The sequence below is a fragment of the Nelumbo lutea genome, chromosome 8 (assembly GCF_056320005.1).
Source record: "Nelumbo lutea isolate HS-2025 chromosome 8, American lotus-T2T, whole genome shotgun sequence".
In the NCBI taxonomy this organism is placed as follows: Eukaryota; Viridiplantae; Streptophyta; class Magnoliopsida; order Proteales; family Nelumbonaceae; genus Nelumbo; species Nelumbo lutea.
Window position 1 is genome coordinate 47,259,902 of NC_142691.1, and position 72,089 is coordinate 47,331,990.

General features: G+C 36.6%; 2 protein-coding genes across 3 annotated transcripts in view; both read right to left on the reverse strand.

The window, feature by feature from the left end:
- Positions 1-20,196: 20,196 nt before the first annotated feature.
- Positions 20,197-40,997, reverse strand: LOC148844014 (Tetratricopeptide repeat (TPR)-like superfamily protein). 2 transcript variants are annotated; one of them, XM_088957761.1, is made up of 4 exons: positions 40,539-40,997; positions 28,828-29,120; positions 27,958-28,104; positions 20,197-20,951 (listed from the first exon to the last, which is right to left on the reverse strand). In XM_088957761.1, exons 1-4 carry the CDS (start codon positions 40,870-40,872, stop codon positions 20,667-20,669), a joined length of 1,059 nt encoding a protein of 352 aa, XP_088813887.1. In that variant the 5' UTR covers positions 40,873-40,997; the 3' UTR covers positions 20,197-20,666. The 2 variants fall into 2 exon arrangements, with proteins under 2 accessions (XP_088813887.1, XP_088813888.1); XM_088957762.1 differs by lacking the exon at positions 27,958-28,104 and having other exon boundaries at positions 40,539-40,965.
- Positions 40,998-46,327: 5,330 nt separating this feature from the next.
- LOC148844015 (Phox (PX) domain-containing protein) overlaps positions 46,328-72,089 on the reverse strand; it is a 32,077-nt gene continuing 6,315 nt past the window's right edge. The window contains exons 4-11 of the mRNA XM_088957763.1: positions 70,680-70,778; positions 70,444-70,530; positions 61,793-61,901; positions 60,827-61,635; positions 60,017-60,181; positions 59,689-59,931; positions 48,656-48,874; positions 46,328-47,017 (exon numbers count right to left, since the gene is read on the reverse strand). Of these exons, the coding sequence (XP_088813889.1) occupies positions 46,754-47,017; positions 48,656-48,874; positions 59,689-59,931; positions 60,017-60,181; positions 60,827-61,635; positions 61,793-61,901; positions 70,444-70,530; positions 70,680-70,778 (1,995 nt within the window). The 3' untranslated portion in view covers positions 46,328-46,753. The remainder of the gene's footprint in view (positions 47,018-48,655; positions 48,875-59,688; positions 59,932-60,016; positions 60,182-60,826; positions 61,636-61,792; positions 61,902-70,443; positions 70,531-70,679; positions 70,779-72,089) is intronic.

A 72,089-nucleotide genomic window follows, 5' to 3' on the forward strand; every position in this document is an offset into this window, starting at 1 on the left:
CTTCTAAACCATTAAACTTGTAACGAATTACATATATGCATTGGTCTCTTTGTTCTATATAACAGTTGTAAAGATAGAAAGGACGGATCAGAAATGAAATCATATGAAGGAATGCAAGAGTAGCTATTATCAATTAATTCATATATGTGGTTACAATTGGTACTTTTCCTCCATTCTTCTAGCGTTTTTTCATACTTGGGGTCATATTGAACAGTTTAATCAGCCAAGATAGACCATCTGATAGCATGTTTTTCCAAACAAAGCCTCATCCTTTTTTTAATCTCTTGAAGGTTTTTCCCCTTTGTAATACAGTTTAGATATCTGAAATTTATAAAAGTAAGCATGGCTCTGATTCCCTTAAAATTGATGATTCTTTTTACATTAAAGTTCTCAGACTGTTCTTCAACTGATTTTTTTTAGATACCAAGAGAAATGGTTGTTTTCTTTCCACGATCACTTTTGCCAAAGTTCCATGTAGGCCACCGTAGGGAAATAGATTCCTTCCAAATTGCTAATTGTATTACACTAGGCATATAGAAAAGAAGCTGTACACCTAGCTTTCTACGAGGATACTTTGTCTTTTGGCTTAGATGCTTCTTCCGATTTTGATAATCTTGTTTTGAGCACAGTATTGGAATTGGTGTAATTATGGACTGGCTAAATGTAAGAAAGCAGGTTTTTTGAGTATGAGAATGGCCACTTTGTGAGACAAAAGTGCCAAAAGTTTATGTTTGTATCTAGTTCACCCCTAGGCCAATGGCCTTATTTATCACTATATTTGCTTTATCTTGCAATTGGAAAATAATATTAATTAAAGGTGTACATATAAAAATTTCATTTATTTAGTATTGTAGACATTCCATTTTTGCACTCCTTAGTATTTTTGTAGCATTTTGAGCTTCAAGCATGCTTCAGTTAATCTTGCGATCGACTTGGGGGTATTTTTAGAATTTTAAAAAATTCAAGGGCATCATGGATTCAAGACCATAGATATGTAGAGCCCAGAAAACCAAACCCAACGACACCAAAATCACCAAAATCCGATACCATTTACCCCTTCATCTTTAGACACGAAGCCGCAACTAATTACAATCGTTTGATCGGAGTCATTTTGTAAATAAACCTCATTTCACGTCAAAACGTAACAAACCTGAGACAAAAACTAGGATCATCAGCACCTCTTTCATTCGTGATGTAAAGGATAATAACTCCCAATTTGCAAGGAGCTCGGTACCAGAGTCAGATCAAACAAGGGGCAACATGGTCATGAGAACAAAAATTTAGTTTCGACAAAAATTCCATGAAGAAAGCAAAAAAAAAATTCAAAGAAGGAGAAGAGAAATCTCAAGACAAATTATGTCAAAGATGCAATCTATCATGTCCCCAACTATCTAGCTACTCAAGTGAGGTGTTACAGTGCACTCATAACCCCTCAATAGGCCCCTAGGTACCACTTTTAGTTTGAGCCTTTTATCCCTTCCTTTCGTCACCCAAACCCTAAGCCACATTTCTTCCTAAGGAAAAGTCCTCCTTGGACCCCTGGGCAACAAAAGCTTCAAGTCAAAGGAGATAGGTGGTATAACTCTGAGACACTCATTTGCTTAAAAAAAATACTCTACAATTCTCAGTAAGAATGTGATCCTTGAACACTTACACCCCACTGTCATTTTCACCGCCTACAAACCATCAAAGCAACCATATATCCTCCATCTTTGAGTATTTTTATCTCTCCATTTTCTAACCTAGCTGCCAAACCGCGTTTTGTCCTAAACAAAGTTCTCTTTGAATCTTAAGAAGTTGCCAAGCACCTATTATTAGAATCAACTTTCCCCAAAACTACACTGGCTTGATCACACATTGGTTAATAGGCAATCTAGACCTTTGTTCTAGATGCAGCCATTCCAAAGGAAGGACATCTCCCTACCCCGCTGAGTTGAAAACCTAGAATGGCAACTCAAGCAAAAAATAGGACACAAAAAAAAAAGAAAAAGAAAAAGCGAGAAAAAAGGAGAAATACGCCTGCTAGATAAAAACTTGAAAGGGAATCTAGGCAAAAGATGAGGCACAAAATAATAAATGGCATGAGCAATGAGGTCCAGATCCAAAATTGGAAATCGTGAATGACTAATCTTGAAACAAGACCTAGACCTAGGTAGATTTTGGTGACATGTATATCTTGAGGAAATGGCTAAGCCTCTAAACTAATGGTTCGAATCAATTCTTTATGTGCAACGTAATCAAGCAATGTTTCTAAGGAAAGAATGTCCCAACAACAAAAAAGTGTTTCCCCCAAGCCATGCACTCAAATTTATCTAAACAAAAAAAAAGTGTTCTCAACACCTCATATAGTCCATCACCACCATTTACTCCATCATACATCTCCAGGGCATATCAGTGACAATCAACAACATCAACCATGGAGCGTCAACACAAGTAAGCACCCATTATGCAATCATCACCTCAAGCATCTTCTCACTTGCATTATCTCATCTTCATATCAGCATCAGCAACACCACAATCATTGCATTGCATCCATTACGGGAGCCCTGAGTCCCATATGCCCCTAATCTTCATATTAGGTGGCTAACCCAACTCCCAACATTAAAACATATTTTGGAATTCAAAGTCAAATGCCCAAAGAGCCATGTATATTGACTTGCCCATGTCAAACATGCATGGCTCAGGTGTAAGAACCTGTTGAATGTCCTTCAGTTATGCTTAACAAGGAAATACGTTGGAATGACTTTCCCACAGTCAATAGTTTTCTACAAATATAGATTTTCTCATTGACAAAGGTCTTCTTTCCTTTTTCATCATCTATTTATCAAACCATGCATTCCAAAAAATCTCAGGGAATTGGCCAGTTAGAGATTCTGCAATTCCTCTGTTACAGGAGTGACCGTAGTCTTAGACAGCCACACAAATGTTGTGGGTAAGAGATTTCATTTCAGAAACCCCTTCAAGAAGATCTGGGGATTGGCCTGTGTACGACAATCCTTCTGTCAACAGCCGAACAAGTGCTAGACAGCTATGGGAGCATACCATAGGAGGAGATTCCAATGGCATCATTTTCAATCAAAAACAATTATCTTCTTTCAATCATCAATACTTTTGTCATGAAAAAAGTTTTTCGAGCAGCATTCTTTTGAATAGGACAGTCATTCCATCACATTTTTGCACAAAAATGGGTTGTCTCCTCAAGTTTTGTTGTTCAGATTATCATCCTCTAACAAAGAGGGGCAATCTATAGACATCCCATTTTTGTGCCTCTTAGTCTTTCTACAACATTTTGAGCTTCAAGCATGGTTCAACTAATCTTGTGGTCGACTTGGGGGTATGTTTGAAATTCTACAAAAGTTTGGGCCTCAAAGATACAAGACCATAGGTACGTATAGCCTAGAAATCCAAACCCAATGACATCAAGATCACTCAAATCTAACACCGTTTACCCCATCATCCTAAGACCCAAAGCCAGAACTGATTCTGATCGTCTGATCGGGATCATCTCTGATCCTAAATCTTATCCCCCAGAAAATCTAAAATCCAACCCTGTAGATTGATAGAGCTCAAAATTCCGAGTCCAACGGTACCAAGATCGACCAATTCCAACACCATTAGCCTCTCCATCTCGATCTGGACCCTCCGTTTAGAATCATCTTCACAATAACTTTGAACCTAGGGCATCCCACGACCAAAAATTCCTCTCAGCCTCTAGAAGCATCTTACAAATCCAAGATTTGTCCAAGTAGGAGCCTCCAATCAATCAATCCAATCACCTAAACTTGGAATGTCCAATTTAGGTTAATTGGTGAAATCTTCACTCTTTGTCTTGATTGATTGAGAGGATCTCTCCCAAAGCTGTCTTGATAGCCCATTTTCTCAATTAATCTCCCTCCAAAAATCCTTTAAACATCAACCATTGATCTTCTTAGTTTCCCAATCTCAGCCCTTCATTCCGTTCTAGAATCCTCTCCAAAAATCTATAAATACCACCCATTTCTCACATCCTAGACACAATTTAACCTAGACAATCTAGCTTAGGGAGATAACTCTACCCCCATTAGCCTAGAGAATTCCCCTCTTCACGTCCCAAGCAACCCCAAGCTTCCCTAACCCATGTCCAAATTCATGAGAAAACCTCATGTCCAAAGAACCCCTCCCCCTCCTATGTCAAGCCTACACACTCCCTAACCTCATCACACACATTTTAGCCTAGACACTTGAACATAGGGGGAAACCCATGCACACACCTTCACACAGCCACTAGCTACGTCTAAGACCTTCCCGAACTCACCCTCCAACATCCCTAGAGTGCTCCATATCATTTTGAATTCAATAAACCCCTTGGGGTCGTGTATACATCAAAGAGACAAAGTTGAAAGCATTCTCGAAGCAACAACATTGCAACAGAAATTTACAAACAGATAATAGCGTTTTCTCCCATATTGGGCTATATTCCAGCACTCCAAAAGTACAAATCATAAGTTGAGCATCGGTTGTGAGTTCATTCAAGGAGGAGAGAAGGTTAGGATTTGCTTGAGATGATGCTGAAAACAGTTGGCAGAAATCTTCTTAAGTCATTTCGGCCATATACTTGTTATCTTTGTCCTTCTAAAATGATCTTGAAGTCAATGTGTTCTTCATGGCGCAAGAGGTACACACGGGGGTGCATTCGAAGAGATTACCTTTGTTGAAATCGTTGGTTCCAAATTTAAGAATTTCTGAACATATGGCTGAAGGAATAATGTCTATCTTTGGTGGGAAGCGTTCAGTTTTAAAATCAGAAATGTTTTTAGGATTGGCCTAGCAGCCATCCAATGATGAATATCATTTTTAGATCTTAAGTCCTTACTTTTATCTTGTATGAGCATTCCTATTTTGTATTCATTTAATTTACCCAAAAACACTCATTTGGAATTTCATTTTAAAATTATTTTTTTTTTTCATGCATTAAAGACATTGAGAGGATTACATGTTTAGGGAATGTTTAGCATTGTTTTAAAAGGTAAAATTAGAGCAAAAATAGTTGTCATCCAAATTTTTTTAAACAAAAACTAGTTTTTTCTCCATTAATAGGTCCATCTAGTTTTTTTTCTAGGTGTATTAGTCCGACTTACAGCCTCCATTAACTTGTTCTTTTATATGTAATTGTATAAGATTTTGTCTTTACTTGTCTTTTTTTTTTTCTTTTTTGTTAGTTCTCCATGTCTTAATAGAGTATCTCATTTTAGTCATCTTTTCTAGTTTGTTGGTTGTTTAGTGGTCAATTAGATTCTTGACTCTTCTTAATGTAGTTCAGCTCATCACTTGTTTACTAGTTTGCCTAGTTTTTCTTTTTTTTTTTTTTTGTTGTGGCAGTTCAGCTTATCCCTTAGCTAGTCCATTACTTCTCTAGCTTTCTTTTCATGTTACTTTGTCTTAATGTTTCATTCAATAAATAATCCAAGCCCAAAATTGTTAAATTTTCCTTGAAACTTTGGTGAAGTAGAGACCAGTTTAACCGAGCTTGTGTGGGGTACCTAACACCTTCCCACATAGTACCTGGGTCCCCAAACCCTAAGAATCTCATCCCCATTGGGCAACGAGTCACCAAGAAAGCAAAATGTTTTTTTTTTTTTGAAAAATCATAGGTTTTCCTAAATTCCCAATTCTAAAAGTTTAGGTGGCGACTCTATCGAATCCACAATCCATTTTTTCATCCCCCCTCTTGGTCGGTAGCCACATCATTGTTTTAAAATTAACAACAATGAACAGGATTAATCTATCAATAATAACTTTTAAAATTGTCCATTAATTATTACTGCTATTCAATAGTAATGAGCTAATAATTTGTTAATTATTAATTATTAATCATATCTATTTAATTTAATAAATTCTTAGTTATTAATGTATTATATCAATAGGAATAAATAAATAATTAATTTTTTAATTTATATTATATGATTATTATTTATTAACTTTCAATGCATTTCATTAATTATTAATCATTTTAGTAAATATTTACTTGTTTATTAATTTTTATCTATTTATTAAATATTTAAGTTTATTAATTTTTTCAAACATATATTATTTTAAATATTTTCTAATCAATTTATAACCATGAATAACTAAAATTCATTGCTATAACTATAAAGATCTTTTAGCCATGGATTATATATATATATATATATATATATGAATTTAGAAAAAAACATTGCATATTTTTCTACATTTCTTATTACAAAATTAAATTTACATTTAGTTTTTCACATATAATTCATTACTTTATAGGCTAGCTAGCTCGAAGGCCAAGCCCTAGACATAAATTATCAAGCCTAATGTATGGAGCCATCAAGCTTCAACAATATTAAAAGCTATTAATGGTCTATAAAAATTGACCTAAGAGTATCCTTTGGTTTGACTTTTTAATTCGAATTTAAACAAATAGTTACCAACTGTATTTTTCAATCTTAAATCCTAATTGTATTAATTTAAAATCTAATTAAATTTAATAATAATTATGTCATTGAAATTTTAAAATTAACTAATAAAAAATTAAATTTCATAAACAAACAAGTTTGCAACCATGCAATTCACTTAAAAGTATTGCTACTTACTAATTACACATTATAAGAATGTCATAGGTTGATAGGCCATAGCCCATAGGGCTCCTCCTATCTGGCTTCTACTTAATTAATTTCTCTTAATATATTACATATTATAAATTATTTTACACTATATATTATACCATGCCATGTATTTTATTTCTTTATATATATATATATATATATATATATATATATATATATAATCGAGTTTGTAATTAGGTACCCACGTCAAACAAATCGGGTATCCGGTATCGGATACCCTACTGTCAAAACTCAAACCCGTCCCAAACCCTATAGGATTTTGATAAACGAGTCCTATTAGGGTCGGGTCGGGTTGGATACCTAAAAATTCCCACAAAATTGTTATCCCTAGTCCATACCGACCTGAAGGCTAAACCATTTTTGCCTCCAAATCGCGAGTCACCGGTTTGACTATTCATGCCACATCATCATCTACATATTTAATATGTGTATGTGTACCAATGATTTAAAAACCGGCCTAGAGGCCGAACTACTTTTGCCTCTAGTTCACAAGTCACCAATTCGACCATCTGGGTCGAACGGGTCAGACCGTCCCATGTGTATTTAAGGTATATAATTATATATATTAATATACATATATATATATATATATATATATATATATATATATATATGTGTGTGTGTGTGTGTGTGTGTGTGTGTGTAAATATATATTTTAGTAATAAATAATCTATAAATATGTTTTAGATATTTTATATGTATTATTTTATATTTAACTTATGTTTTTTATAAAACTATTCAAAATTGTAATTTGAGGCCAAAAAAAATTTTTTTTGTGAAAAATAGCGGGCTACAACGCATTGGGATGCATAGATCTCGAAAAGTTACCCAAAATAAAAAAGAATCACCCTAATTAGACATCAAGTGCAAAGTTATGGCCACTAAAAGTTTGCATGCATTAAGTGTGTAGCCCACGACCCAATGACCAGGTTGAATAGATCGATGGTTGAACCAACCGAGTTGGATGGTTTTTTACCTAGTCAACAGTCTTTTACCGACTAACGGGTTTTGATGTCTAGCACTGCTATCCCCCACTTTTCCTAAATTATCATTAATTCATCATATTTATCTACTAAATTATCTCTTATTTCTATTTATCCTCTCACCCACTTTTCACCTACATTTATCTAAGTTTGAAATAAAAAGTTTTAGAAATTATTTAAATACTATAACAAAATTTTGTAATAACATTAATACAAATAATAATTTTATGGAAAGTTTACTTTAATAACTAAGGGCTTGCTCATTTGCTCTTACATTTGACATCTAAAGGTGCAATTATTATATTTAGAGGTATATTGGTATTGGTGAATTTTTCTTTCCTCTAAACTCTAAATGTAGAATGTTATTCTGAATTCTAAAAATTGTCAAATATTCATTTTAAACCCATATATGAGAATTTTTTTGTCCTTGTAATTTAATAAAAAATAATATTAAAAATATTATAATGATTAATAGTTAATTAATAACAATTAATAATTAATTATAATAATTATTAATTCATTCTAATTAATATATTAGTATGAATTAATTAATACTAATAAAATTTCATTAAAAATTAAATTATAACTAATACTAATTATCATAATAATAAATGAAAAAGTAATAATTATGAATTAATGACTATTATAATGATTATAAATTGTTAATAATTAATAATTAACTTCCAACTAGTAATTATTAATTATTAATTTTTATAATACTTAATTACAATAACTCTTATCAATTAGTATTTTTTAATAATTAATTATTATTTTTTGTAATTTAATAAAGAAGCAACATTAAAAGTTGTTAAAATGATTAATATTAATTAATAATTAACAAAATGATTATAATAATTAATAATTATTAATTAGTATTAATTAACTTTTAGTTATAATAATAATAATAAATTATTGTAATTTTAGTATTATAAAAATTATTAAATGTAGTAAACAAAAATAAATAATAATTAATTATTTAAGTCAAAATAAAATTAATAAAAAATAAATTCATTTTTCATTATTTTAATTTAATATTTTAAAACAAATTTATAGCTACAAATAACTAAAACCCGTGGCTATAGCTATACATAGCTTTACGGACAATGTATATTTAGCCACGCATAAAATCTATGGCTATACAACAGTTATAGCCATGGATTACTAAAATCTATGGCTATAGTTGTAAATAGCTTTTACCTATGGCAAAAAAGGTCTTTAGGTTGTGTTTGGAAACGATGCAAATAAGTGTGAATGCAACTATGTAGAGTGTAAAACGATTCATATAAATTGTAAAATTGAGTTAGTTTTGCACTAACAAATTTACCTTCTTACCAAATAGACTTTTAGATGTAATGGATGCAAACATGAATTCCAATAAAGCATATGTTTTTTAATCAAAAGCCCACTTGAATGCAAATTTACATTTTTTTTATTGATATACTTTTACATCTCATTATCAATGTAAATATGCATTGGTCTGTCATTTGTCAATGCATAAATGTAATGTTGCTAAACACAAGTAAAACTGAACTAGAGTGCAAATTTACCCTGAACCGAGATTTACATTCCATTTGCATCATTTCCAAACCATAGTTATAGTTGAACTTCTACTAGTATAACTTATAGTCACGAACAACTTAAAACCGTGATTACAAGTATCTTTTAGCCATGGACAGACACTTTGTAGCCACAGCCAAAATGGTCGAAGCTCTATATCTCATGTTTTAGCTAAAGTTCATTTTCTGCTCGCTGTTATAAAGTGAGCCCTAAATAATGTGTAGAATCTCTGATAATAAATTCATCCTTGAGAATGTTTGTCTGATATTGTAGCATTTTTCGAAAAAAATAGGAATAACAACATTTTCAATGTGCCTTCCTCCATCGATGATTATAGATAAGGGCAGGGAAAATTTCTTGAAATTCAACTCCTTTCTAAATCAAAGTAAAGGTGAAGCTCTTGAAAAGGGTGATGTCATTAATGTCAGGTGGTTATGCCTTAAAGCACATTATTTAAGATCAATATATTTTGGTGCAGCTAGGAGAGAAGATGAGGACAAGAGTGCAATTAACTAGGGTGCTTGTACCTATTGGAGAAAACGGGGTCACTGTAACTTTGGAGGAGAAACTCTGAGGTGCGTCTGAAGACACTTCCTTTACAACGTTATTTGCCCCCACTCAGTTTCACTGAGTTTGCTGTTGGGTTATAGGCAAATTCGTTCCTAGGATACAACAGAGCCTTGAGCGAGAATCTGTAACTAGCAAAGTTAAAGAGTCTCTAAGGAAACCTTCTATGAAAATATAGCAGACCGGACTGAGAGAAAGAGTGAATTTCGAAATTATGTGTTTTGGAGTCTGATTCATGCTCCTTAAATAATTTGTGAAGAGGTATGAAGAAAAAGTAGGTGCTGGTTTAGATAAGGCACCTTGAGCAATCACAATTTCAAACATTGTGACTGTTTAAATGTAGTTAACAATTAGTGACTGTTAACTTTGAATTGTGCCTCTTGATCACACCCGATCGAATCATGATCATTGATCTCATCAACGGTGATCAACGGTCAGCAACGCACCAAAACCAAAGCCACCCATCGCGAGCCACACGGGTGCGTGCAAAATGTGAGCAAAGTGCACCTCTAAAGCGCCTCATTGCGCCGCACACACGTGCGCACACGCGTGCGCGCATATTGCGGGGTATCGAATCCCCATACTCTCCTCTACTAATTCTAAGTAGCGTAAATCAGCTCCTATTTAAATATTGAAAATAAAACTTATAATTTTCCAATGTGGGACAAGTTCAAAACTAGGTTTTGTAAGAGAAATTTTGATTTTTCAATCAAGTGTGCAGGTACAATTTCTCATGTAATTGACCAATCAAACCCATTGGATTTAATCTCTTATGAGATTAAAATCCAACAATCCCCCACATTGATTGATCAATTACATAGTTCTCTCTCAATCCAAACTACTATGACACAATTATGCATACAAAATGGGTTTATCAACTTAAACCTCTTGTTAGTATAGTTATCTCAGAGCCTTGTCAAAGTTATTGGTGGTAAGACCATAAACCAATTACTCTCATGACAGACCGGAGACACCTATACACACAAAAATGCCCAATCTCTGCAAGAGTTTCAAGTTTTGCTCAGCACTGTTATGGCCATGTGCTTCTTTCCTAGTTTCATGAACAATCTTGAGAGCAAACCCAAACCCTCATGAGAAGCGGCACCACTTCTATGTTCACATAGGTGAAGTTCCACTATGTGTTCCGTTATTTGACACATTTCAGAACCTCATTAAGAGTTTATTTCAACCTTTCATCATAACGGACAGCACTGTTTATGTTGTGATGGGAAATTTCTCAATGTTAGTGCTAACAGTTACATTGCTGTAACTTGTTGTTACCCATTAAACCTAATATTGATGGTTTTCAGTTCAGGTTGGGTTACCATTACAAGTGACTAAGTAAAGGGTTTTAATCTCATCTCTTTGGTTGTCATTCTTACCAATTCTCTGGCCAAGCCCTTCGTAAGAGGATCAGCCAAGTTTTTACTTGACCTCACATAGGTTATAGTGATGATTCCATCTTGAATCAGTTTCCTAACAAATTCATGTCTCAGACTTATATCTCTAGACTTACCATTGTAGGTACCACTGTAGGCCCTTGACAAAGTTGTCTCACTATCACAGTAAATGGAAATTGCAGGCATAGGACTAGGCCAAAGTTTTATATCTAATAATAAATTCATAATCCATTCAACCTCTTTTCCAACAGCCGCTAAGGCTATGAATTCGGATTCCATGGTCGAGTGGAATATACAAGTTTGTCTCTTGGATGCCCAAGAGATTGCACCCCCACCAAGGATGAAAATCCATCCAGATGTGGACTTGTTATCTCCATTACCGGTAATCCAATTTGCATCAGTGTACCCTTCTACTACGGCTGGATAATCACAGTAAAACAACCCAAGTTTCAAGGTTCTCTTGAGATACCCAAGAACTCTCCCAATTGCCTTTCAGTACTCTGCACCAGAATTACTTATAAACTGACTGAGTTTACTTACTGCAAATGCAATATCAGGTCTGGTACAAAGCATAGCATACATCAAGCTTCTTAATGCACTAGCATACTCAAGTTGGGCAATTGGTCTACCAGTATTTTCTACTAGCTTTATACTAGAATCATATGGCGTGATATATTCTTTAAACCCTAAATGCTTAAATTTCTCAAGTACTTTCTCAATATAATGTGATTGGCTTAATGCATAGCCCCTATTATGCTTTTTAATTTTTATTTCCAAGATGGTATCTACTTTTCCTAAATCTTTCATCTTGAAGACAGAGGATAAGTAGTTTTTAGTTTCATTTATACCAACCATATTGGTACCCACAATAAGCATATCATCAACATAAAAACATACAATTACTCCATAATTTTCAGTGAATTTTGAGTAGATGCATCTATCAGCAGTATTATGTTTAAAACCAAAAGCTAGCATGCAAGAATCAAAATTCTCATGCCACTGTTTAGGCGTTTGTTTTAATCCATATAGTGATTTAACCAGTTTACAGACTTTCTTCTCGTTTCCAGGAAGAACAAATCCTTCTAGTTGTTCCATATAAACCTCTTCATTTAAATCACCATTTAAGAAAGCAATTTTAACATCCATTTAATGAACAAATAAGTGATAAATGGATGCTAATGCTATAAGTGTTCTAATAGAAGTTGTTCTAGCCATTGGTGCATATGTGTCAAAGTAATCAATCTCCTTTTGACTAAATCCTTTGGCTACCAATCTAGCCTTAAAAGTTTGTACAGTTCCATCAATGTTGTATTTTCTTCTAAACACCCATTTACATTTTATTGGTTTTGATCCTAGAGGCAGATCTACTAGTACCCATGTGTTATTTGACATTATTAAATCCATTTCATCATTTATAGTTTCCTTCCAAAAGGTAGCATCTCTAGAGATCATGGCCTCACTATAGGTTTTTGGATCATTTTCAATGTTTAGGACAATAGGTATTTTATTTAAAATCTTTTCTCTATCAACCTCAACCAAAAATACAATTAACTGAGTAAAGATAAAATCTCAACCTAAGTGTTTCTTTGTTCTTTGTCTTTGACTTCTTCTAAGTCATATTGTAGGTGTTACAATTGTGTCATTTTCTTCTTTCAATCTCATTATTATCAACAGGTATTGAGATCTAGGTTTCTTTGTCATTTTCTATAGATTCATTTTCTGTATGTTCAGAACACAGTTTATTTTCAAAGAACTCAACATCTCTAGTTTCAATTACTATATTTGACTCTAAGTCTAGAAACCTGTAGGCCTTGTTATGTTCTGCATATCCAACAAACATACTTTTCTTAGCTCTGAGTCCTAATTTGATTCTTTTAGGATCTAGAACTCTATAATATGCTAAGCACATCCATACTTTTAGATATGCTAAATTAGGCTTTCTTCTTGTCCATAATTCATATGGGCATTTGTTATTAACTCTAGAAACAATTCTGTTATTTAAATGGCAGGCTGTTAGAAGTGCTTCCCCCTACAGGTTTAAGGGTGCATTAGCTTTTAACAACATGCAGTTTATCATTTCTGTAAGTGTTCTATTTTTTCTTTCAGCCAGACCATTCTATTGAAAGGCATAGGGAGCAGAACACTGATATATTATTCCAAATTCTTCACAGAAAGAATTAAACTCATTTTTAAAGTATTCAGCACCCCTATCACTTCTAAGGATTTTAATTTTTTTTTCTAGTTGATTTTCAACTTCAATCTTATATAGTTTAAACATGTCAAGGGCTTCATCCTTTGTCAGATTCAAATTCAAAGACAACTTTGAATCCCCTCTTACAAACAAGATTTACTGAGACCAAGTTCTTTCTAATGTCAGGAACATGGAGAACATTCAGAAGAGTCAGTGTCTTTCCATATGTGAAGTTCAACTCTACGTTGCCTCTTCCAGCAACTTTGGCACATGTTTGGTTTTCCATCTGTACCTCCTAGCCATCAGTCACTTCTTCATATGTTTTGAACAAGGGCTTGTCCTTGCAAACATGGACTGTGGTGTCTGAATCAAACCACCATCCAGAAGATGATTCTGCCATGTTGACTTCAGTAATCATGGCCACGAGATTGTCTTCTACCATGTTTGCAGACTTGGTTCCGCCTTTCCGATGTCGGTAGACTCGGGCATAATGCCCCTTCTTTCCACAAACATAGCAGAATCCTTTCTTATTGTTGCTCTTCTTGAAGTTCTCATCCTTCTTCTTTACTTGTAATGCAGGGTTAATCTTCTTCGATCCGTTTTTCACAAAATTGACCTTAGAGTTCAACATACCGGCTAGGGTCTTATCCCTACTGTCTCTAAACCGATGCTCTTCTTCAATACGAAGGTATTGCTGAATTTGCTCCAAGGTAAGTTCTTCAGCCTTGTGTAGAAGCTTCTTTTTGTAATCCTTTCAAGAGGGTGGAAGTTTGGCAATGATTGCTCCCACTTGGAATGATTCAGGAATGATGATCGAATTTTGTTGATTATCACCTGTAGTTCATGAACTTGCTCCAGTATCGGTTTATGGTCGTTCATGGTGAAGTCAAAGTATTCTGCAATAAGATATTTATTAATACCTGCTTCTTGCACCTTGTATTTGAATTCCAGAGCCTTCTAGATTTCTTTTGGAGATGTAAGTTCCTTGAAGAAGTTGTAGAGTCGGTCTGATAAAGCATTCAGTATGTCTTCGGCACAAAAGTGAGTCATCTTTTCGTTTTGCTCTTTCCTTCTTTATTTTCTCTGAGTCTTTATCAGTGTGTTCAGGAAGTGATTGTAGATTCGAGTCCAGCAGATAGTATAAATTCAGTGTGGTCAAAAAGAAGATCATCTTGTCTTGCCATCAGCTGAAATTTTCTCCATCGAACTGGTCTAATCGAACAAGATCTTGGTTCATCATCTTGATCGAAGTCATGCTTGCTTCCGCCTCCATTGTCAAATAACGTTCTAAAATTGTTGGAGAAAATGGCATCATTGTAACTTTGGAGGAGAAGCTCTGAAGCGTGTCTGAAGACACTGTCTTTAGAATGTTATTTGCCCCCACTCAGTTTCACTGAGTTTACTATTGGGTTATAGGCAAATTCGTTCCCAGGATACAACAGAGCCTTGGGCGAGAATATGCAACCAATAAAGTTGAAGAGTCTCCAAAGAAAACTTCTGTGAGATTGTAGCAAACCGGACTGAGAAAGAGAGAGAGAGAGAGAGAGAGAGAGTGAATTTCGAAATTGTGTGTTTTGGAGTCTGATTCATGCTCCTTAAATAATTTGTGAAGAGGTATGAAGAAAAGGTAGGTGCTAGTTTAGAGAAGGCACCTTGAATAGTCACAATGTTTGTGACTGTTTAAAAAGTAGTTAACAATTAGTGACTGTTAACTTTGAATTGTGCCTCTTGATCACACCCGATCGAATCGTGACAGTTGATCTCATCAACGGTGATCAACGGTCAACAACACACCAAAACCAAAGCCACCCATCGCGAGCCACGCAGGTGCGAGCAAAGTGCGCCTCTAAAGCGCCTCATTGCGCCACACACGCACGCACACGCATTGCGTGGTATCGAATCACCATACTCTCCTCTACTAATTCTAAGGAGTGTAAATCAGTTCCTATTGAAATACTGAAAATAAAACTTATAATTTTCCGATGTGGGACAAGTTCAAAACTGGGTTTTGTAAGAGAAAAACTGATTTTTCAATCAAGTGTGCAGGTGCAATTTCTCATGTAATTGACCAATCAAACCCATTGGATTTAATCTCTTATGAGATTAAAATACAACAGTACCAGAATCCATTGTTAAAAAGAGCCGAGCATAACAGCTTGTGCAAGAATTAAGAAATGTAGTGACAGTTCAAAATTCAATTGTCTCCATAAAAGAGTATGCCCCACTAGGGGTTTTCATGAAAATCCAAAAAACCGAAAAACTGAATCAAACTAATTAGTTCGGTTTTGGTTTAGTAATATAAAAACTGGTGATTAATCGAATTGACCGGTTTATATATACTCACACACATATATTTAATATTTTATATGTTTTTCAAATTTTTTTTATTATATATTTTTATATTATTTATAATATATATTATAAAAAATACCGAAAAACCAAAGAATTAAAATGATGATTAACTGAACCGACCAACCTGTTAACCGATTGGTTTCAATTCAATTTTGGTTACTAGTTTTTCCAAAACCAATATTACTGGTTTGGTTTAGAAATAAATCCACAGTTTGATTAACCGAATCGTGAGCATCCCATCACCCGACATGTACCCCCATATGCACATTACCTAATTTATAAATTTTATCTTTTTCATATAGTTGGTGAAGAAATCTTTTGACTCAGAACTGATTGAATATGTACATTACGAGCGGACTTAGACAAGATTTTGAATCCCTGGTCATTATAGTGTAATCAGAAGAGTTGATGTTTTGATGAAGTGTAGGCACTTTTACTAAATCATGAGCTTCATATGAATCACTCAAAATTCAGGATGACTACTTGGGTCTCCCCATTCCTGGATTTGTGTAGTGTTGTTTTCTCTTTTCTGGGTAGACATGAGCTTGTGGGGGAGTGGTTCCATTGTTTTGGGTTGGGGCAAGGCGGGCGCTCTCCCCTTTGTATTCATCCAAGACTGCTGCGAGCTGAAAGAGATGCGAGAAGGGAATCAGCTACAATCATGTATTTCATGAAGCTAATCAGGCTGCAGATTGGCTGGTCTGCACATTAAGTTCAGATGTTGATTGATGGATATGTTTCTCTAAACCTATGTAAGCTTTCATAGTCTTTCGCTTTTATTTATTCTAGTGATTTGTGGGGACGTGCTACCCTCCATCCCTTCATCTGGTCTTAAAAAAACAGGACCAAATTGAAGCAAAAAGGTTACTCATATATAATGGGGAAGGGGCTAAGAGATCATCAAATAATGAAGCAACCATTCAGCATTTAGAGTAGGTCCACATGCATTTGCTCCCATCAAGTGTAGTGGCACAATATGATTTAAGGAGGTATCCTGTGCTAGGGTTCTTCAAAGTGCAGGTTAGCCTACAGCCTTTACATAGGGCAACGGATGGTAACGTGCACCCTTCCTCGTCTTGCAACCTAGTGGCATCAACTGCAAAAGTGGAAACAAATTGCACAAGTAATTAAATAAAATACCAATGCTAATTAGGTTTATCATGAGCATAGTCTCTAGAAATAGAGTATGAGACAACAATGAGATAGATAAGGGAATTCTTAATTAAATTATTTTATGATCCTCTCCTCTAGGTTCAGTTTGGGAAAAGTACAAACACAGATATGTACTATCAATGCAAAACCATTTAAACCTTGTATTTGTATTATTCCCAACTTGATCTCTAAGGCTGCATTTGCAAATGATGCAAATAAGTGTGAATGTAAATATGTAGAGTGTAAAATAGTTCATATAAATTGTAAAGTTGGGTTAGTTTTGCACTAACAATTTTACCTTCTCACCAAATAGACTTTTAACTGTAATGGATGCAAACACAAATTCCAATAAAGTATATACTTTTTTTATCAAAAGCCCACTTGAATGCAAATTTACTTCTTTTTTATTGATGTACTTTTACATCTTATTATCAAGCAAATATGCATTGGTCTGTCATTTGTCAATGCAAAAATGTAATGTTGTCAAACACAGGCAAAAGTGAAACAGAGTGCAAATTTACCCTGAACCGGGATTTACACTATTTGTGTCATTTCCAAATGTAGCCTAGGCTTCGTTTGTTTTCGATACAAACGCCGAACTGGGGTATTTTATGTGCCCCAGTTCGCGTTTGTGAGTGTTTGTTTGATATGTATAAAAGTAATGATTATCATATCAAAAACATATTTTCTAACACTTTTATACTTTAAGAAGAGAGCATTATTGTACTTATTTTTTTTATACAATTTTGTGTTCTTCCAATAATTAACTTTTTGACCAAAGCTAAGGCATTGGAGCATAAGATAATTGGAACATTTATGATGGGCCCACACTTTGCACTGATTTTAAACAAACAAGATGAGTGCAAAAATGATTTAAAATGTGAGCCATGTTTCCATTCATGAATTGAAAAAGGGTAAATATGAAGTGTACATATTTGTATTTTCATTGCAATCAAACGCAGCCCTAAGAAATTATAAATGCAGTGAAATATAAGGAGTAAAAACTCATCAAAATGTCCCATGTATGCATGAATCCCAAAATAAAATAAAACCATATATAATAGCAATTGAAATGGAAAAAATGGGTTTGGGGGATGGACTACCTGCAGCCCATAGGAGAGAATAAAAGGAAAAAAGAGAAGGATAAGGATCTTTCAGTTCTTTCATGATCGTATAGACTAAAAAAGAGAAAATGTATAAATTAAGAGAAAATAATAGTTGCAACTAATGAAATGAAGAAAACCAGATTCAAACTTCAATAGCTTAAAGATAGACCTGAGAGCAAAAATAAGACAAGGAAAACCCAAATGGTAAAGAACTTGGCCATTTTGAATGTGAAATAACCATGATTTTTAAAAAATAAAAAAAAAATGGAAAATAGTCAAAACGGTTCAAACGGTTAATCAGCTGATTCAACGATTTACTGACCAAAATCAACGGTTTTAGGGGAAAAAAAGGTTTTGGAGAAAAACGGAGACCGGTTCCCAGTTTTTCCGGTCCAACCATCCAGTCCGGTCCAGTTGAAAACAATGGAAATAACTTCCCAAATCCCTGAACAGCAAGCCCACTGCTTGGGATGGATGTCAAGTTCCACAAATGGGTTTTTATAGCGAAGGCAAGGTTCAAGTCTCGATATGATACATCTAGTATAGGTCTAAGGTCTTATCATATCAATTTTTAAAAAAGAGATGTGGCTTTGGTGTGTGATGAGTCAGGATCACCTATCAATAAAATAAGTTCCAATACCCTACCAACAACATCTAACACCATATATTTCATAAATGGTGGGTTCCACCCACTTTTTATAATGGCCCCAGTTTTATAGCAAGATGTGCAGTGTCAGATGTTCTTAGGTTGTTGGAACTTGTTTTGTTGACAGGTGTGATCCCAATTCTGTTGTGATGTTGTTGGAACTTGTTTTGTTGACAGGTAATCCCAATTCTGTTGTGATGACCTATTACCGGTGCCATTTAACCTATAGTGGTGGTATAGAATATGTATCAATTGCAATTTAAAGCAGTAACTAGCCTATTAATTGCCAATTACCACATTTTAAGCTTGGATTAGTGGAAACAAGCATATTAATTGTCAATTGCCACATTTAAGTTTCAAATTTAAAGTGGATTAGTGGGAACAAGCATATTAATTGCCTACTTACTAATACAATCACGCAAGTCTAAATTGTCTTGCACAAACTCTAACAACTTATTAATTCTAATCAATTCAATGTATTAATTGCCAATTGCAATAATTTTAAACGGTTAAGCTCTTTATAGCCTATTAAATTTCAAATATCAAATTTAAAACTTGTATATTATCTAAAATTCACCATGACTTCTTTTATATTTCTCTTAAATTCATTCAAACCTTCAGATTAGATTTCCTTTATATTATCATTACTAATCATTAATAAAAGTTGTGTATGTAAACATTTAAGTATTTTACATGCCCAGCCAATCAATAATTCAATTACAGAATTAGATGGGTAAAATTGTCCTTAAGAATCAGGATGAATTAGCTGTCACTAGCTGCTTTTAACACTCAGGGTCCATCGGAATTAGAATCAGAATCAAAATCTATTGGAATTGAAATCAGAATGGTCTCTTTCCCCCTGCCCGTTTCGTTCAGATGTGAACCAAAATAGGAATTGAAATTGGCTGGAATGGATTCTTATCCCCAAGGGATGGGGAGAGAATGGCCATTCCCTCAAATGAAAATGGGATTCCGATTCCACTCAACCAAACGGACCCTGAGATCCTCTTAAAAGTTTATCTGGATAAAAATCCTGTTATAAAGGCTTCAAATTTTGCCCAACAGTGTTTCTATTGCATGCTGAAATTGATTGGTGACTAAGTCTTTCGGTGCTGCTTTTAAACTTGGTGTGGATTCTGTTGGACTAGTCATTCGGAATCATTTTGGTACTTTTCTTCTTGCAAGAGCTTTGCCTATTAAATGTAAAAATTTTCATGGCTGAAGCTTTAGCTCCTTTTCATGGTCTACTTTAAGTTTTAGTCCAAGAGCTTTAATTATCAAACGTTGTTATTGAAGGTGATGCTTCTAGTATTTTCAAACTCATGTTGATGAATGGTCTCCATCCACCGTGGCGGTTGCTCCATATCATTACTGCCTGCAAGAGCCCTTTATCCATCTAACCTTCATTCTTGCTCGACGGACAGCAAATGTTGCTGCTCATCTAATTGCCACACAGGGTTTATCTCTGCCTAGACTTTTACTTGGTCTATTATTTCAGACTTTTTATGTAATACTCTTCATCGAGCTAATAGAATTCTGCCTATAAAATAATAGTCTATTGCACATTAACCCAAGCTATCTTGTTATGAGCATAAATGCATTTTCCACCAACCTGACGGTAAAGAGCAGCCAAATATGTGCGAGTGCCTTCATTTAATCAGTATTACAGTGTAATTGGAATGTAAAGATGGATCACCTCATTTTCTTTCCTAGGATTGCATTGCGCAGCAACATTTCTGCACTCAAGTATGCACAAGAAACTCCCCTACAATCCTACATGTATTGTTTCCTTCAGAAACACTGGACCCAACTACAGACTTGCTTAAGCCAAAGAGCAAAGAATGGCACCAATGAGAAATACGAAACATGCCCTAATGCTCTGTAAGAATACTTTGTTTTTTTCTGCACACCTGCCTACTAGTCTCACTAACATGTTCACTCTTGGCCATCTTGTACATATAGAACCATGGTCATTGCGACTATGACAAATGAAATACAAAGTCAAAATTCAATCATGCTTCTGAATTTACAGACTGCCGGTGAAAAAATTACCTCTTCCCTTTGTTCTGTTGATTAGTAAAAATCAGCGTTCCTTTTCTGATTTCAAAGGAACACCCTTGTACATCTTAACACGTTCTTTTAATGCATCACGGCGAGGCCGTGCAACCTTATTGTTAGGATCAAAAAGGAGCACTTCTTCAAATGCCTTTAGAGCAGACTTTAACTCTTTCTTCTGTTCATATGCATCACCAAGGTTATTCCAAGCTGTGACATATCCTGGTTGAAGTTTCACAGCATTTTCAAACTGACTTATTCCCTTGTCAAGTTTCCCATCCCGGATGTAGCTGACACCAAGAGCATTGTAAACCTAATGAATGTTTGGGAGGAGAAAGAAACCATCAGCAATGTTACAATGATCAGGTTCTACACCAAACAAGAGGGTTAAAAATAAAATACATATAAATTAAAAATAATGGTAAAAAAACACCTCAAAGTTAGTACTGCGCTTCTGATATGCAATGCAAAAATCTCTTTTCATGCTACAGTAAACTGAAGTTGCTAAGAGCCTAAGACACCACCTTGGCATGATATTTTTGTCCAGGTCACCACCTAGTCTGATGTAGCTTTATCTTACAACCATGTTTACCATCTTCTAAATAAATTTGAGTATATATTATGTCTGTATGCATGCATATAGTTGTGGGAATCACTATTTTTTATCTGATTTATGTTTACATCCTTTGGTGCACAGATTCAATCCATCTAATTTGATCACCCAATGCTCACCTTTTCTATGTTTCACCTAATAGTATCCATATAATGATATAAATACTAAAAATCCTAGCCAAAATTTATAACACCCCCACCCCTCGTTTTCCAGGATTGTTTACCACGACCTGCAATAATTCAATAACTAGACAACTGGTCAGATGGTAAGGATATCCAACCTGAATGAACTTGAGATCATGCAGAGTCCAAGGTCTAATTTAACCATTTGTCAGTTGACAATGAGTATAAAGGCATCCAAGTGGTACTAATGATCGAGTTGTTTTATAAAATAACAAAAAAAATGACTGTAATTGATGAGAAATAAGATGAACAATAGCAGAGGAATGGAATACAGGAGGAAAAATAGAAAAGAAAATTAGAAGAGAAACCACTCCAAATGTGGGTGCCATGATGCAGCCCACTATCTTTTATATTAACTGGTATAAAGAGAACAAAATTACAACCATGTCCGTGATTAGGCAGCAATAATGACAAATAAAAGATGAGGTCCAAAGGCCCCATAAGCCCAATAAACTAAAGATCCAATAAGAAGCTAAATATCCAACTGAGAAATTAGCAAGAAACTAAGTAAACACAGTGTATCTTTCAACAGTTTGAGTCTAGGAATCTTCTGTTTTTAACTAATCTTTTAAATTTTAGTCATGGGTGTCGTTTTAATTTATTATGTAGGGTCCATTAAATAAAGTTGTTAGCATAGTTGTCAAGGCAATGCCAGTCTCATCTTTTTGCAGCCAGTTAACTACCAACTTAGAATCCCCTTCTACAATCAATCTTCTTATGTTCAACTCCTTGGCTTTTTGGATCCTTTCCATCACAGCCAAGATTTCTGCCCTCAAGGAGTCTCCTACATCTATTAGCCCCGAGTAGAGGTGGCAATAATTCCTCCCTCGTCATTCCAAAAAACGCCTCCAATACCTGAAGGGCCCAAATTCCCCTCACTACTACCAACGAAATTCGAGGCGTGACCCAAACTGGACTGATAACAGCTTTTGGAAGACAAGAGTCAGCCACCTCCTTCCACTTCTGAAGCAGGTCATTTGTGGAAATATTATCAAAACTACTAAAGCACTTAATTAATCACTCTGATTGTAATGGCTTCAATGATTGCTTATCTGCTCCTTTCCTCGTCTGAAAAAATTCTTTGATTCCTTCCCATATTGTCCAGCATACTGCTGCTCTTGTACACCTCCAAAGAGTTCTCCCCCTTCTCTTCCTCCAGTTGACAAATGAAGAATTGAACAAACCTTGAACATTTGGCGGAGGGATCTCAAACAAAGAGAAAAACCATTCCCAAATAGAAAGAACAAAAGGGCAATAAATCAATAAGTGATAGCAATTCTTACAATCAACCCTACAAAGGATGCACCAATTTGGAGAATTTCTTTGAAGAAGATCACAAGTATTAATTCTTTCCAAGAAGACTTCCCAACAGAACTATCAGAAGGGTGGGTCAAAGCCAAAAAGAAGGAAGCACATGAGTAGTGTTTCAGATGGGGTGTTCTTGAACCCATAAAAGTCGGATTGTAGGATTTGGTATATCATATTTTGTTAGTGTTCCAAGTGATAGATATTCAAAAAGTAAAAACTAAGGATGACTGACAGGGTTCAAATGATACAGAGTTCAAAGACTTAAGCAAGGAATACCAACCGAAGGTTTGTTTCTCTTCTAGAAAAAAAACAGGGACTCTGCCCCTTCTCTTCTTCTTCTTGAAAAAATCCAGGGGCTCCACCCCCTTCTTTTTCTTCTTCTGGAACAAAAAACACCCCCTTCCTTTCTTCTTTTGGAACAAAAACAGGGGCTCCACCTCTTCTTCCTTTTTTGGAACTAAAATAGGGGCTCTGCCCCTTCTCCAACACTTTCAAGTTGTGCTTTCATTTTTAAGACAACAATAGGGGCTCCACCCCTTATTTTCCCCATTATTGTTTGCCTTTTTACTTCCTTTCCTACAACAAAAACAGGGGATCAGCTCCTTTTTTTCTGTCCTTTTTTAGACACTAAGCAACGCCTTACTCCTAGGCAGGAGCCTAGCCAACTAAGCACTCCCCTACCGCCTAGGTTCGCCATGGTGCCTAGGCAGTAGGGGAGTGGAAAGATGAGAGAGAGAGAGAGAGAAGTGGAAAAGAAGATGAGAAGAGAAGGGAGAAAAGAAACACCATAAGATACTTGATGAAAAACAAGATTCACCCTTGCCCCCTTCAACTGAAAACGAAATTAAAAAAAAAATGCCATTATATAAGCCTTGTCCCAACTATATAGTCAACTACATGAATCCCATTTTTCTCTCACTTTACCACCCTATTGGAGCTACTCCTAGGTTCCTTCAAATGACTTCATTTCCGATCTGTCCTCAAGTTTTACTACTCATCCATCTTCGCATTCACATTTCTGCCACACTCATTTTTTGAACATGTTTCTTAACAGTCCAACACTCTGGCCTCTACTCCATACAACATCATCAGCCTTATAACTGTTTTATAGAATTTTCCTTTTAGCCTAAGTGGTATTCCCTTATCATATAAGACTCCTGATAATCCACTCCATTTTGCCCATCCTGCCCAAATCCTCTGAGCAACATCCTTCTCAATCTCTCCTTTATTATGAATTATTGAACCATGGTAACAAAAGGGGTCACATTATCTCTTGGTCTCCAATCCTAAGTGTACCTTTCTTTGTAATCCTACCATATTAAATTTACATTGCATATATATGTTCTATTCGTACTCTTTTTTTTTTTTTTGAGAAAATTTAACCAGAATTTATTGAGAGAAAAAGGGGGGGAACAAGAGGAGATATACAAAGAAGGGGGGAACCCCTGCAAGTTACAAGGAGGAAGCTTGTCGCTATACAGATGCTCCAATACACACCAAAGAGTCTTTAGGGATTTTATCATATGCTTTCTATAGACCAATGAATAGATACCATATGAAAATCTCTCTTCTTCTCGCTTAACTTTCCTATCATTCGTTTCAATAGAAAGATGGCTTGCATGGTTGATCTTCCCAGCATAAATCAAATTTGTTTTTCTGATTTACTTGTTTTCATCTCATAACCTTTGTTCAGTTGTTTTCTTCCAATGTTTCATAGTTTGGCTCATGAGTTTAATACCATGATAATTATTGCAACTTTATGTATCGCCTTAGTTTTTAAATATAAGCACCATAATGCGCTTTCTCCATTTATCCAGCATCTTCTTTGTTTTCACCATCTTACTAAATAGTTTAGTTAGCTATAAAAAACCTACCTCCCCCATACCTTTCCCCACTTCTATTGGAAGATCATTAAGTCTAATATTTTTCCCTTGTTCATCTTGTGTAGCACCCACTTACTTCAGTAATTCTAATTTTACGAGGTATATGTTACTTTTAGTACTACTAGAGTTACTAATCCCTCCTCCATTAGCACCTACAAGGTCCAACTTGGGGCCATCCCCAACTCGTTCCTTGGCACCAATTGATTCTTGAAAAATATTTAGGCAAACCAAAATCTGATGATTAGCACTCTCAAATTTCCACACTAGTATCTTAATCCTAGACTATCATGGGCTTCACCTCATAAAGAAGTGATGCAGCAAGTCTAGAACAAAACTAACACAAGATAGAATCATAGAAATAGAGAAGTATAGAGAGAAGAGAAAGGGTAGAGAAAGAGAACAGAGAAAGAAACCCCAAGAAGTCATTCCAAGGGTCCTATAGTCACTCTAGGGTTTGTAGGAATCACTGCTCATCATAATTACAAAGTTGCCACTCCTGATCTTGTGCAACAAGAAACACAATAACTTCCTACCTATTAATACAAATAAATTAAAATTTTGAAAGAGAAACCCTACTAAACTAGAGGAACAAGATGCTTTGGCCCAAGACCACATGGGACTGGCCAAAATGATGAAAATATCCCTGCTGTCAAAAAATATAGAAATACAAAAAAAAAATCAGAAATTTCCATTTTTGGTCCTTCAGTTCCTGCATCATTCTCCTTCAACTCAAAAATACCCATCCTTGTGTTTTGAAGAACTTGAGGATGAAAAGTTGACATAGCTCAATGGAAAAAGGAGTTTCCATAGCTACTTAAACACACTTGGACTGTAAGTAAATGCCAGTCATAGCTAGAAAGGGATCTTGACAGCAATGTATGTCTGAAACACTGCCTTCTGTAACCTTCTTCATTAAATCGTCAATAACATTAGTTTTTTTATAGATAAAATATTATATTTCCATTAAATCCGAAAAATTACATAATCAGTCCCTTGGGAAGTTGCAAGATGCCGCCTCTCCAAACATGAAGCACATAAAATCTTAAAACACAGAATCTAAAGTAATGTACATGTGTACTAATACAAAATTACAGCTCGGCCCAAAATAGTGTTTCCCCAGTTGTGCCCTGTTTTGCCAATCTATCGGCGAAGGCATTAGCTGATCTCCTCACCCACTGTACAGTAATAGTCATATTCCTTGTCAACCATTTGTATTTCTTTAGCTCATTCTTGTAACCCAACACAACGTTCACCGGATTATTTAACCACTCCACCACTACCTTAGAGTCCCCTTCAATCAGCAACTGCTCCACACCCAATTCTTTTGCAAGGAGGACCCCTTGCATAGCAGCTAGCAATTCTGCCCTAACAGAATTCCCAATGATCAATGGGCCAGAGTAGAGAAGGATAACCTCTCCAGCCTCATTTCTCAAGACACCTTCCATCCCAAAGGGCCCTGGGTTGCCCTGGCTACTCCCATCAAAATTCAGCTTCAGAAAACCTTGAGGGGGACCCAATTTGTAGAGACCCTTTCCTTTTAGGATGAATAGCTTGCAAATGCTAACCAGTTCCTCCATAAATCATTAAAGGAAAATTGGTAAAACAGTTCCATAGTCTTTAACCACTGCATTGTCCTAATCAAAATGCAGTCTTTTAAGGCCTGGCTGCTCCTCCCCTTCTCTTGGAAGATTCTAGCATTCCTTTTTCCCCAAACTATCGATATCAAAGCAGCTCTCGCACACCTCCACATTCTTCTTCCTCTTTTATGGAACCAAGAGAGAGTAAATGGGTTAGACAACATGCTTACTTCTGCTGGCATCTCCCACCTACACTCAAACAAGGAGAAAAGCCAAACCCAAAGCTCTGTAGTAAAAATAAGTGGTAACAGTCCTCACCATGTGATTTGCAAAGAGTACACCAGTTAGGTGAGATACAAAGAAAGGGTCTTCCCTTTTGTAGGTTATCCATAGTGTTAACTTTCCCGTGGCACACTTCCCAACATAAAGCCATAACCTTAGGGGGAACTGGCCTACACCAAACTTCTTTGAAAGGGAAAACCTATTGAGAGGGCAAGTTTCAAAGTGACTTATAAAAGGAACCACAGGAAAAAAACCCTTTTGTATGAGGGGCCCAAATCCTCTTATCTAGCTTTGAGGGGTCCAACCAAATCTTTTTAAGGAGACAAAGCAAATTAGCCAAACACTAGATTTCCTCATCCCTTAACCCTCTACGGAAACCAAAATCCCAAGTCAAGGCCAATGGGTTTAACACAGAAGGAAGGAATTTTGAAATCACCTCATTTTTATAAAAAGAAACAGAGAACAAAGACGGAAAAAGGTCTTTAAGAGGAATATCCCCTGCCCAAGTATCTTCCCAAAACTGAACAGAATTACTGGAGCCTACATCATACCTGGCATAGCTGATGAACTGTGGGAGGAGTTTGCCAATAACATTAGTTTTTTGAACACTAAAATCATCAATCACTTTTAACTTTTATAACAATTAGCTTTTTGAATCCCCCCTTGCTTATCACTTTTAACTTTCATATTCAAAATCTCAATTGCAGCATTCAGAGCTTTTCCTTCAATCTCTAGTTTAGGAGGTTCAGCTACTCGTTCTTCAGAGAACTCTTAGAATTCTTCCATTATTGATGTTGGTGGAACTTGTGCTATGTTAGCTTGTAATTCTTGAATTGATTCCAGTTGAACTTGAGAGGTAAAGTCATGACTTACTTCCTTACTAAGATCTACTACAATCAGCACATTTGTATCTTGAACCTGATTTTGTTCAACTTGCTTGTTCTCTATTTATTCTTGATCATTAACCTCAAGCTGATCCTGGGTGTTGGAAGTTCCTTTAACAATTACTAAATTCTCTTGGCCCACATCCTCTTATCTTCACTGCTTACAACTTCTATAGATTGAAACTCTGGCTCTTCAGTTTCATTCTCAACTTTAGCTCTAGTTTCATTCTCTTAGTCCTCTCTTGAAAATTCTTTGAATGCAGAGATTTTAGCACATTTCCTCTCTCTAAAATCCTTTCACTCAAATACTAATCTTCCTTTGCAATCCTAAACTATTCCCAGGAATCATCCCCCATCTTCCTATCCCCATCTCCTAGGTCTAAACCATATCATTCTAGCTTTCTTCCCTTTTCTTTTCTTTTCTTTTTACAACAGTGCCCTATTTTGAACACACACCCCCCCCCAAAGTGTTTGTAGGAAGGTTGGATATCCTTCCTACATCAAGTATGTGATTTCATATTTTTAAATTATATATTCAAGCAATATTAACCCCCAAGACCACATTTGAGAGATGCAACGTTTTGTCATACTTGGGCAAGATCTTGATCATCTCCATCCCATTTCTCAATTGCTTGCAACAAGTATTTTGTAGCAGCTGGGTAAAATTTCCTCCTCAGCATCACTGCACCGAGTTCAAACAACCCAGTGGCACTAGCATCACCACTACGGACCTGCTCCTGAAATTCCAAAAATAGAGAAATAAGATAAAAACATAGAAACTGCAAAACAATGTCTTCTTTCTGTTGCTGATCAAAAGAAAATTGCAAAAACAACATGAACAGAAAAGAAAAGGCACCCTTTGCTAATACTCCTAGCTTAAGGTACAATAAGAGAAAAGTTAAAGAAACTTTTCCATATTTACGCAACAGGTGGAAACTAGGTCATAATTAAATAGTAAAAAAATCATGGATGATTCAATAAGGATTAAAATGGATCCATAGATCCACAATGCATGTGAAAAAAAACTACCAGATAATTAAAATATTGATGTTATCATCATCATCCAGGCCCTATCCCAACTATATTGGGTCGGCTACATGAATCCTGTTTCACCATTCCATTCTGTTTAAAACCATATCCATTGTCAAATTAATTATTAGGGTATGTTGGGTTCCATTGCTGTTTCCCAGAAAAAAAAAACAGTGTCATGTCAGCACCAACTCAGTGTTTCAACTTTAACAGTAAAAATTTCAAATATTACCCTGATAAAAATATGAAAATCATTTTTTTTACAACATTAGTAAGGCTCTCAACTGTTGTTGCTAATAAAAATAAAAGAAAACCAATTTTTACACGAGTAATTGTATTATTGATTCCATAGCACTTTTCAAAGTTGAAAGAAAAAAAAAATAGAATAAACTTTCATTATTGATAATGGAAAAGCAAATATAGTTGCTTACCTGCAATTCTTTAGCAGAAAGGTCAAGTTCTCTGCGAACAAGAACTTGACGAATCACAAAGAACGTACCCACCCCAAGCAATCCTAACAGTAGAAGCAAGTAAGTGAGCTGAATGCCCAACTCAAAAAGTTCTCCAATCTCATAGACCATGTCAGATCTTATCTGTTCACTGGAATATGCCAATTGTGCAGAACTCAACCATGTCATTGCTCCAAATGAGAAAGCAGACAACCACACTAATGGCCTTTTGTTATTTTTAATACTCTCAGTAATTAAAAGATCCAACAGAAACTCTGAAACAAGGAAAAGAGACGTGGTAAGAAGATTTCTTATACCATAAAATAATTAATAAAATATGTAATGCCAAAAACTGAAAATTCAAAACAAGGATCAGAAATATAGTGTTGGGGTTGGAATATCAAGTGTTGCATAAAATATTGGAAATATAAATATTATCAAATAGAAAGGAAAAACAACAAAATCCAAAACTTTAAAAGCTTGCTCATGATCTAGGAACATAACTAAGTTGAGAATATCAAACAAAGCACTGGATTGATAAATCCAAATTTCTGTGTGGAGCTGAGTACCAATTTCATAAAACAAAATTAAAAAAAAAAAAAAACAGAAAAGAAAAAAGCATTTATCAAACAGGTTAAACTTCAACCAAATTTCCAATTAACCAGTTCATCAAGAACTGATTTACCAGAAGTATATCTTAAATCTTAGGGTAAATTGTGGATTAGTACCCTGTACTTTGGGGCTAGTCTCACTTTAGTACCTGAACTTCAAAACATGCCACTGCAGTACCTGAAACTCTCCAAAATTGCCAGTTTAGTTCAAAACCGTTAACTGGCATCAGTTGGCATGTGAAAGGACACAAATACCTTCAAGATTTGAATAGGTGAGAGAAGCATAATTTTGGAATGGCCAAAATAGCCATGTTCAAATCCCCTTTCACAGCTATTGGGCACAACTGTTCATAAATAAACTTCAACCAAATTTCCAATTAACCAGTTCATCAAGAACTGATTTACCAGAAGTATATCTTAAATCTTAGGGTAAATTGTGGATTAGTACCCTGTACTTTGGGGCTAGTCTCACTTTAGTACCTGAACTTCAAAACATGCCACTGCAGTACCTGAAACTCTCCAAAATTGCCAGTTTAGTTCAAAACCATTAACTGGCATCAGTTGGCATGTGAAAGGACACAAATACCTTCAAGATTTGAATAGGTGAGAGAAGCATAATTTTGGAATGGCCAAAATAGCCATGTTCAAATCCCCTTTCACAGCTATTGGGCACAACTGTTCACTTTATGAACTAACCTTTATGTCAAAGAAGTATTGCTTTCCGCTGGAGAAGCTACACGGAAAAACATCACCAAAGAAGACAATGTCGTTGCTGGAGAAGAGGAATTTAGACTACCATCATTGTTTTTTCAGTTATTCAATCCATAACAAAGGGAGGTTTTGGACCACCATTGTTTCCAGAGAAGACAAGTAATTCTTGTTGTCATGGGAGAAGACAATCAAAATAAAATGGTCTCAAAAATATTAAAAAGGGTAGTTTTGGCATTTAAAAAAAATTAAGTCACACATGTCATCACGTGATACAGATAACTGATGGACTGCTAACGGCAGGTACTAAATTGGCAATTTTCAAGAGTTCAGGTACTGTAGAGGCACGTTTTGTAGTTAGAGTACAAAAGTGAGACTAGCCCCAAAGTACAAGGTAGTAATCTGCAATTTACCCTTATTAGGGCCCATTTGGGAGGGCTTCAGCATTAATTAAGATGCATTGAATGAGAAACTTAGAAGAAGCTACCAAAACTAGCTTCAGCAGAAAGTTGATTTCTCAGCTCAATGTAAGCATTTTTGGGCTTTCTAGGTTTTTCACCAAACATAGTTCCATGGCTTTCCATGTGAGGCCTACCTTGTGACACTAGAAGCCATTGCACGAAAACCCTCCCAACAGGCACTCAATGCAACAGATTATCAAATTGAACCCATTAATTCTGAGAAAGAAAAGATGACCAAATAAAAAGATAGGAATGGACAATAATCTATACTATTATAAAGTGGATATTTGCCTTGGTTTTGGTGCAGATCATAAAAGCTAAATTTGATTATATAATGTCAATTTATATCTTTACCCTTTATTAGCACACATACATAGCACATGCCCTTACACTATATATATAATGACAAGGATGGCAAGGACAAAGCATCTTATCCAATAAGCAAAAGACAACTTTTGGATTTTTTTTTTTTTTGATAGATGAAGAAAATTTTCAAAATAATCAAATCATAAAACAATACAATGAGTCTTCCCCTAGAATAGACGCGAGATACAGCCTCAAATTCAATCAGATTACAATTGAGCACAAAACAAATGCTGCCCATTGTCATGCACCTAGTCTCCAATGGAATTCATTGTTAGACAACGTATGCCCTTAGCTCCAATTAGTTTGAAGTACGAATACATTTATTGTAAATGAATAAAAGTACATCATTGTTTCATGTTGATATTGATATGTTTCTGTGAAATTACCCCTTAAACTGGACACTTATGAGACTTGTGTTAGTTTAGAATGTTCTCAGCTGTTGGATAGATTTGGGGAGTTTATCCTGCCAAGGCTGACACTAATGTGCTACCAAAGAAGTTGGGGCAACTTGTCTCAGCTGATAGGGTTAGACCCGAAGCACATGTAGTTTGTGTTTGGTTGAAACATTGAATCCAGACCATTTTCCAGTTATGCCATGGACCTTGGAGATTGATGGGCAAAACTAGAAATTTACACAAACCCTAGACTTGATTATGGTACTACACTAGGTGTCGGATTGGGCTGTCTTTGATATGCCAATCAGTGAGATCCATTACAAGTCAAAACCTAGGTATGTTGGGGCAGTCTGAGAATTCACTCATAGAGATAGGATTGGCCCCTTTATCAGACAAAGTGAATGATCGGATTTGCACTCTCACTAATGAAAACCTAAACTGTTGGTAGTGGATTTCAACTATGTTTGATATATATATATATATATATATATATATATATATATATATATATATTATGCTTTATGATAAATGTTTGCAAAAGGTTTTAATTCCTGGGATCCATCCGAGCAAAGTGTGTAACAATACACCTTGTAGCCAGGGGAGAGGTCCTTCCCTATCGGGTAGTGTTTGATCATTATGGGCTGAGAGGTTAAGTCTAAGAGACCATTAAGGACTGATTACCTGAAGGGATTTATCTTACTTAAGTCCGTTATCCTTGGGTCTTCATAGGATGGTTGGATTATCCAATGATCACTTAAGTGTAAATGTTGGGCCCATTTTGAGCCCATAGTGATGTGCTCAGGGGTTCACTGCGTCTAGCAATGAATTGACCAGGCCTTTTCACAGAAGCTGGGCCGAACCCATGTGGGCTTATGTGAGGTCATTATGGGGTTCGACGCCATACAAATCAAACCTAAATTGGCAAAGCAACACTCTTGGGTCATGAGCCATATAGCTGATGGGCCTAAAGCCCATAATTAATATGATTAATTAAGATGTCACAAGACAGCTTAAGTTGTCATGTGACATGGGGCGAATCTGGGTTTGGAAATGGGTATGGAGCACCCATCCTCTTAAGAGCATAAGACTTATCTCTTAATAGAGTCCAAACCCAAATAAAGATTTGGATAATCTCCTAATTTGATTAGGAGAAGTGCTCCATAAAGAGATAAAAGAAGAAGAGGGTGAACTGGTCTAGAACACCTATCAATTCTGCTCTCTCTCTCTCTCTTCTTCTTTTTGTCTCCCAAGAAACCCTAGTTCAACTACATTTTTTGGAACTAATAAAGATAAATTCTTTCCCTAATTTTTGCAAGAAAAACTCAAATAAATTACATGCTCACCTCCCCAATTCGATCCAAGTAGTTGGATTGCAGTTTTGCTGAAAATTGCATTGATAAACCGGCTTCAAGATCAAAGTTGCACCATCTTCAGTGGAAGCTGGTTTTAAGACTGGTTTGGGCATGAACTTCCACCTTGGGATCTACACTTGTGGTATCCATATCAGGTATACATCTCCCTCTTTGTTTGGTTTCAAATCCGGTCTGGTTCAGCGCAAGACCGATCCTAGAAAAAATGTTGTTTTTCGAAACTTAGGGAATACAATTCCTAGGAGAATTGGAAATTTTTGAAATTTCGCCCAGCCATCTTGCATGGTTCGGCCATCCATATGATGGATTCTAAGCCTTCCTTCACTCACAAGGGTTTTAACTCAAAACCACTCTTTATTAGCTCAAAGATAAGGATGTAAGACTCACCCTTGAACACTTTACTCTCTTGGAGGGACTCCTTTGATGCCCTTGAAACTCTCACCTCCTTTAGGTGCAATTCTAACCATCCATTTTCTACCTCTTTACCCTAGCCATTAGATTGCACTTTGCACCTCCTCATATCAACCACATGTTCCACTTCCTCAAATGGAACCTTTTAGGCATCTTCCTAGAATACTCTCTATCCAAATATTTACAAGGATAATCTTAGGGCATTCTAGACCTTAGACTTCTCTGCATCATTCTAGAAAACTCCACACAATACATGAATACTTAAGATAACTCTAGAAGACTCTACACACAAAAGACTCCATACTCTTAAAGATGACTCTAAAAGGCTTCTATAATCCCCTAGGCTCGACTACAAATCTCTATAAAGCCCGTGAAACCTCCAGCCTCCAGCTTCTTTGCAGCTCTATTCAGGTGGGCTGTGCACCATGCACCCCTTGTTTAGCTAAGCAGTCAGCTATTCCATTGGCTGATCTCCTTTGCCACTAAATCCTTACAGTCATATTGGAGGTTAGCCATTTGAGTCTTTTAACAGCTTCCCTGAATTCTTACATCATATCCCATTATCAAGTTTTGGATTTATTTATTTATTGATAGTAAAAGCCAAAATGTATTCCAAGGAAAAAAATAGTATAAAAGGTGTATACAAGTATTGCATCCCAAGCAAAAGGCATAAACAAAATGCAAAGAATATAGTGAATGACAGGGGAAAAAGGGAAAGAACCTAGTCAAAAACAACCAAAAGTAGGGATGTCAATGGGTCAGGTTCGGTACTAATTTTGCTTGACCAAACCCAACCTGAAGTTAATCCATCCCAACTAAATGAAATGAGATACCGAACCTAACCCCATAACATAGTCCACCTATAGTCAACTATGTTTATATTTACAATTTTTCAATGTTACAATGCCAATGGGTTGGGTTTGGCACGGGTCAGCCTCAAGAGTCTCAACATGAACCCGAACTGAGATCCAATCAAGGCTGACCCAACCCTAACACAGTAAGGATGGGTCAAGGTGGGTTTACCACTTAATCCAGCCCATTGACAGCTCAGCCCTGACCACAAGTATACAGACACCACCCAGAACACAACCCTCCCTCCCCCCCCCCTTGTTTGAAGAATAAAAGGAAAATTTATTAAAGAAAAAAGGAAAATTACAACAGAAGGTGATAAGAAATCACCTAGAGCAAGAAGCACCCCCAGGAAACCCAAACAAACCTAACAGAATAAACACCTCACAAGCAAAAATAAAACCCAAAACAGACACCGATAAAAAGATCACCCAATACAAAAGAACTCTAAAAAAATGCTAAACCTTTCTGTCTGCCCACGTCAGTCTTCATCTGTAAACGCATCCTCTTGATTTGAGAGTTTCTCATCCCAATCCCTGATCCCTTTTAAGTGCGCTTTGGTCTTCATTTTCTCTTCCTCTTTTTTTCTTTCAAATTCTTCATAAGCCCTCCTAGAAAATTCCTCACCACCCCAGAAAAATAAACTAAGCTTTTCTCAGTTGTGACCTCCCTATCAACCAATTTTTGGGTAGTCACCTCACCTGAAACTTCTTAAGCAACTTCATTCTCTTGTAGTAGCCGTGCTGAATCAGACTCAGATTCGGCATCAATTACCTTATTTACCTATTGTTCCTTCAATGAAAGGGGGGTCTTGGTTGCTCTTGCACAGTTACCCCCTATGATCAGTACCAATTGTCCCATTAACCCTCACCTTTTTCCTTCTGTACACCCATTTATATTTTTTGTAGGTCCTGCCCTGCCAAACCGAGTTTAAGTCTAGAGAAAATCTTTGTCACATGAACTAGATTATGATCTCTTACATTGCGTGATTTCTTGTTGATTATCCTACCACCCTGATCTTCCTTCTCTTCCATTTTGCTCCCTCAACCTAGATCTACACCCAACCTACCAATCTCAACCTCCTCATAAAACAAGCAATCTTCGATTTTGCTCTTGAGAAAATATTTGTCACATGAACTAGATTGTGAACTCTTACATTGCGCGATTTCTTGTTGATTATATCCCAACACCCTGATCTTCCTCCCCTTCCATTTTGCTCACTTGACACAGATCTACACTGCATACCAATCTCAACCTCCTCATAAAACAAGCAATCTTCGACCTGACTTCCAACCTGTCCACTAGAAGAGTTATCATCATCTAAGTCTTCCTTTCCTCCAGCCTTACCCCTATCATTGTCTTCATTTCCTGGATCAGCACCAATACTAACACTCTTTTTCCTAACTGTCGCCTCCCCCCAATCCATTTTCTCCATTTTGGCAGGAACTGTCTCTTCCGAACATGGAGAAACTGGACATTCCAAGCCACATCTATCCTCTGAGGTCCGGGTCTCCTCTGGTTTAAAAAGCCTTGTGGACCCAGAAGGTTAGTTGATGTCGCTCCGCCCTTAATGACCTCAGCATAAGACTATTCACCTGCCCTTCAATCTCCACTTTCCAAAAAAATTGAACTAATGGCATTCTTATGCAGAGACTTACTGGCTGATCCGCATGGAGTCTCTTCATCTTCATTCGACGTCTGGGCATTGTTCAATGACTTTTGGCTCGATCTCTTTTTTCCACGTGTAACCCAACCTTCAAGGATGTTGACATCTTCTTCCTTGGAACCTTTCCTCCATAGAGACGTTTCACCTTCCAACAGAACCCAAACCTTAAGCCAGCAACCATTAATGAGAAACTCGAAGCATCTGGAGACTTAATCGGGTTTCAGACCTTTGACCCTTGCTTTTGCGGCATGGAGGTCAATGAGATTAAAAGCTGTCAACATTCCACCCATGACTTGGATCAATTTTACCAAAGTTTTCTCATTCCAGTAGTTTAAGGGAAGCCCTACTAACTGAAGCTCGAGAAGACTTTCTGAGATATTATTTTGATTACAAGACACAAACCAGTTTTCTACCATTACCCTTCCAATTGGTGTTTCCACCGTCTCAGCGCTTGGGAACAGTACTTCTTAACCAGCTCCATATAGCAAAGACTTTGAGTCTTCAAAAGGTCTAACGTTTACAGTACCATTATGTTAAATCTCTTCACCATCGCCCCTACGATATTCTCCCAATCTTGGACTCCTTTGGCTGAAGTCAGAATCAAATTATTCTCCCATTCTCCTTCTGCTGCATCTAAGAGCAATCTTCGACTTCTAGTGTCACTGCATACTATGGCTTGAAGTCCTTTCAAACTTTGACCTTCTCCCTTCGAGATATCTCTATAGCTCTGCTTATCATGGATTCCTGATCCTCCGCGAAAATTTGAGCTTTGCCTTCTATCAACATTCAGTAGAGACTCCTGCAGGGTTTCTGTAAACATTCTCCATCCTGCTCTCTCTCTCTACCCTCTGGCACACATAAGAGTATTTTCTATTATAACCACCACTTTCCATAATCGCCATGAAACAACCCTTCATGTTTCTTCTCATCTCAGCTTCAAAACTCCTAGCTACAGTTACTTCGTTCTTCTAGCCAAATTTTTTAACAAAGAGAATCGTCCCATCCATGAAACCCTACAGCCATATAATCACTTCCTCAATTATGAAAACGGTGGCTCTGTTTTCTTCTTTAATCTTTAGCCTTTCCTTACCATCATATCTACCTTTTTCGAAACCAAAGGTTTTGGCTTCAGTCTTCGCTTCCTTTCTCCAGATCACCATCTTCACTTCCTTTTGAGCTTTTGGCAAGCACAGGCAGGCTAGGCAGCCACAGTAATCCATGAATCTCTCTACTTCATTGCACAAGCAATGAAGGCCCCAAAAATCAATTTAATAAATAAATAAACAGCATCTATATCAGCAAAGAAACACAATATGGGGACTCTTTCATATTGTTTCAAAAGAAATCTAGGAAATGACCTTCTGCATTAACATGTCATTCTCTTTAGCATCCATGGATGCAAATAATTTCATGCAACCCACCACAGCTAAAGCTTTTTCCTCTGCACCCTCTCCCTCCCCCCTCTAGCACTCCTTGCCTCCCCTCTCTCAATACACCCTAAACATTTCTAACTCCATTACATCCCACCTTAGCATGCTTTCAAATTGCTTGGTAGAACCATTTTCCAAGGAGTAGATTGAGATGGTTTGGTCATGTGCATAGGAGACCATCTACACGACTACACCTGTTAGACAATGCGATTTGTTACAAGTTGAAGGGGCTAGAAAAGATAGGGGCAGATCGAAAAGGACTTGGGTGGAAGTAATAAGAAATGATTTAAGCACCCATAATTTAATAATGGACATCGGATTTAACAGAATGGAATGGCAAAACAGGATTAATGTAGCCAACCCCATTAGTTGGAACATGGCTTAGATGATGATGACTGTTGGAGAAGAGGAGTCCATATAGTTGGGATTTTTCTCTTTTTTTTTTTTTTGTCAGCAAGAAGAAATTAATTTTATTAAAATATGACAGGTTAGGTTACATAAGAAAGGGTGTCCATTCACCCAAGAATCAGAAACCTGAAAAGCATACAATAAATCCCAGAACAACTGCTGCCTATAGACCCCCTGTTTAGCTAATGTGTCGTCCATCCCATCTGCAGTCCTTGTCCAAGCAAAAGTGGCATTTAGATCCCTTTCCAGGCTTTCTATTTCCCATAGAGCATGTTTGTAGATCTAAGGTACACTACACCTAGTGGTAGTCTGAGAAACAACCAGCTTTGAATCCCCTTCAACCTCCAAGCTTTTAAAATTTGATTGTTTAGCAAATTTTAGGCTCCGTAGCAGTGTCAACAGTCCATATAGTTGGGATGGCAAAGCAGGATTCATGTAGCCAACCCCAGATAGTTAGGATAAGGCATAGATGATCAACACAAGCCCAGATGAAATCAACACCAGTCCTCCATCCCTTTGCAATGAATAAAGCAGTCATACTCTCTAGATATCTTCATGACATGATTGTAACAACAGCTACATCTCCAGCCCTCCTCCATAAGAGAAAGTTTTTTTCTTTTCTTTATCTTTTAGAAAAATATTTAACTAAAAGATGATGGACAGCATTGATATCAAATAAATGAATATGAACCCAGCATAGAATTATAAAGGCAGTTATCCATATAAGCTTCATGGAACAATGTGAATTTTTTTGTTGATCAGAAAGAAATTTAAAAATTTTATAAAAAGATGATAAATCTGGTCATTACAAAGGAAGCAGTTCCAATCCCCACAAGTTACAACTGTTACACCAGCACCCAAAACAACTGTTGCCAATATACCCCTTGTTTTGCTAGAGTATCGGCCATCCCATTTGCATTCCTTCTTACACAATTAATGTGATTTTCAGCTCTTGTGTAATACTTTCTATTTTCCTAAAGGAACAACATGAAGTTGTTAAACATTCCATCCCATAGAGGTCAAGACTTAAGGACCATAGCTGTCAAGGCGACACCTAGGCGGGCGCCTAGGCGACAAGGTGCCCTTGGAGGCTCGCCTTGCCCAGTCACCAAGTAGTTTTGTGCACTATGTTATAAAATACTTTTATATTTTTAATTTTTTGACATTATAATTATAAAATAGGCATTATTAAACTAGAATACTCATTTTATGTATTTATGTACTAATTTCTTTTTATTATTTTCTTATTTGTTAGGGTTTAATCAACACAAACATTGCTAATTGAACCCATGGTTCAAAGTATCAATACACCTCTGTGTATCGGCAGAGGTGTATCAGTACTTATAACGATACTCCCCCTATTTTTTTATTTCTTTGGTTTTCAATTTCATTTTTAAATATATATTATTTTAAAAAATGGGTTCCCAAAAACACTTGTAAACATGTGCATCGGAGCACCAAAGATACAATACAATACACCCGATACAGGGTGTATCGTATTGAAATTTTGATCCTTGATTGAATCCTCAAAGATTTCAGAACCTGAACCAATAAGCAAGGGAAGAACTTAAAATTTTGTCTAATCAACACATTTTCTTCTTACAGGTCTTCTTCTTCTTCCACCTTTTCTTTTCTTCTTTTCCTATAACAAAAGTAGGGGTTCAGTCCCTATATCTTTTGAATTTTCTTTCCTTTGTTCCTTTCTTCTCATAAAATGTTGGTTTTCTAAACTTAAAACATGAAGTTTATACTTCTCTTATGAAAATTATGGATAACTATTAAGGAAAGATGGTTATGGAACCTAGGGAACTACCCTAGGATATATGGTATTACTTAAAAAAAAAATCCATCGCCCAGCCTTGCCTTGGCACCTTAAAAACTATGTTAAGGACAAGAACATCAGAGAAGAAAAATTCATTTAGAGCATAAAACAATCTCCACGGGCCATCCAAAATATTTTCCCCATCTAATGGGATTTAAGAAATTATAACCAATCAAGAGGAAAGGAGTGCCCAAGGCCACATGATGATGGACAGGAGGAGAAAAGTCCTACTAGGGTGTACATGATGGGTAAAGATGCAAACACATAATAGAATAAAGGGGAAGTTATAAACAGAGAATAAAGCATACCTTAAAAAGTAAGAGGAGGGAGAGAGAGAGAGAGAGAGAAGAAACCCCCAACCTTCTTTTACAGACTCCAATTTTAACTAGGAAACTGATTGGAATCAACTTAAAGTTTCTTTCAAACTAAGATAAACTCATCAAGATGTTTAAATACGGGTCTGGCTCCTAAAACAACTAAGCTACCCACTAATAATGAATTTAAAATGAGACAAACCAAGAGAAACTTTAAAAATAGACTCCCTAAACTTATATTACGAATTGATACTATGCCAATAAAATGGCATAACATTCCCAATTTACATCAGATGGTCCCATTGGATGGGTAATTGAAAACCTGCCTAATGACACCAAAATCAAGTCAAGCAGCAAGTTTTGACATCTAAAATAGGCTACAAGGAAAGTGGTGAATGTACAATTTCAACTTTCCAAAATGCTAAATTTCTCTAAATTTAATTTAATGAAAGCATTTCTTTTGCTGATCAAAAAAATGCTTTTTTTATCAATTAAAAAATGCTAAGTTTCTCCAAGACAATTCTTTCAACTGTTTTGGATCTTTAAATTAAAAGGCTTATTTCTGACACCAAGAAATTGCAAACTAATCTTCAAGGAGCTCGGACTAATCATAATTTGATCCATCAAAAAATTATGAAATTTCCATTGGTTCTGGAATCTGGAGAAACCTGACTTCTTCCTCCATGGAAACATTATAAACCTCTCTAATTATAAATGAAATGCAATTCCAATAAGTTGTCCAAAAGAAGCATTTGATGCTAAATCAAAAGAAGCATACAGAAACTGCATGCAAATAAAATCATAAGAAAGGCCTAAAATGAGCATCTTATCAACTGAAATAATCACTGATAGTTAAAAGAAGAGCCCATCATGGCGCCTTACCTGCATCGATAACCGCACCACAATTGGTCTTCTCAACTTTCGGAAACTGCTTGGAATCCCAAGCCCGTCTAACCCATTTGGGGCCTTGGAACCTACTCAGAGCTTCCATCACCGACAAGGCCGTCCTGTTGGACCCAACAGGGGCATCCTCTCTCTCCATCTTCTCCTCAGAGCCGGCAGCAGAACCCACCACTCTTGTTCCATTTTCCAACGCCTTTTGGTTTCTCTTGGAGATTGCGGATATATGAGGCTTCTGGGTGAAATGGGTCTTTGCAGAAACTTTAGCAGAGAGTGCAAGGAGACGAGATGGAGAAGAAAGCAAAGCCATAAACATCTCCCAAGTGATCACAACGACACAACATACTCTTCTCTACTCTCTGGTTGAGTTATCCTCAACCTCAGAAATCGGTCCAGTACTTCACTGCCTGTTTGTGTCGTGGGAAGTTTTCGGTGGATAGCAAGATGCCATGTCACTGTGGCCCTGTCTTTACATTTGTGCGGGACCCATGATCTAAGGGATGCGCTTTGTGTAGGCCACGGACGTGGTGATTGTGTAACATGCCACCTGTTTCATTTATGAAGAATTCAGATCCACCCTAAGGGTAAGGGGGTCCCAGTAGAGTGATTGGTGGGTTCACTCTCATCACTCGGGTCGGGTATAGAAAGCAGAGGTGTCAAAGATCGAAAAAAAAAAATTCTTCAATCGGGTCGGGTCCTTCAAAGGAAATGATTAAATTACTGGGTATTGTATCGAATAATTTGGATAAGGATACGTTTTGTAAATACATGAATAGGAATAAAAGATATGAAAATATATATTAAAATAAATAAATATAAATTTTATAAATACATCAATTATACTAATTTTAATATCAAAATAACCACGAATAAAATACAAATACATAAGAAATGTATATTTTAATGGTATATATAAAGAAATATATTACAATTAATATAATGGAATGCATACATATCATACAATTTTGTTAATAATCCATGCATAAAATATATGTATTTTACAAATTAATACATGCATAAAACCATTACTATATTATATTCTATTTAAGTCCAATAAACAAAGCATATGCAATTATTATATTTTAATTACTACATCAATCATTTTTTATTTTAATATTTTTACTTTTTGACATTAACAAAAAAATCAATTAAATGTTAAATTTTGTAATGTTTGATAAACAATATATTTCTTTTTGTAAATAATAAATTTTATTATAAATGTAAATTAAAATATCAATTGATATTTTATAAAATATATAATCTTAACATAAAATATTTCATATCTATATTTTAAAATTTTTAAAATACATATCATATATTTTAATTAATAAAATAAATATTCCATTATTAACATTTTTATTTCAACAAATTTTCTAAAATAAGAAATCATTTTTATATAAATTTAAATTAGGGTATTTAATATATTCAATATAATATTGTATGCTTGAATATTTTTTAAACAAAATTTTTAATTTTTATAAATAATAAATATGTTATTATCTAGTGTAAATTAAAATATCAATTAATAATATATATATACACATGTACAAATGTATGAATTTTAAGTACTAAAATAATTGCTCTATTATTAATATTTTTATTTGTATAATTTTATTGAGAGTAGAAAATCAATTTTTGATATAAATATAAAATTGGTAGAATTTTTATTTTATTTATAATTATAAATGTTAACTTTTAATATGATTCTATTTAATTTTAAGTTGAAATTGTTAAACATATTAATATTTAATATGGCATTTCTTTAGACCACATGTTTACAATAAAGATAATAAAATTAGTTTTATTTCACTTATCATCACAAAATAAAAATGTGGCTTGATGGTTTAAGACGATAGGCGCTTAATGTTTAATTAATTAATTAAACATAGGTTTGAATCGCAATAAACGCATTCATAATATAGTTGTGCACGTATCAAACCATATCAGCCAATACGATGTGATATGCATCGATACGACATCATATCATATGCACGAGTAGCACGATACAATTCCAGTCGTAGCATATCTAGTACTGTCCACTACCGATGCCGATACAATATGCCTCGCATCAAAACATATCATATCGATATTTTTAATCCTTGGTTCCAACCACATGGAAGTTTGCTCAGCATTGGCAATGCTCGAGTCGACATTTACATTGATGATCACATGGAAGTTACTTGAATTCACATCAGTGCCCCATAGAACACACCTTGCCGCAGATCCAAACCCTGTTTTGGGAACATCTCTCAATGACAAGTAAAAGAGATGTTCCCAATGCATGCTCAAATGTGCATGTGGGACGCTTGTGGGAAACTAATGTGATCTTGGCTTACCTCGACGGTGTAGCCCATGGAGAAAAAAGAGTTCGGCTTTGGTCAACACTGTTGGAACATCCTATTGCAACCTTACATTGGGAATGTCTCCCCATGAAATAAAGCACATAACTATGGAGATATTCTCAATGCAAGGCTGTAAAGGTTGTTCTAACGGGCTTTTCACTGATCGAAGCCAAAATGGCATCAGATTTTATCAATCAATTTTGAACTTTCAATAATAATATAGGACTCAAATGTTGTTGTTCATTTGGCAAAAATCAGATGTCCTCCTCACAAAGCACACCTCACACCTACATTTACTCCTCCCCATAGTGCGTCTCGCACCAAAATTGGGATCTGCTTCTCACACCAACCTCATGGCCACATCCCACAGAATATTGGGAACATCTCCCTTGAATAATAACATGCAATGCAAGTACAGGAGATTTCCCCGATGTGTGGCTGGAACATACTGTGAGATTGGTGTGAGGAGCAAATATGGACTCCTCACACCAACCTCATTTACAATTAATGGTTGTAATTGACTTGGGATTTATTCAGGCTCGAATTCAATTAGGCTCAATTTGAATTTGATGGTAATCACTTTCAGATTAGCATGTAAGGATTGAAAAATAGCATTGTTCTTAATGGTAATCTAATAATTAATTACAACAATTTTCTAATTTTTGATAACTCATTAATGATAATTATTGATATTAATTTATTAATGGTAATATTATTATTGATAATTTATTAATAGTAAAATAAGTAATTATTTTATTAATTGTAAAAAACTGTAAAATAAACATGTGGTCTAAAGAAATATTAATATGTTTAACAATTATGTAACAATATATTTAATATTACGTAATTATAAGAAATGTTTAACAAACCCCACATGTTTATTGTTTAACAATATAAAATTTTTGTTACATTTACAATATATGTAATAATTATTTATTTTATATTTTACAAATTTAATAACAAATATATGTAATAATTGTATAAATTATAATTTTATGGTTTATTAAATTCAATAAATTTTTATATTTTGAAATTTTGAATAATGATATTATTTAAATAACTATATAATATTGTAAATGACTAACTTTTAAATATTTTAAATGTCATAAAAATTAATAACTAAATCATATTATAAATATTATTTAAAAATAAAATATAAATTAAATAACAAAGTTGACTAATTCAATAGTTATGTATAAATCTATTTCGTTTTATTATTTAACAATAAATTTTCAATAATTGTTGAAGATTAAACTTTTGCTATTTAACTTTTTAAATTTAATCTATTGTACTTATTAGATTTATTGCATTTTTTGTTATAAGTTTATTTTCAGTAATTATGTAGTTTTATTATAATTTATTGATTACTATTTATTAGAGGTTAAACTATTATTAGAGATTACACTATTTATTGACTAATTCAATGTATTTTCAGTATTTATTGTATTTTATTAGTTATTTATGATATTTTGTTATAATTTTATTTTCAATAATTGTGTATTTTCGCTATTGTTATTTATTAGAGATTAGGTTATTAATTTAGTTTAAATTAATTATTGTTATTTTTGTATTGTAAAATATTAAAAATAGTGTATAAAACATAAATAATTATTAATTATTTAAAAAATTCAAATATAAAAAAAAATTGTTTACTCTTATGTGTTTCTATTGTTTAAGTTCAACTTTACAAAGCCCATGCATTGCACAAGTCCCCTCTAACTTTTCATTAAATCATAACCAAGTTAGGGTTTACCGAGTGGAGGAAACTCTCTAGAGAGGGGGATCAAAATGAAGGCTCTTTTTAAGGGTTCAATACCAATTTCGCGTCAGAATATCCAAAATCCAACTCATTTTCATTATCTTCTTTACCCGTTTAAAAGTTACAAATGGCCGCTCAACATAGCAACCATAACAATGAAAGAAGGGGTGTTTTTCAATGTATTTGGCTCCTAAACCGACCAAACAATGTCGATGGCAATCTTTCTATCGAAACCAGCCCATTTGAAATGATTTTTATATGGATAATTTATATGTATATAATTTTAAATTTTTATATGTATTAATTTTTACATGTATAAACCTTTATCCTTTATTTCTTATATTACGTTTGGGTCACTGTCAAGCTTGAATCGTGCCCAACTTGAATATACAAGCTTTTAAGCCAAACTGAATTTGAGCCCATTTCTCTAACTTGAATCTAGCTTGAACCCAAATTTGAGTATGATATTTTTCTACTAGCCACCCCTACCAAGAGTTGGGCTCCATCTTTTTAGCATTTATAAACTTCTCAAAGTTCTTCTTAATCTTTTGATATATGTCCCATTCATCTCCTAGGACTTCAGTGAACCTCCAAAAAATATTTCCTAAGATTCAGGGAATCTCCTATGATCTCAAAACATATGCCATAAAGAGAATCCCTTAAAACTTATTATTATTATTATTATTTTTTTATTATTATATTAAAGGTCCCATTGCTTATTTTAAAAATATTAAAAGCTTTTGTACCAGTGTATCCAAACACATATGCACACATTGATAAATACAATATGGACCTTATCTTATCAATATTTTAGTCATCGGATCCAAGGTTCAAAGTATCAACACGTATCGGCCCGTATTGGCTGATATGTATCATTCCAGGACTTCCCCGATACACCCCTACAATGGGTGTATCGGGGTTCTGACTGGTTCAGGGGTGGAGGAACCTTAAACCAGCCCCCTGAATAGGTTTTGAAAAAAAAATAAAAAAAAAGTAAAAAAAAAAAGTATCGATATCACCCAATACACCCCTACCAGCATATCGGGCATATCGATATTTTGAACCTTGATTGGATTAAAGATAATCTAATTCAACTATATTTAAATACATAAATTTTATATTGCATGCATTTAGTTTGAATGTTGTATATTTATTAATAATCATAATTTAAGTCTCATACAAATCATTTTCAATTCATTTTATTTATAACATGTAAAGGTCAAATTTATTTTTACTTCATTTTATTAAATATAACATTTTAACATCCGGCCGCCACCAGCGTTGGAGGGTTATGACTTAAGCGGATGGGGAGAAGGGCTACCCCAGATTGTGCAGCAGAAAAGAAAAAGTTTAACTATTTTAAGGTTTAATGGCATTCAATATTCAAATACGACTTGAATCCGTATAGTAACTAATCAAGCTTGAATCAATCCACCAGGTATATCCAATTCAATCCAATTTGCTTATAGCACTAGTTGGGTTTGTTTTATCTTTTTTATTTTGCTAACCTTGTTAATGGGAGCGAAAAGACAGCAAGTTTTGTGTTTCTATGCTTATCCAGGCTGCCTCTGACCTTTCCCTAGTTCAAGTCCTGTGCTTTTATGCTTATTCATGCATGTTTTCCTGTTTACATGTACATACATTCACCTTTCCTTCTCGGGTCATCCATATGGCTATAGCCATCAAATATGAAAACTTTGAAACCAAAGTGGCAAAGTGGAACGTCTTACAGCAGATGACATTTGTGGAACCAAATTGCACAATCCTGGCGAACCTCCGTGAGTTGCTCTCTTCCTTTCTTTTCATTATTTAATTTCACAAACAAAATGGGGCAAAAAGGCTCAGCAAAAAACAGGGTGGAAGAAGATATTACACAATGCTTCTGAAGCAGTGAGTAAAGCAGCTGATTTTCGTATGGGCATTGGCATCCACATGAATTACAAAGACTAATTCTCCAGCCTTCAATGGCATTGGCATCCACCGCTAAGTAAAGCAGCTGATTTTCGTATGGGCTATATGGGGGGCATGGGTGGTAAGATGGAGGGGCAGCCATCATGTTTCTAAAAGTAAAAGAAATTTACAGTGTGGCCCCATTTTTACCTTTCTAAGAACTTGTTTAGTACGGTCTTTCTTAAAGGGACTTCCTCATCCTCATCATTCTCTAAAGGAACAGCTGTTTTGAGAGCACAACGAATTACAGAGTTGACCTGTTTCCTCAATCTGGCATTGTCGATGAAGATATCTGTCATCATCTTCCTCAATTCATCCTGGGTTGTTCTCCATGAATCATCACCATTTATATTGTGGCTTTTGATGGAAGCTGAAACTGAATTTTCATCATCTTGTGCTAGAAGTTGTGCCTGATAATTATTGGAATGGCATAGAAACAAGTTCAATGTAAGAATATATTTATGGTCAAGAACAAAGCAGATAAATGTGAAACCATACCATGGATTAAACCACCATAAACTTAATTTATAAGAGTGAGCCGGGGGTTGAATTGGAGATGAAAAACCTCAATTACCAGCACTCAATCAAAGGGCCCCAGAATACATGGAGACTCACAAAGATTACAATTCACAAGGATAGATCCAAGAAACCCATCAATACCAGCCACAAGAGGCTCATTAAACAATCCTAAAACACATGAAAGAAAAACATGCCAACATGAACTTCGCACCCACAAACAAGTAGAATAGGAAGTCAAACATGAGTTGACCACAAAAGCAACCTATCAGCAACACCATAAAAATACACTCTAGATGAGTGCCACATGCAATGATGTGGGGTGTTTGGGATAAAAGAAACAACCATATCTTCGACAATAAAAGCAGAACTTTGGAGGAGTTAATCTCAGATATTACCCATCTTTGCATCCTTTGGTCGGTGAATTCAGCTCTGTTTAAAGGACTTTCAGTTAATGATCTTATCAGAGATATTCACCCCTTTATGTTTCTGCCTCATCCCCAGCAAACATCCTTGAGGCATCCCGTATCCATCAGTGAAGGTGTGATAACCCTTAATTTTGATGGTTGTGCCTTACGTAATCCGGGCCTTGCAGGTATTGGTGGTACATAAGGGACGAAAGGGGCAATATCTGCTGGACTTTTGTGGTCCAACCGGTTGGGCTGACTCCACAAAGGCTGAAGTGATGGCTGCTCTCACCGGAATCAGGATAATAAAGAATTTGGGAATTCAGAATGTGACCATTGCAGGTGATTCAGCAAATAAGATAAAGTGGTTAAGAGACAAAAAAGGGGGCCCTTGGAGACTGTATCACTATCTGACTGAAGCTTGGGATTCTTTGGATGGTTTGAAATGTTAACTTAGTTTGGATTCCTAGGGATCACAATCATACTGCAGATGGCCTAGCTAAATTTGGTGTATTTGTATAGCAATGAGCTTCCTCCTTTGTAACTTGTAGGGGTTCCCCCCCTGCTTTGTATATCTCCTCTTGATCCCCCCCCTTTTTTTCCTTAATAAATTCTGGTTAAATTTTCTCAAAAAAAAAAAAAAAAACACTCTAGACATGATGCCACCTTTGTGGAATGTTTTGGCTCTTTTTTTCCCCTTCTGACGCATGATCGCCCTGTGAGATTTAAAAGGAAGTAGCATAAAAATTACTTATTGGTTTCAATAATTCCCAACAGCCAGGGTTGAGAAAAATGTTATGAAGAAAGTAAAGGGACACCGTGTAATCCAGGTAGAGGCGTAGAACAGGATAGGACCTGGGTGCATCATGGGAACTGACACTTCCACTTGATAAATAAATAAATATCAAGCCCTGGTAAATAATCCAGTTTTGAATGTCTGAGATAAAGATTAGAAAATAAAGAAACGAACAGCATAACAAGATAAAAAAAAGTTAAAAACATTATCATTTGAGAGAGAAAGAGACAGCACTCTTATAATACCAAGTGGGTTAGTGTTAAAATGTAGCATTCAGCTGCAAGAAAATAATAAACGGAACATAGAATTGAAATACAGTGTGGAGATACCTCAGCAAGAAGGAGGCCTATCCGATTATCAGATGTTAACAAGAGATCTAAAGCATCTGATAGTGAAGAAGCATCCACAGTGAATTTATCTTCCTCTTCTGCAAGAAAATTCACACTGCATTCTTGAAGCCGACTGCGTAGAATGCCACATTCATGCAGCAGCTTCATATTGGCGGTTTTTGAGTGTTCCTTTCTTTCTCTTTCTTTTTGAAGAACATTCTGAAGAAAACAATAAATGGCAGCAATATTAAGAACTACTTTAGCATGCCCAGGCAAACATTCAGTCAAGGACAAGCAACTTTATCCAAAGGTAAGGGGAAAAGAAACTAAATGACAAGCATTTTTTTTTCTTTTTTACATTTTTGTGACTGAAATAAACAAAAACAATCTGAAAGATTGAAGAACAATAGAGGATATAAATTACATAAGGTCCAATAACAATTTAGAATATCAGCACCAACTGATGTTGATAATAAAGCAACTAGTATAAGCATCCGTTACTTGGAACTCAACTGAAAGCTATGAGACAAATGTCTCAAGTCTGTCACACTACTTGCAGCATAAATTTGACATGTCAATCTTTAAGGTTTGTCTTGATTCTTGTGTCATTTGGAAAGATATATCAAGTCCAACATTATGTGATTTAAATATGATTTGAACAAGTATGAAAAACATATAGTCTATGGTTAAATTCTTTAGTTTTGATTTATTTTCAATTAGAGTTCAATTGGTTTTAAAAGTTATTTTGGTAGATTTTAGTGTTGTAAATAATTTGGTTTTTAAGAATTCAGTTGCAATAATTAAAATAGTCTAAATTCAGAAAAATAAAATAGGAGTTTAGTTTGTTCTTTAGTTTCTATGGGCATGACATTGAGACTTCAAGAGTGTTCAGGAGTCCTTAGATTAGGTAAATAAATTTATAGATGGTCCATGTAGTGAGAATGGGCCGAATGGGCCTTAGTTTCTTTATTTTTCTTTATGTTTATAACTTGTGTTAGTAGGTAGTGGGCCTTAGTTATGGTCCTGTTTTTTCTTTTTTTTATTGTTTTCTATTGTTGTCTTTAGTGATGGATGCCCTACTAAGGGCACTCATGTAATTGTCTTTATTTTTTACAACAAAAAAATAAAAAAGATCATTGGGGGCTGAAGAGAGGTTTAGAACTCTCTCTCTTCTTCTTCCCTTTCTTCTATCTTCTTCCTCTACTTTTCTCACTCCCATCTTCTTCAATCTTCTTCTTCTCTTCTGTTTTTCTTTTCTTTATTCAGATTGTTGCAGGTGTGTTTCACAACTTAGTAGCAAAGTGGGTTCTCACCTTCAACATCTTTCTCCTTTCATAACCCATACACAATGTTATGGAGAACTGACCGGCTGATCAATTGGCAGCTTATGTAACCTAGTTAGGAGGGTTTTTGGAGAAGTTTTGTGGAGACTTTCATCCTTAGTTGAAGCCAAAGGCAGGTTCTTGGAGTTTTTTTCCAAAAAACCTAGATAACTAGAGAAATCTTGTTACAGGTCCTAGAGACACTTTGAAGCTAGCGCTTGGGGATCAAAGGGAAGCTCTTTGATTTCTATTAAGGGCAGTTTGTGTTGGATAGAGCTCTGAAACCTCTGGTAGGAGCAATTGAACTTTCTCTTTGTTGAGCAAGAGCAAGAGCAAGTGAAGAGACAAGAGGAGAGAAGAGAGGGAGAGAGGAGAGGAGAGCCAAGAGGATTGATAGCCCCTTCTGAACTTAGGGGTCGAAAGAATGATCTATTATTATTTATACTAGTACAGCCGAACAATGTAAACAAAGGAGAAATTACAACAGTACCCTTATGGTACTAAACCTGAATACATAAACAACTGACAACACTCCCCCTCAAGTTGGAGCATAGATATCAATCATGCCCAACTTGTCACAAAGATCATGATGTCTGGAAAGGTTTAAACCCTTTGTAAAGATGTCTGCAAGCTGGTTCTCAGAAGTGACATAGGGGGTACACACTTCGCCTGTGATAACTTTCTCTCTGATAAAATGCTTGTCAGCTTCGATGTGTTTTGTTCTATCATGTAGCACCGGATTGGCAGCAATGCTTATAGCTGCTTTGTTATCACAAAATAGAGTTATAGGTTTGGTCACTGGGAAACCCAACTCCCCCAACAAATTCTTTATCCACATGCCTTCAGCAACCCCGTGGGCCATAGCACGATATTCAGCTTCAGCACTGGATCTAGCTACCACATTTTGCTTTTTACTCCTCCATGTAACAAGGTTCCCTCCTATAAAGGTGCAGTAGCCACTAGTAGACTTTCTATCACTTTGGGATCCAACCCAATCTGCATCTGTATAAACTTCAACTTTCAAATGTTCGTGCTTTTGAAACAACAGTACCCGGATACTTCTTCAAATATCGGAGGATTCTCTCTGCTGCTTCAAAATGAGAAGACCTAGGAGCATGCATGAATTGACTGAGGACACCAACAACATATGCAATGTCTGGGCGAGTCATAGAAAGGTATAACAATCTCCCTACAAGCCTCTGAAACTGTTTCACATCCTTGAGTGATTCACCACAGTTGTCACCTAATTTATGGTTGGGGTCGATGGGAGAGTCAACTGGCTTCACCCCCATCTTTCCAGTGTCTTGAAGTAAATCTAGGACGTATTTCCTTTGAGAAATGAAGATACCCTTCTTTGATCGGGCAACTTCAATTCCAAGGAAGTATCTGGCAGGTCCTAGATCCTTCACTTCAAACTGAGTTGCAAGGAAAATTTTCAATTTCTGAATTTCATCCTCCCAATCACCAGTAACAATTATGTCATTCACATAAACAATTAGAGCAGCAATTTTACCTTCTCCTTTTTTCACGAACAGTGTGTGATCTGATTGACATTGCCTGTATCCTTTCTGCTGAACTGCCACATGGAATCTACTGAACCAAGCTCTTGGTGATTGTTTCAGCCCGTATAAGGACTTCAACTTGCACACTTTCTGTTCATTGCCTTGGGCTAGAAACCCAGGAGGTTGAATCATGTACACTTCCTCTTCAAGGTCACCATTCAAGAATGCATTCTTGATGTCCAGCTGGTGTAAAACCCAATCCAGATTGGCTGCAAGAGAGAAAAGGACTCTAATGGAATTCATCTTGGCAACGGGGGCAAAAGTTTCTGCATAATCAACTCCATACACTTGAGTAAATCCCTTTGCCACTAAGCGAGCTTTATACCTTTCCACTGTTCCATCAACCTTATGCTTGACTGTGAACACCCATTTACATCCAACTGGAACCTTTCCCTTAGGAAGATCAACAAGTTCCCACGTGTCGTTTTTGTGAAGGGCATTAACTTCTTCCCTCATGGCATTTGTCCATTCAGGAACTGAAAGAGCTTCTACCACATTCTTAGGGATAGGGACACTGTCAATAGAGGTAAGGAAGGCACGAAATGAGGGTGAAATGTTCTCAAGGGAAACTTATCTATCTTCATATGAATCATCTGAACATTTCATATATTGTCAGTGTAATAAGCTAGTTCATGCATGCTCCCAAAGACACATATGGCTACGACACAAAGGGTACTATGCTATATCTTAATGGAACTCATGGAAAGGGAATATTGTTTGCTAAACATGACCATATGAAGGTAGAGGCATATACAAATGTTGATTGGGTAGGTAATGTTGATGATAGGAGGTCCACATTAGGTCATTGTGCTATGGTAGTTGGGAATGTTGTTTCCTGGATGAATAAAAAGCAATAAGTAGTTTTCACAGGTACACCCTTCTACATTATCTTGTTCCAAACCATCAAACAAAGCCGAGAAGCTATGGTGAACCTGTGAAATTCCCAAGTATCAAAACAAGAAAGCATGTAATGTGATTTTCCGACGACGACCATGTGATTTTCTGGTGACGGCCATGGAAACTGTGATGGTTGGCTTCTATCCCAACCTTCAGCAAGTCCCTACCAACAAGCTCTGACATTGAAGACTTGCCTTAATATTGCCGATCAAGAGAAAAATGGGGAAGGTACTAAGCAGCAGATAGGGATAAAAAGAAGCAGCAAGGGGAAGAAGTTGGAATTTGGGGTAAAGAAAGGGACAAATAGAGAGCTCAAGAGACTTGAATGGGGCTTTGTTGACGGGTAAAGGGAGGGACAAATAGAGAGATCAAGAGACTCCAATGGGGCTTTGTTGACCAAGGAACTGGGCCTGTAAGCAGAACTGATAGAAGGTTAGTTAAGGGAAAGGAAGGTGTAGGCAAATCATGAAGATTTTAAGTTGGAACGTAAGGGGGCTTGGTGGGAATTTGAAGAGAAGTTTGGTGAAAGATACTCTAAGGAGAGAAGACCCAGACATAGTGATCTTACAAGAAACAATGAAAGAAGTAATAAACAGAAATTTGATTAAAGCAATTTGGGGAATCAGAGGAAGAAAATGGCCAGATCTCCTTGCGACGGGTGCAGCGAGAGGAATCCTAATTATGTGGAAAGAAAAGGTAATTACTGAAATAGAAGTGGACAAAGGAAAGTTTACTGTCTCAGTCCTTTTCACAAATACTTCTGATGGATTCAACTGGACCATGACTGGAGTGTACGGGCCAAATTCTCCTTCTCAGGGAGGGAGTTTATGGGAGGAATTGGATTCCTTGCATGAGTTTGATGACCTTGCCCAGTGTGTTGGTGGTGATTTCAATGTCACAAGATTCTGCAGTGAGAGCTCAAATAGTAGGAGAATAACAAGAAGTATGAGACTTCTCTGAGTTCATTGCTAGACACAACCTTGGAGATTCCCCCTCAACAATGGCTCGTTTACTTGGTCAAACATGAGGGAATGGGCGATAAGTAGCAGATTGGATAGATTCCTCATGACCAATGACTGGGAGGAACACTTCCCCAATTGTTTGCAATCAATTAAGCCTCGCTGGATCTCTGACCATTGGCCGGTGGTGCTCCATAATGAAGTCTTTAGGAAGGAAAGGGCGCCTTTTAGGTTGGAGAAGGTGTGGACTGTGCATAAGGACTTTCAGCAAAGAATAGCTTCCTGGTGGGAGGAGTGCAGAGTGGAGGGTTGGGCAGGGTTCTGCTTTCAGCAGAGGCTAAAATACCTGAAGAGGAAGCTAAAAGCTTGGGGTAAAGAGGAGTTTAAAAGTTTTGTGGAAGACAAGAATAAGCTAATTCAAGAGATTGATGATCTGGACCAGAGAGATCAAACAGGGAATTTGGATGCAAATGGTAGAAGCCGAAGAGAAATTATTAGAAGGGAGTGGGAGGAAATTATATTAAGGGAGGAAATCTATTGGAGACAAAGGTCTTGAGTGAGATGGCTGAAGGAGGGAGATAACAATTCGAAATTCTTACATAGTTACGCTTCGGGGAGAAGAAAAAAGAATTACATCTCAAAATTGAGGGTGGGGCAGAGAGTTAGAAGACAAGGGAGAATTACATCTCAAAATTGAGGGTGGGGCAGAGAGTTAGAAGCTAAAAGCTTGGGGTAAAGAGGAGTTTAAAAGTTTTGTGGAAGATAAGAATAAGCTAATTCAAGAGATTGATGATCTGGACCAGAGAGATCAAACAGGGAATTTGGATGCAAATGGTAGAAGCCGAAGAGAAATTATTAGAAGGGAGTGGGAGGAAATCTATTGGAGACAAAGGTCTTGAGTGAGATGGCTGAAGGAGGGAGATAACAATTCAAAGTTCTTACATAGTTACGCTTCGGGGAGAAGAAAAAAGAATTACATCTCAAAATTGAGGGTGGGGCAGAGAGTTAGAAGACAAGGGAGAAATTTCATAAGTCATCGTGTAGTATTTCAAAGAGCTCTACTCAAAGGATGGTACTAGCAGAATTCCTCTGAACAGTTGGAAGGGCCCAAGATTGTCTGAAGACAAAAGGGTGTGTCTAGAAAGAAGTTTTGAAGAACAAGAGATTAAAGAAGCAATATTTAAGATGGACGTGATAGAGCTCCTAGACCGGATGGGTTCCCTATTCTTTTCTACCAACACAATCAACTCTGATCTAGTGGAGGTGTTTGCAGATTTCTACCTATCAGCCATTGTGAACAAAGGAAACAACTCAACATTCATCACCCTAGTGCCAAAGAAAGAGGGATCCTTAGAAGTTAAGGATTTCAGACCTATCAGTTTGGTGGGAAGCTTATACAAAATAGTAGTGAAAGTGTTGGCAACAAGGCTAAATGAGGTGCTGAATGATCTAATTTCAAACAACCAATTCGCTTTTGTGCAAGGAAGGCAGATTATTGACAGCATTCTAGTGGCCAATGAATGTGTAGAAGAAAGAACACAAAGTGGAAAACCAGGGGTGGTAATCAAGTTGGACCTTGAAAAGGCCTATGACAAAGTGGATTGGGATTGCTTGTTAAAGATTCTAAGTCTTAGAGGTTTCGGTAGAAGGTGAATGAGATGGATAAAAGGTGCATAAGCTCTGCTTGGTTTTCAGTCCTGATTAATGGTGAACCTCCTGGATACTTTAATGCAAACAGGGGCTTGAGACAAGGGTGCCCTTTCTCCCCACTACTCTTCACTTTGGTGGCGGATGTACTTAGTTACTTGATTCAAGAAGCAAGGGAGTTAAATTTGCTAAAAGGATTCGAGATAGGTAGGGAGGCAATCCTGGTTTCTCACTTGATGTTTGCACATGACATCATACTTTTCCTGGAGGCAGACTGGGAGAACATTTCCATCTTAAAAAGAGTGTTAAATAGTTTTGAGATGGTGACTGGACTCAAAATAAATTACTATAAAAGCAGCATCGTGGGCCAAAATGTTGGTGACCCTCTATTGGATAGGTTTAGGGTGCTGTTGGGGTGTAATGGAGAGGCTCCCCATTGCCTATTTGGGAATGCCTCTTGGTGGGAACTTGAAAAGTAAAAGTTTTTGGGACCCGGTAGTGAAAAAATGTGAGAAAAGATTGGCCACGTGGAAGACTTACACTAATTAAGGCTTCCCTTGCCAACCTGCTAATCTACTTTTTGTCGGTTTTCCGAATCCCAGGCAAAGTAAAAAGCAAGATTGAAAAACTACAATGGGATTTCCTATGGGAAGGGGGTGGTGAAAACAAGTGTCATCTAGTAGGCTTGAATCAGGTTTGCAAGCCAAAGGAAGTTGGTGATTTGGGACTAGGTCATATCAAAGAAAGGAACTTGGCCCTTCTTGGAAAATGGCTTTGGAGGTATCCCTTGGAGATGGAAGTGTTGTGGACAAAAATCATCAAGATCAAGTACAGGAGACATGCCAACAGTTGGGATAGCAAGGTCCACTTGAACCGGGTCAAAGCCTCTAACCCTTGGAAAGGTATTACTTCTATTTATGACCTCATTTTTTATTCTACTAGATATCAGAAGAGGAACGGAAATAGAATCAAATTTTGGACTGATTTGTGGTGGGGAGAGGACGCCCTTGCTAACTCCTATCCTAGAATCTTTAACCTGTCCCAATCCAAAGAAGCCATGATAACCTCTAGCCTCAACCCCTCACCCTCGGGAACAACTTGGAACCTAAATCTCAGAAGGCCTTTAAGAGAAATAGAAATTGCTGATATAGCTAGTTTGCTAAACTCTCTTAATGAGGCTTACATCTCTCTTGCTACCCCTGACCAGAGAATCTGGAAACTTAATCCTGCTGGCAAGTTCTCCACTAACTCCTTTTTCAAGGCTCTAGTGTCAGAAGATCAGAGACCTCCCTTTGCGGATAAGAAAGTATGGAGATCACACATCCCCCGTAGAGTCTCTTTCTCTGTGTGGGAAACTTGCTTAAAGCAAATAAACACCTGCAAGTTGCTTCAGAAAAGGTTTAAAGGCAAATTATGCATCTCCCCTCGTGTCTGTACTCTTTGTCTTGGTGACGGGGAGACAACTGATCGCATCCTTCTCCACTGCCCGGACACTAGAAAGATTTGGTACTTCTTCCTAAACCTAGTTGGTTACAGCTGGGTGTTCCTAGAGAGGGTGGTGGCCTTCTTGTGGCAATGGCAAGGCAGAGGGCTAAGAAAAAGAGGAAGACTTTACTGGATTACAGTGACCCATGCAGTCTTGTGGGGCATTTGGGAAGAAAGGAACAATAGAACCTTTGAAAATAAAGCTAGAAACATTGAAGATCTAACTTCCTACATCACACATCTCTGCAACCTTTGGGTAATCAACTCTTTAAGTGTTCAAAGGTCTCTCCCTAAATGATCTCCAGAGCAACCTTCCAGAAATTTTACACTCCTCTCCAAGATCCGAGTGGACCATGACACAGGTTTTTAGAGAAGAAAGAGAAATGAACTCTAAACTTTGATGGTAGCGCCCAAGGATCCACAGGTCAAGCAGGAATTGGAGGTGTAATCCGAGGGGAAAGGGGGAATATTTTCTGGGCTTACGGTGGTCCGATTGGGAGGGAAAATGCCATAAAGGCAGAGGTATTGGCTGTAGTGCTGCACTCACAGGGACTCGCCTTGCTAAACGGTTAGGTTTATCCACTTTAACCATTAAAGGGGATTCTGCAAATACTATAGTTTGGTTACAAGAGAAAGGAGGTCCCTGAAGACTTGCCCACTTCTTAGCTGAAGCCAGGGATATCTTAGGCTCTATGAGTGTGAAGTTGGTCTGGATTCCTAGGGAGCAAAATTCTGTTGCTAATAACCTAGCAAAATCAGGGGTCTCTAGAGATTTCTTGTTTAGTGACAGTTGTTTGCCTTTGTAGTCCTGCCAAGCCACTCTTGGCTTCAGTACATCTTCTCATGTGCTTCTGTTTTTTTCTTCTTCAATAAAAAGTTACCTTTGCTTCAAAAAAAAAGCAATCAGTGGTTGCTAGATCTTCAACTGAAGCAGAATATAGGGCTATGGCTCATGGGGTTTCCAAGTCGTTATGGCTTAGATCTCTCCTTGATAAAATGGGTGTCTCATGTGACAAGTCACTGATGTTATATTGTGATAACCAGGCTGCTATTAACATTGCTCACAACCTGGTTCAGCATGATAGAACTAAGCACATTGATTGGCATCTATGCTCAGCTTGAGGGGGAGTGTAGTGAGAATGGGCCGAATGGGCCTTAGTTTCTTTATTTTTCTTTAAGTTATGTACTTATGTTTATAACTTGTGTTAGTAGGTAGTGGGCCTTAGTTATGGGCCTGTTTTTTTCTTTTTTTATTGTTTTCTATTGTTGTCTTTAGTGATGGACCCCCTACTAAGGGCACTCATGTAATTGTCTTTATTTTTTACGATAAAAGAATAAAAGAGATCATTGGGGGCTGAAAAGAGGTTTAGAACTCTCTCTCTTCTTCCCTTTCTTCTATCTTCTTCCTCCTTTACTTTTCTCTCTTCATCTTCTTCTCTTGTTTTTCTTTTCTTTATTCAGATTGTTGCAGGTATGTTTCACAACTGTCCATCATCATTATCATCCAAGTGTTGTCCGAAGTTCCAAACTAAATGGTAGGCCACATGATCCTGTTCTTCCATTACATTATTCTCAGTTCCATATCCATTTTTTGAAGTAACCTAGCCCAATGCTAAGATGTTTTCGTGTTAGGCACTCATGCACATGCATATTATATTATTTTTCTGAATGCCCATAAATAATATATCATTTTATTGGTTGGTTTTATTTTATTAGAATACACCTTGTTGTATATTACATTTTTTATTAAGATAATTCTTTTTTATTAAAGCTATGAAAGTTTATTTGGGTTTAAGTACTGAACCAAGACTGAGATGAGAAACCAAACTCAGTCCAAGTCATCAAAACCTCCAAGTAAATTTCTTCTTCTTAAATTGTCCATTTGTTCTGTGGCCCTGTTTTTTTACTTATCTAAGAAATGCTTTTGGAACGAAACAGGGGCTCTGCCTCCTCCTCCTTCCTCAAATCACCCTGGTACTCTTGTATCTTATTTTCTTACTTTTTTTAAATACTTTTGGGAATGAAACAGGGGCTCCACCCCCTTCTTCTTTTTGAGCAAGAGCTGTGCCAAAACTTTCTAAAACTTTCCTGTATTTTTGCACTAATTTTTTATAATGCATTTTTTGGAAAGAAACAAGGGCTCTGTCCCTTTATTTTTCTCTCCTTTTTCACTGCATTCTCCCTTTTTATTAGCCTGAAACAGGGTCTCCGCCCCCATAAACACAGTCCAAATCATCCTCTTACTCCTAATTTTATTTTCTTCTTTCAAGAATATTTTTTGGGAACAAAATGGGGGCTCTGCCCCCTTATTTTTCTTTCTTTTTTGTCACTGCATTCCCCCTTTTTTGTTGGCCTGAAACAGGTATGATGTATATATGATGGCATTTTATGTTTTATTTGAATGAATTTATTGCTAATAGCCAGTATACAGGTATGTTGGTTAGTAAAAAAACTAATAAAGTAGCTTGAGAGAGGTAGGGATCTTTATTTTATACTTTCAAATGCAATAGAAGTTCATTATCTTCTTTTGCACAATATAAATGGAGAACCAAACAGATTTAACCAAGATTTTTAAACCAATAAACTATTCTAATGGGTATTAGTTGATAGGTTTAACAATGCCACAGTAAAGATAAATCACAGTTGCAGCAAATAAGAAACAGATGGGAAACTGAAAGTGAGATATAAGAAATGAACTTTATCGCATTTATAAATAGTGTTCAATAGGAGAAAGAAGTTTGATAAGAGGCAAGAAAAGGAAAGCATTTCAAATCAGGCAGAACGATTTTCTGATAACTGACTCCAAGTTGAGTAGTACAGGCTTATTAAAGTTACATATGACAGAGATTATATATTAGGAATTTGGCAACCAAATAAATAAGTTCATTAATGAAATTCTGAAGCAAGATGGACAGCATAGATTGTTACTGTATCACAGGATAACGGTTCCCTTAGAAGCATTTTAACATGACAACAAGTAGGTTCATTGCAGGCTATTACACACATTTAGTTATATGAAAAGCATGCTTATTCATTAATAAAAACTATTGAATATTTATAGGGAACACAGAATAGAGAATAGTGCAGTCTGATAACACCCAAAATCAATTCATTCCAGAAAATGACAATAGAACATTTGATAAATTGGATTATGAACTTACCTCAAGTTCAGATTTTTCCTTATGTAACTGACTAAGTTCCTGCTTCAGTTCTGTTCGAGAATTTCTTAGAGATTTAACCTCTTTGACAAGAACTTTAACATCTCCTTTTGATTTCACCTCTAGTTCTTCATGGAGTTTTCTCAGGTTTTCCAACTGTTCTCTGGTAGAATCCAATTCCTGCAGCAACAATTCATTCTCCTGAATGGCTGATACTTTCGTCAACTCTGTACGATCTTTTTCATCCTGAAAAGGTTTCATTATCATCCATAGAATCAACAAAGCGATTGATATGACACCAATCAGAAGGTCAATGAAACTATATCTGTACCTGCTCTGACTTCAGTTTCGTCTCCATCTCCAGGGCCTTCCTTCGAAGTTCCTCCATATCCCACTGCATTTGGGTAAGTCTTTCCCTTTCAATTAAGATGGCTTGTTGTAGATTTTCTTTACTTTTCTGTTTAGTGCTTTCAAGTTCTACTTCTAAATCCTTGACCTGATGAAGTCATGGTAAATTGGTTAGTTCAATAGTACAACAATAAAATTCTGATATTAAAATCGTATCGAATATGTCAGACAAAATAAATGTTCAAGTTCGGAGAATTGATTGACAGTGATATGTGTTCAAGAAAAAAGAGAAATTATTAAATCAGAAGATGGTTAACAAGCTTTAGTCAACACTGCAGCTAACTACTATGTTCTCACATCTCTAAAGCAATGTAGTCACACTAAACCCAACAACAGAGAACATTTTAGTCTTGTTAGTCTGCAAACAAAAGAGTCCACATATTAAACTTAGCACGTATTTACTAAATTCTGGATCAATACACAAATATGCAATAAAGGAGAAAGCCGATGAAGCTGAGCATTCTATCTAGTCAGTCTTCCCAGTCTGGGTTTTGAAATTACTAATGACAATAAATCCTGGATAAAGTATTCCTGCTATTTAATTATAACCAAATAGGATCTTCTTTATGAATGAAATTGCAAATACAATCGACCTAGAATACAAGATCATACGAAAAACACACAAGCACTCCAATAGCTGGAAAGATGAGAAGAAATGGGGGAGGGACAAATGGACATATATGGGATGGCATGACTATAAGAATCATAACCTGAAGATGTACTGCAAAGTTACCTTTGTTGTGAGGTATTCTTTCACAGCAATTTCTTGATTTAGTCTGGCAATAAGATCCTCCATATCCGTCTTTGCCGTAGCTAGTCTTTGCTGCATGGTCATAAGAACCCTGTTCATTTTGTGGCGTTGATCTAATGGAAGAACCACCTGTACATCACCCGGGAACCTCAAATCTATGCCTCCAAGATTTTCTGTGGTTGGTGAAGCTTCAACACCTCCAGGAAGGTCAAGGGAGCCATCACCCAATGAATTAGCAACGCCTGAATTTGAAACTTCACTTCCCCTTACGGAACTTCCATCACTTCCAACACTCTCAGATGACAGCTTTCGAATATGGCTTGCTGTCCTTCCATGATCAGGTTCAGACAGATGACTCATTCCATCACTGGAAATGGATGCAACCTTGGAAGCAGTGCCATTATATATATTCCTATTCATAACATTTTTTTCTTTCCTGGAATGCATTTTGAGCCTTGGAAATCCTTCCATCTTCTCTATAATAGAATCTCCCATAAATAAACCATTATCATTCTTAGATACACCATACTTTACAAATGCACCTACAGTAGTGACCAAGTCTTGATCCAATGCTAGATCCTCTATACCAACTTCAGAATTGTTATCCCTTCCTTGTCTTGGTGTTCCAAGCTCTGATGCCTCATAAGCATTATCACTGCCATAATCTGATGCGACTGATGGACTACCAGCAATCGCAGACATACCTGAACTGTGTTGGAGATAAAGTGAAGAATCCATACTACTACCAGATGGATTTGCTTCTAAACTAGGCTCATTTACATTGTGAAATGCTGAAAAAATGGTAGAGGCGAAATGTTAACTTATGAAGGATATATGTATTTCAGATTTTTCAATTCATTTTAAACTGCTTAATTGAGTACCCTCCCTAAGAAAGATTTCAAAATATATCTATCCAAGCACAAGTAATTGCATTGAAGAAACACATACAAGACCTAGCAGCAGCTTCTAGCTCAAGAAAGGATGCTATTGGTACACTTCTTGATATATCAATGTCAGACAGTAACTTTCCCATCCACTCCTCCAAAGAATACCTTCGCTGCAACAAAACAAACCATTTTGAGAGCATTAGTTACACATACGAATACAGATAGCGGTTCTCAAATTTATGTGATGTTTTTATATTTAGGTTATGTCAGAAAGCATTTCAAAAATATACATACTATATTAGAAAATGGAGTTTTTAGCTATATCTGAATTTGAAAAGAGGCACTTAAACCAAATAAAAAAGTGTGTCTAAGTTTGCAGAGAATTTAAATTCATCCCTCCATCTGTAAACTAACAGTTAAATCATTCTCTTGTGCAGGTGATAGATTTTACATCAAAAAGTGTTTGTAACTCGCCTTTGGAGCAAATAACATGCCAACAAAACGTTGGCATTTACTCAAAAGTTCACTCAGCATAAAATACCCTCACATATATGGTATATTGGCTCCTAGAATACAATAATATGGAAAAAGGATTACCCTGGTAAGGATAAATACAAAGAAGATGCAAGATTTTTATTCCTAATAATTTTTTTTATCAGAAACACAGAAAAGATTTCATTTATTAGAAAAAAAAAACAAAAAAAAAACAGGATACAACAAGAAGTTGTGATAAGGAAAAACCAAGCTGTTGGCAGTTCTCCTCACCATCTAACTTGGATTGGCATGTCCATTGATAGCCATTTAAGTTCAAATTCCATGCCACCCCCTCCCCCTTTTGCAGCCATTTTACCACAGTTTTCAAGTCTTCTTCTATGATCAGTCTATTAATACCCAACTCTTTTGCCTTTTCAATCCCATATACTGCAGCCCTAAAGATTTCAAAAGTATACATACTAAATTAGAAAATGGAGCTTTAGCTATATCTGAATTTGAGTAAAGAGGCACTTAAACCAAATAAAGAGTTTTAGCTATACCCAACTCTCTTGCCTTTTCAACCCCATTTACTGCAGCCATAAACTCTGGCCTTGCCACATCACCTTGTTCCACAGGACCAGAGTATAAAGCAATGATGTTTCCATCTTCATCCCTAATGGACCCCCCATGCCTGAGGGGCCCAGATTACCCAAACAACTGCCATCAAAGTTCAGCTTCTATCCAACTATTGGGGGTGACCATGTCTCAACAGATTTCTATCTCATAAGATGCAGCAATAACACCCCAAGCCCTGAAAAAACCTTCAACATTAAAGTCTGAAAACAGCTTCATGCTTTTTGCCGAGTATGCCACTCTCAAAGTTATTGTTTCTACCAAGGCTTCCTTTCTTCTTTCTCTTTCTTCAAATATTCTTGCATTTCTATCCTCCCAAACAGTCCAAAGTAGTGCTGCTCTAGTACACCACAAAATCCTATCCCTCCTTTTAGTGCAGCTAATGCCAGTAGGGCTAAACAAGTCATCCAACCTATCACAAACACCTTACATTTGTGTGTGTGTGTATATATATATATAAAAGAGTAGTGGGTGATTTTAGGAACTCAAGATGAAAAGGGGCTTTTGTATCTGTCTCTGATTTGCATTGCAAACAAACAGAATCATACAAGCCTTATACCAACTATATGGGGTCAGCTACTGATGTGGGCGCCGGCAGCAGCAGCAGTAATTTAGTGTTCTCAGCAGCAGCAATTTAGTGTTCTCATCCTATCTTATCTATTCAGTATTCTTACCTTATCTGCTTTCAGTAGCAGGGATTAGTAGGAGTTTTATCTATTCAGTGTTCTTATCTTATCAGTTCAGTAGGATAGATTAAGGGAGTCTTATCTTATCTTATCAGTTCAGTAGGATAGATTAAGGGAGTCTTATCTTATCTTATGAGTTCAATAGATTAGTAGGGAGTCTTCCTAATTAGCAAGGAGTCTTCCTAAAAGTAGGACTCTTATCTCTTGTAATCTCCTATTTAAGGAGCTGACTTTATTCAATAAAGGCATCGAAAATTTCAGTCAAGAAAGAGAGCAAGGAGAGTTAGGTGATCTCTTGGACAAATCATCATTAAGGCGCCAAGATAGGTTCATCAAGAGCAGAGAGGAACAAGGGAAAACAGGAGGATTTCCCCGTGGACCGACCCGTGACGAGATCCTATTCGCGGGCCCATAACATTTGGTATCAGAGCAAGGCGTCATGGGTGACTTTGAGCAATTGACGTCTAGGGTTCATGATCTGGAGCACAAACTCGTGGAAAACAGCAAGGAGGTGCACGAGATCAAGGACGACGTCCGAGAATTAAAGCGCTTGATGGAGTTGTACTTTTCCAGCAAGGAAAGGAACCTGGAAGGGGCGGCAACCACAACCGGTCGCCGACTAGACATGGCAGAATCGTCTAGTGAGCAGCAAGCCGTTGCCCAAGCGCAGGTTAGCAACACCTAGAATGTTCCAATTAAGCAGGAATCCAATGTCGTCGAGGATTCCATCCACGAGAGTTCAAAGAAGAATAAGAGCAACTACTCCAAGGTTGTCATCGCTGGTGAAGGAGCTTGTATGCCTCATGTTGCGGCTGCAAATGTTGCAAAAGAGTGTTTGTTAGCTGCAGTCAGATCAGATCCTAGGGCTGCACATATCTGGTTGAATCTTGCTAATGCATACTATGTGGCTGGTGATCATAGAAATGCTGGAAAGTGCCCGGAGAAGGCAGCAAAACTGGAGCCTAATTGCATGTCAACTCGATATGCTATTGCGCTTCATCGTATCAAGGATGCAGAAAGGTCTCAAGATCCCACTGAACAACTTTCATGGGCTGTGAATGAAATGGCTTCAATTCTCAAAGAAGGGGACTCTGCAACAATTGAGCTTCGGATAGCATGGGCAAGACTTGCCATGGTTCACAAGGCTCAGCATGAAACTGTAGCAACGTTTGGAACTGGACATAATGATTTGACAGAAGAGGAAGAGCGAGCTCTGTACACACTAAAGCAGGCAATAGAAGAGGATCCAGATGATGCGGTTCAGTGGCACCAGCTTGGCCTTCACAATCTTTGTACTCTATAGTTCAAGACATCTCAGAATTACCTTAAGGCTGCAGTTGGCCGCGGCAAAGAATGCAGCTACGCATGGTCAAATCTTGGTATCTCACTACAGCTGTCTGAGGATGAACCCTCTTCATTGGAACCCGATCCAGGAGGGCAAAATCATTCCACCTATCCGGGATTCCTTTGACTGTGTTTCAAGACACCCATTCTGAATTCAAGCTTGAGGACAAGCTCGTAGTCCAAGAGGGGAGTAATAATGTGGGTGCCGGCAGCAGCAGCAGTAATTTAGTGCAGCAGCAACTGTAATTTAGTGTTCTCAGCAGCAGAAATTTAGTGTTCTCATCCTATCTTATCTATTCAATATTCTTACCTTATCTGCTTTCAGTAGCAGGGATTAATAGGAGTCTTATCTATTCAGTGTTCTTATCTTATCAGTTCAGTAGGATAGATTAAGGGAGTCTTATCTTATCTTATCAGTTCAGTCTTATCTTATCTTATCAGTTCAGTCTTATCTTATCTTATCAGTTCAATAGATTAGATTAAGGGAGTCTTATCTTATCTTATCAGTTCAGTCTTATCTTATCTTATCAGTTCAATAGATTAGTAGGGAGTCTTCCTAATTAGCAATGAGTCTTCCTAAAAGTAGGACTCTTATCTCTTGTAATCTCCTATTTAAGGAGCTGACTTTATTCAATAAAGGCATCAAAAATTTCAGTCAAGAAAGAGAGCAAGGAGAGTTAGGTAATCTCTTGGACAAATCACCATTAAGGCGCCAAGATAGGTCATCAAGAGCAGGGAGGAAGAAGGGAAAACAGGAGGTTTTCCCCGTGGACCGACCCGTGACGAGATCCTATTCGTGGGCCCATAACAGCTACATGAATCCTGATTCACCAATTTGCTCTGTTTAATTCCAACTACTGCAGTATTCTGAGAATGGTACCATCAGAAATGGGCTTTGAGAGGTTATGGATTGAATAGAAAATGGCATGTATATTATCCTCACACTTTTCAATTCTTATCAATGGATCACCAAAGGGTTTTTTTCAAGGCAATTTGAGTTGAATAGGTGATCTCTATCTCCCATACTTTTTATGTTGGGGGAGGAAATTCTATCCAGGATGATTAAAATAGAAAACAAATGAGAGCTATGTAGGGAGAGTAAGAGTGGGGAGGGAAAAGGGTTGTTTTACAACTTCAATTTTCTGATGATACTATGGGGATAATTTCAACTGGAGCAAGAAATGAGAAACCAGAAAGTGATCATGGAGGTGGTAGAGAGGATTCTAAAGATTATATCAAAGTGTATTTTGAAGATTGCTGATAAAAAAAAAGTGTAGTTTGAAGATTAACCTCTCCAAAGGAAGGAGAGATGGAAGCCTGTTTGAAATACAAGGATGTAAAGTAAAGACTTGGCAAATATAAGGATGGAAGGTTCGTTTTGGAATCTGGTGGTGGAAAGATTCTCTGAGAAATTGGCAGTTTTTGGGCAATCTGGGGGCTGGGGCCCTCGGGAATTGGAGGGGTATTTAGAGATGAGTGTGGTGTAAGTACATGTAGTTCTCCATCGCCATAATCATGATTAAGGTGTCAAAACAAAACCACGTACACACCTATAACAACATGGAGAGCCACCTGAAACTTGCGATAAGCTCAGAAAATTATCACAGGCCTGCAATGAGCTCAGAAGGTTATCCTAAGCCCGCGATGAGCTCAGAGAGCTATCTCATGCTGGCGATGAACCCAGGAAGTTATCCCAAGCATGAGATGAGCTCAAAGAGCTGTCCCGAGGTTGTGAGGAGCTTAAAGAACCATCTCGAGTCTGCAATGAGCTTGAAGAGATACCTTAAACCTGCAATGAGAGCATAATGTCGCCTGGGACTCGCGACGGCTATGACAGAACATCCTGAAGACGATAGGACGAACAGCCAAACACGACGGTCAAACCTGGGCCCCGCCCATGACACGTGGCCCTAAAAAACCTACAATGGGAAGTAGCGTAGACGTGCTAAGAGAGAATCCTCGGACAAAAGGAAACGGTCGTCAAAAGATCTCGTTAGAGACATGGCAAAACCCTAGTAGTGTTCCCTTGATAACGGACACGAAAACGAGGATTTCCTTTCCTAATGGGAATAAACCCTCTTTGAATCTTTCTCCTTAAAGTCTCGGGATCCTCCTTACAAAAGGAGGAACAAAGTACAACGGAGACACATTATTACTCTCACACCCGATTCTGCTGAGATTCCCTCACAACCGAACACATAGCTACTCCCTAGTCTTACCTTACGATCCTGCTCTTGGTCCCTTTCCGTCCTTCAAGAAGACTATTCTATTTAGCCTCACCACTACACTTACATGTGGTATTATAAGTGCCTTGTTCTCAGGCCCAACTGAGCAAGGTGATTTGGTAAGAGTAGAATTTTTTGCTGCAGTTTTTCGAGTTAGGAAAGCTAAAGAGATGGGAAGGAGATTCGAAAGTAGTAGTGGGATGGTTGAAGAAAGGTGAGAGGGTGATTTGGCTGCTTAGAAATAAATTCAGGCATTTCAAATGGCTGTCAGAAGACAAGAACATTCAAATAAGGTGGATTAGAATATCAGCTAACAGCTTGGCAGAAGGTTTAGCTAAGCAAGAGGTTCAAAGACAATAGATGTATTGGGCATAGTTATAGTATAATGTTGGGGGGCTTGATATGTAATGGGTTTGCTAGTTTTCCACAACTTCTTGTACTACTTTTCTCTTAATGTTTTACTTTTAATGAATGAATGAATGATTTCTTTGTTGCCAATCAAAATTAAAAAAAAAAAAAGGCAGCTTTACAAGAAAAATTACATCTTCATTGTAGGAAAGATAATTCTCATTAAATCAGCCTTCTTTAATCTCCTAGCATGGTTTAAAGTATCAATACACCCAAATGTATCGACAGGGGTGGTGTATCAGTAGTTTAAACCATGCGCATTTTAATTTTTAGTTTTTTTTTTCAAATTTTCATTTTTATAGATATTTTTATATTATTTAATAAATAAAATAAAGGGTTTCCTGAAAACACCTTTAAACAGGTATATCAGAACCCTCATGAAATCATGATACAATATGATACACCCTGTATTGGGTGTATTGTATCGATACTTTGAACCTTGTCTCCTAGTATGCTTTCTCAGAATTCAGGGCTCTCATAAAGGTTGCTAGAACTTAAGACAGGGGACAGGGAAGAATAAAAATATCACTTGTTAAACTTGAATTTGGCGTGCCCGGAAAAAAAGGAAAAAAATTTGTAGTTTTTATATTAAAAAAGAAATTTTCATTAAAAGAAAAAGAAAAATACATTCTGAGTGGAGGCAACACACAGAAATAGAAAAACAACAGCAATAACAGAAACAGTAACTAATCATCACCAGCTGATTACATCTTTGAGATCCCCCCAACTCCCAAAGATCATCCCCCAGGTCTTCCTTCCTGACTTATGCAGCTTCCATCAAAACACACAAACTTAATTTCTCCGGCTTTATCTCTTACAGCTGCATCTTAGCTGGACTGGATTTTCTCACCAGAGGTCAAACCTTAGTTATCCTTTCCCATCTTAATCCTGTCATCGTGGTCCTACTTATTCAAAAGAAACAATTTTCATTCCGGACTTTATGCTTCTATGGCAATGAGATGCTTAAGATCCTGGAAATCAGTAGAAGTTTCACTTATGATGCAGGAAACCACTCAAACAGAAGCCAATTAGGTAACTGAAATGGGCCCTAAGCAAGTTGGAAACAGGCTCATAAAGCCTCAGCTTGCTTAAATTGTTCATTGAAGTAGGCTGGACAGAATTTCAAGAGATTGAATAATCACTAAACAAGTGAGGTAGAAATTGAAAACAAGGTGATAAGGGGCTCAAAATGGTTCTTACAGGCTAGGGAAAAATAGACAGAACTGGTGAGGATGGCTATTAAGGCAGGGATCTAATAGATAAACCTGGAATATTAAGGCAGGGATCTAATAGATCAATATTCAACCAAGAACTGAACTAATTGCAATAAACTATGGAAAATGGGTAGGTCCTAATGGAGTCAGCACCAAACCATTAAACTTCCAGGAGCAATTCAAAATTCATTCAGTCATCATCTTGAATCTGTCTTTACAGTGACATGTATAGAATTTTAGATAAGCACTCAATCCTTCTTTAAATTTACATGGGGAAGAGGGAAAATATCTTCTGGAATGCTGTGATTCACACTGCCATGTGGAGCATTTGGGAAGAACACAACAAAAGAATTTTTGACAACAAAGTGTCTTCCATAGAAAGCGTGAAAAGGCATGTTGTGAATCTGCTGTAGTTCCTTCGCTTCTCTCCCTTTGATCCCCAGCCCAATCTTCCCCTCTCCCAGAGTCTCCCTAGATGTGAGAATAGCTTTATTCTTCAATTCCATGGCAGTTTCAGAGGACAAGCTGAGGCTCCAGCTGCTGGTAGGCATTGGAGTTGTTATCTTGAATTCTGTGGGGAGCTTACAGTGGGCCTACAGTGGTCCTATTTCAGCATATGATACCTCTTAAACTGAGGTCCAAACTCTTATTACAGGCTTGTGTATTGCTCTCTCTATTCATGCTACTTCTATTTTGGTGGAAGTTAAGTCCGGGAATGCAATTGGGTGGGCAAAAAACAAAGGGACTGGTCCTTGGAGGCTTGGACACTTCCTCCTTGAAATCTTATGAAGTGTCAACTTCTTTAAACGCCCTTTCTTTGAGCAGTTTGGTGGCTTCTTTTAATGAAAGTTTCTGTTAATTATAAAAAAAAAAAAAAGGTAAAAGCCATAGCTATTGCTCAACAACACTAAAATACAACTTTTTGGGGCAGTGATTAGGGAAAATGGAGAGAATGCTTATTCAATGGGCTACAATTTCTAAGGAGTTTATGGGTTTGAATTTTGATGAGTGTAGGGATCATTGGTATCATGTCATCATGGATGATAATTATGTAGTGAGAAGTATATGTCTTCCTTGCTATAATTGTAATCTTTCTCTGATGTTGGAGGGCAACTCTCCCTCCCTTTTAATAAAATTTGCACTACCATCGAAAAAACACTAAAATACATTTTATTTTTCAAACATTAATTTAAGATCTTATATCAGTTTTTTTCTGTTCTGAATAGGAGACCTAGCCATAGATCCATAGAAATTGTAAATATGCCAAAACTGGCAACATGCCAATAAAAAGCATGAACACATTGAGATAGGTGATGTAATAGGATATAACATTTTAGTCATTCCCCGATATAAAGAGCAACATTTTCAGCATCTTCACAAAAAAAAAAAAAAAGAAATAGCATCATCTTAAAATAAAATTACTATAAAACTTAGTTGCATGTTTTAATACAGAATTATTTTCAGTGGCTTTGTATTATGTATTTCCTTCAATGGATCTATATTTATTAAAAAATTCCTTCCATCATGCCAGTTGTATCATGTAAAACATACGATTGATAAAAGAGTTTTTCATTCCCAAAAATCACATCCAATGAACAAGTCATCGAGCAGATACACATGTTTTTGATTGGCGACTGTTATTTTTTATTACATCAACAGACAGATACATAGTTGAAATAGGAAACTAATACATGAATAGACCACTGAAATGACAATTATGTTGCCTACCTCTTCCAACAGTGTCTTGCTTTTTATTCTCAAGATACCCTTTGGAGGGGCTGGGGGAAGATATTTCTTGGGAAATGCCCTTTTGAGCTGCAACAGATAGTAAATGGAATAAATATGCTATATCTGGAACCACTTGAAAAAAGAAAACAATCCCTAGATAAAAGTTAGTTTTCAAGTAAAACAAAACAAAAAGAAACTTCTTTGCAAGAAAATTCAATAGTAATTTGTAGACTTACTTCAGTAAATAGCTTTAGGAAATCATTGAATCTTCGAAGTATTCCTCGGATAGTGGTAATCCCTTCAGGTGATTGTATACCAACTTGAACCCTGTAAAACTGTCCCTAGAGTACGTTAGACGAAAGCACCTAAAGCAGTTATGAGAGGACCACAAAAGTTTCTGCATTGAGCAAATTCTAGAAAATATAGTTCCCCAAGGGTCCATTTGGTTGCTGAAAATTGGTATTATATTGGGATGAGAACGGATAGGGTGAGAAACAGAAAAGTTATGCTCTTAGCTGGCAATCCTATATTTGGTCAGTTATCCCAAATATATGGGAAAATCAACACAGCAATACAGAAACAGATCAGTTCAGAGATAACAAAGAAAACAAAACGAGATCATTCGATCTGAAATCAATGAGCCAGATATGCAAGGGATTCACCGATGGGTGAATGAATGGCAATAAGAACACTGAAATAGAGTGGGATCCATGTCAAGCCCTGCTTGTTTGAATCCATGGAAGTCAGATTGGTGAAAGATAACTTAGATATCAAATACCCTAACAACCAACCAATGTGTCTACAAAGGATTAAAGAAAAAGTTAGCTCAAAAATAAGTTGTCTACAACAACCTATCATCAACATCATCACCAGAATCCATGGCGATCTGTTCGGTGATAAACCAGCCAAAAATGGAGCCTAAGACAAAACCAAAAAAACCACAGTTTCAGCATAGCCGAGCCATGATGAGTCGGTATTTGGGCTAGACTGAGCTTGAAACATGACAGAATGGCACCTGATATCCAAGTTGGTCTTTGGTATGTCCAGGCAGAGAAGATAATAGAGCCTCTGACAACCTCGACAAAATTTTTTAACAATTCCATTTGTCACCGGAGTTGCATTTCTGTTTTTGATGAGGCCCTGTATTCTTGATTTTGAAAACCCGCATCCCTAGGTTTCTCATCCCATCACTTGAAACAAACACATGATTTTCAGATCAAAAAGGGAATATTCCCCTTTTCCCAGTGGTTTCTCAGCAACCAAATATACCCCAAATAACAAAGGAGTTTATTGCAAAATGTAGTTAATTTAAGTCTCTTCATATTTAGACTACTCACTTTTCAAATCTTTTTCCATGACAAATAACATAGAAATTTTATTAGGAAATGATATAAAGAGAAGAAAGAATGGAGGTAAAAAAGAGGGAAGGGAGGTAGGGAAGGACATAGGGAGTAGGAGGCAGGAGACCCAAGACAGCCAAGAAACATGCACAAAAAAAAAAAAAAAAAAAAAATCAACCAATATGAAAACGCTAAACACACTTGGGCCTCGACAAATTCTAGAATCAAATTACAGACACAGGCTGAACACATAACGACAACCAATTGGGAAAAAGCACAATTCAGTGACAAACATGGTAGTATGGG

Coding starts and splice junctions, on each gene's coding strand:
- LOC148844014 (XM_088957761.1), bottom strand. CDS start 40,872: ATGTTTATGGCTTTGCTTTCTTCTCCATCTCGTCTCCTTGCACTCTCT. Junction 29,121..40,538: donor TGGTGCGGTTATCGATGCAG/GTAAGGCGCCAT, acceptor TCCTTGTTTCAG/AGTTTCTGTTGGATCTTTTA. Junction 28,105..28,827: donor TTTCTGCTAAAGAATTGCAG/GTAAGCAACTAT, acceptor TTGGAATTTCAG/GAGCAGGTCCGTAGTGGTGA.